Source organism: Podarcis muralis, chromosome 5 (assembly GCF_964188315.1).
Source record: "Podarcis muralis chromosome 5, rPodMur119.hap1.1, whole genome shotgun sequence".
NCBI lineage: Eukaryota > Metazoa > Chordata > Lepidosauria > Squamata > Lacertidae > Podarcis > Podarcis muralis.
In genome coordinates, this window is record NC_135659.1 from 85,016,443 (window position 1) to 85,088,531 (window position 72,089).

The window sequence follows — 72,089 nt, forward strand, 5'->3', positions numbered from 1 at the left end:
CATTTCCATTAGAAAAGGTTTCTATACATATATTATTTACATTTTTTTTTTAAAAAAAAGAAACATAGCAATTCTTTGCTGTGTGGCAGGGGGTAGAGAAAATAAGACCCACATCTCTTTCTCACCGCAGTTATTGGAAAGCAACCATTCCCATCTGAAATGTTATCATAATTTGCATCAGGAAACCCAACTGCAGACATTAAGGGCTTGGGTGTGTTCAATTATGATTTTGCTGGAGGCTGTCCCTCATTTTAATGCCTTCCTCATTGAACTACCTTTCTGAAATCTAGCTGATACGGTTTGCCATAGACATGCTTCGCAACATCATTTGCTTTGCAAATAGCTTCATTTCAGTCAAGGCAGGCTTCAGTTTTGGCCAATTGTAAAATGGAAATTTGAAGAGGGAATAATAATTTTAAAAAAAACAGATGCACTTAAAAACATGAAAAGAATTATTTATATGATAAAAATATATTTAGATTTTCAAAGCACAAGACTGAACAGAAGTGCTCTTTTTATGCTTTCTGGAGATGTTAAAAGTCTTTATACATCAGGCTTAATAAATCTGTAATGACATTTGATGGATTGATTTCTCCCTATGTGTGTGTGTATTTTTTTCCTCCGCATTAGAGACTAGGGAGGGGAAGGGAGGAGGTTCATCTGACCTCAAGAGGAAATAAGCCCCACAGACAGTAGCTCTTTCTACAAGAGGCTTACATTATTCTTTTCCCTGTGGTTCCCATATTTGTGCAGTAACACCAGACATTTCACAGGCCTCCTCAGATATCAACCTTTTTTAAAAAAAAATCTTAGAAATGTCATGCCCACTATTTTCAAGAGCCAGTGTGGTGTAGTGGTTAAGAGCGGTAGTCTTGTAATCTGGGGAACCGGGTTCACGTCTCCGCTCCTCCACATGCAGCTGCTGGGTGACCTTGGGCTAGTCACACTTCTCTGAAGTCTCTTGGCCCCACTCACCTCACAGAGTGTTTGTTGTGGGGGAGGAAAGGGAAAGGAGAATGTTAGCCGCTTTGAGAATCCTTAAAGGGAGTGAAAGGCGGGATATCAAATCCAAACTCTTCTTCTTCTTCTTCTCTTCAAGTGCAGGAGAGGGTGCACCATCAAAAGAGCGCAAGAGTTATTTTGCACTTTGGAAAGCCTTCACAAAAACTGTCTCCAAGGCCAATATCGCACTCCAGCGAGCGTTTACAGGCAGATGACTGAGCTCACTCACCATCTAGAGCACAAATGGAGAAACATCAGAATTTGTTTCTCAAAATGAGCTCATGCACATTGGGGAAGGGTCATCATTCAGGGGTACAGCAGCTGTTTTGGGTGCAGAAGTTCTCAGGTCACGAAGCATCTCAAACTATTGCATGTTGTTGAAGGTTTTGTCCAACACTGCACAGGAGACTGTTCTGTGGTGATTTAAAGGAGGACAAGTCTTTTGGTTTAGTTTGTTCACAATATCCTTGGGGAATAAACAAAATTACTGTCAACTCCAGCATCTGCAATATGTTACATGGCACCTTGGTGCTCATGTGAATGAACCACACACATGTTCACACACACACACACACACACACACACACACACACACATGTTTAACTACTAGAGACTTTGGAGAGGGAGCTGGGCTTTGCAGAATGACAGCTTCTGTAGCTCAAAAATGTATCACAGGAAGGTGAGCAGAATAGCAAAAAATATCCTGAGGGGGGCGGGACCAGAACATCTACACTTTGCCCTTCTGATATTCCAGGGGTTGTAGTGCTTACCCAGGTTTGGTTTCCTTTGGAGGAAGACCACTGGAGACTTGGAGAGAGGTCTGTAATATTTGAGTTTATTTACGGTTATACGGGTTGAGTGTAAGTGGAGAGGGACAGCTAAAAGATACCAACAAATAGCTGAATCCGCAACCCAACACCAGATCTCCAGAGATGCCTAGCATCCCAGAAATGCTGTTAAGCTCCAAGAGCCCCAAACTCCTCCCTTCCCTCTCCCTGACACTCCCTAACTCATAGGAGGAGAAAAACAGGCTTCCTTGGAGGACCTTCCAAGAATTTCCTAGACTTTTAGAAAGCACCCGCAGGACATCCTGCCAAGGATCTCCTTAGCAAAAGATGTGCCTGGCTGCTTTGCCAATGACTATTAAGGAGCATTAGCTGTTAGCATATCCTGTCTTCCCATCTTCCAATCTATAGGAACTGCAAATTACCAGGAGCATTTCCCAGAAAATCAGGACTAGATTGCCCATGTGCCATACGTTACAGAGGTCAGTCTTCTGTTTGAAGGACTATCCAGTCCAGATCCAGTTTATAGGTGAAGACGCATCAGGCACAAGAGCGCAGCAGAAAACCTGAACTTTTCCATCAAGGGAGCCCTGGGAGAGCAGACTAAGGAGGAAGCCTTCTGCCCTGTCTTCCCCACTGTGGTGAGATGGAGTGTATTTCTATTTAAATTATAGAAATTATTTCTATAGGTATGTATAAACTGGCACATGCAAATTTCATCCATATAAAAAGTGTCCTCTTGTAGGGTGATTGCCAAAAGCAAGGGTAGGCAACCTAAGGCCCGGGGGCCGGATGCGGCCCAATATCCTTCTCAATCCTGCCTGAGGATGGTCCGGGAATCAGCATGTTTTTGCATGAGTAGAATGTGTCCTTTTATTTAGAATGCATCTCTGGGTTATTTGTGGGGCATAGGAATTTGTTCATTTCCCCAAAAAAAATATAGTCCGGCCCCCCACAAGGTCTGAGGGATGGTGGACCGGCCCACAGCTGAAAAAGGTTGCTGACCACTGGCCAAAAGTGTTAGTCAAACACAGGTTTGCCTAACATAAAAAGGGACCCATGAAATAGATAGAACTTTATTTGATGAATTCCCAATGGATTTTCACCATATTTCATTCTACGTGAACAATATTCACCAACAAAAGAAAGAAAACGAAAGAAAGCTGCGTTAAGAGGCATTAGCAGTGTCGTTTGTGAACGTGGCCTGTGTTTGACTCACACTTTCCGCATCCCTTCCTGTCTTTACTTATAAAACCCTAAAAAAGACTCAAGGTAACTCGCTGCTCGGCTACTCACCCTTTGTTTCTACATCTCTTTTTCCTTTCTCTCATTTAGATTCTCTGACCACTGCGGACTTGGGTTATTTATGATGCAATCTATGTAAGGCACTGGATTGCTGTCACACAAATTCAAGGATTGTGGGCCATAAACCAGCCATGATTGAGACATCAAGTACTCTCTTCTCCCCTGCTCTGCCCCAGACGGATGGCCCTGTTTAACACTTAGTTTCCCTAAGCACTCCCTCGTTTCCTTTAATGTTCTCTGCGAATTGGGCGATGCTTCACATCCTGAAGTTCTGAAGCAGAAGCCAATACTCTGAAAGGAATAATTTAGGTGTGAGTCGTCGTCCCCCCACCTCCCCTTCTCCTCACTGGAGCAGGAGCAGGGACAGAGGCTTCCAAAGCCCTCTCATCAATAAATAAGAATGAAAATGCTTAATCATCAGACACAATGGCTTGCTGTAGCCTGCAGGGCAGTCTTTGCCAACCCGGTGCCCTCCAGGTGTTTTGGACTACAACTCCCATCGGGTCCACCCAGAATGCCAATCAGGGGTGAATCTACTACGAAACTAATGAAGCTTAAGGGCCCCTAATCCTAGGAGACCTGAAAAGAGACTTCATTCCACATTGCTCTTTTTTAAAAAAGAAGGGTTTAGCAGACCCAATTTGAGTCGCGCAACTCAAATCGATCAATTTTGGGTTGTACTGTATATATTTCAAAAATCCCAAAGTCTGAGACTCAGTACCACAGATGTTGTAAAGGTAGAGCACTGTGGTAAATTGCTTGTTCTGCTGTGGCTAATGCACCCCCCCCCCTTTTTTTAACAGGTTTTCAACCAGTGTGCCGTGGCACCCTGGAGTGCCTTGAATGATTGTCGGGGGTGCTGCAGGCAACACTGGCCTCCGTCTCTCTTTCCTTCCCTCCCTCCTCTGATGCCCTGTTGCATCTCCGCCTCCCAAAGGCTTGTGTAGCTGTTTGTTGCAGCGGCCCTGACTACAAGCTCGCCAGGTGAATGGTGTCTCTGGGGCTGGCCAGGGGGTGCTGGTTACCAGCAGTGAGGTGGCCTTGGAGTAAACAAACAAGGGAGCCCAGCTAGTCAGTGCTGTTGGGAATGGACAAGCAAGTGGGAGCCCAGCCAGCCAGGCAATGCGCTGACGTTTCTTGTGCTTGCTGTGTGCAATGCCTGCCTGGGAATGCCCAGCGCCGAAGGGGAGCCTTTGCACAGTGAAGGCCCGGCGCCGCCTGCCGCCGCCACTACTGCCTCCCAACATGAGTCAGATGCTGGCCTCATGTTCACCTTCGGCCAGTCTCCATCAAGGAGGCACCTCTATTGGGGTCGGGGTGGGGGCAGCTCAGAGACCAGGGGCAGTGGCTACGGCTGCCCAGAGGACTCACAAGGAGACATAACTGGGCTTCTGAGGCTCTGAGCGAGTTTCCCCACAGGGGAGCCACAGAAATAATATAGTTAGTCAAGAGAGACGTGGACTCAGAAAGGTTGAAAACCTCTGCCCTAGAGGAAGAAGAATGAGTTGACGAAAAGTGCTAAAGTGGATTCCAAAAACGCAAACTCGCAGAAAAATTGGGATCTGTCATAGAAAAACTCAGTTGAAGAAGATGGCAGTGGTTACCCAGACCTCATTGCTGGTTGTGAATGGCCCCCATAACAGTTTGAGCTTCAGGGTCCTTGAAATGTCAGTCCACCACTGATGCCAAACCAGAACCCCCACTGGTGCGCCTAAACAACACACCATCTCTCTCCTCCCTCCTTCTCCCAATGGAGATGGCAGTGACTCTGCTGCTGGGAGGTCAGGTGCACAGCTATGGCCCTCCCTGCCAGCTGCTACTGGTCCTACATGCATATCCCCTGCCCATGTTTGTGTTTCTTGTGCACATGGAAGTGTGGGGCAGCCACACCTTCCGCTGGCATGCAGCCCCTAGAGGTTTTGCCAAGGGTGAATGTAGCCTTTGGTCCAAGTAAGGTGAGCGGTCATGGGTAGACCAGCTCTCCTGGTTCACCCCCGCAGCACCAGTATCCCCACTGCCTCATTCTCTTCCTCCCAGTAAGTGACAGCAAACTTCCTGTCAAGAAGTCAGCAGTAGCCCCTCCTTGCTACTACTGCTACTCCAGAGGAACAGAGGGCGGGAACCAACCGCAGAGGCTGGTTGGACGAAAGACAGGGCAAGCTAACAACAGGCTGAGCTAGGGGAAGGCATAGCCCAGAAGTCATGACAGGAAGAGCTCAGTTGTTCCAAATGAATTACAGAGTGCCCTGCCAAACAAACAAAGAGAAGCCTCTTTCACAGAGGGAAGAAACCCTTTAAGAAATTGAAGTAGAGGGTCTGGCAGAGCACAAGCACACAACACCACATACAGGTTTTACCCTTTTATGCCATCCAGGAGATGAAATGCTTTTCGGAAGAGCTGTGTGATTAAGAGGAACAAAAGGGGAAAGACACTTTAAGCTCACTTTGCAGCCCTGAAACCCACTTCACATACTCTAAAATACTCAAATGGAAAAAATTTAAAGACTATTTGCAAAAATACTACAAGCTGTATGAATCTTAAGATAGTGCATGATTAGGAAAAGTTATGCTTTAGCAATCATGATTAAGTAAATTGTAAAATAAGTGATAAAAGAGAAAATGAGACAATTTGAATCGAACATGTTATGTTTATTTTAAAGGTATGGAAACTGAGATACAATATATCGAATCTGGGTACATAACATTTGAAAGTTACAATAAGGCATGAAATAAGGTAACAAAATGCTGACATTGTTAATTTAAAGAACGCAGAATCGGAAGGGGTGGGGAAGTCCAAGTTGTTTTTGTTTGTTTTTGTTGTTAAAAAAAGGGAAAATTTGTTTCTTGCAATTATGTTATTTGTTTGTAACCTATAAAACTATGGAAAGAAACGCAATAAAAAATTTATAAAATAAAATAAAATAAAATACTCAATTTATGGTCCATTTTGAATCCCGTTGGTAATTTACTGCCCTAAGTGCAGAGGATATTTTAATACAACCCAGTTTTTCCTGCTTTTTACTAGCTCCCTCCCCCTTGTTGCTCTCTGTTCTGCGGAGAAGGTGAACAAACAAATATTTCAAGAGAGAATCCAAGGCCGTGTTTTTAAGTGATACGGGAAGTTCCCCCTCTCCTCTTCTTTTCCATTAAAACATTTCTCTCCTAGAGAGGCCGGGGCACTGCTGGATTGAGAGTTCACGAGTTTAAAAATCCGATTAACCCAGTTTGCAATATTGCCTAGGATTTCCTTTAGGTTCTTTCAGATTTTTGAGAAGAGCCGATAGCCCCAGGGTTTCTTTAGGTTTGCGGGCATTTGATGAGATATTATTTGCTGGGCCTCTCTGCCCAGGGTTGTTATTCCCACCTGTGATGGCTCCTTCTTTTCATGCACAAAACAGAGGGCAAGATCACAAGTGATCTGTCACAGCTGCTAGGATCAGCAGTCATTGCATGCTTTCCTGCCCACTTCCTCTGGGCAGCATATGTCTACCCTAACAGCCATATGCTGGTATTCAACTAAATATTTGCACTAACACAATGGCTTTCCCTTCTCTCCATCCCCTGATTGCCCCCAAATCTGCTCCGGAGGGTGAGGGGTAACTCCCAGAACAATGGAGGATTGCATGGAGGAAGGAGAGGAGGAGAACAAGGATAAATCTTTGGAGGAAAAGTGGGCTTGGAATTAAAGAGTGTATTTCGCCTCCGGACTACTCTTTCTGTTCCTGTTTATTTTTGCACATCTTTTTACAAAGCCCATCTTTACAAAGAGAAATGCCAGTTCCTCAGCCAGTTCCCAATGTAGAACAAAAAAAGGAGAGAGGGGAGATGGGATACAAACAAGCTGCTGTGCAAGTAGGAGGAGGTCCATTTGCCCAATGGGACTTGCCTCCCCCTTCTCTACCCTCCACCCTGCACATCCTAAATCTGTTCGGATTGGGGGGGGGGAGAGCCCAGAACAGCTTTAGGGCGTGTGTGGGAGGGCTGCAGTGGAGCAGGGAAATCCCGTTGTGCAAGTGGACAACATTCCACTCATGCATACCCTGCTTAATGTGAAGTTTAATTCCACCCAACATAACAAAAGATTGAATTTGTGTATTTGAAACCCCCTGTGAAGCAGCAGAGAGATCCAAAATGTATTGGATATTAAGCTTTTTTCCCTGCCCCTTTGGTTTCTGATCCTCTCCCCACAGATCTTCATTTCAAAATGATATTTGAAATATATATAGATATAGATATATAGACATATATACAGTAGAGATATTGATGGTGGTGGTGGTGCAGGCATTTACTTTCACCTTTATTGATAAGCTCAAGCAATATATTTAAATTGTTCAGAAGTGGCATGCATTAATTAAATCTTCAAATCACCCTTCAAATAAATCGGTATAGATTATAGCAAAAATTAATGTCTTCAGTACAGATTATCACAATCTCCCCTGTACCACTGAACTGCCTACGCTCCTTTCTGGCCAGTTTAGCCCTATGAGCTTTAAATGGCTGAGCACATGAAATAATAGGGAAAGGGGAAAGATCACTGAGTAATGCTTGATGTGTGGGGAGAAAGCCCCTTTTGTGCTCTGCTTGCTGCTAGGCGGAGGTAACTTTGCAGTTGGTATCTAAGCACTCAGTAATATTTTCCCATTCTTTACTTTGTGTTCATTTCAGGTGCTAACGTGAGCTCACACTGTCACCTTGTGGTCGCATGACTCACAGCACATTTGAAAACCCAAACATGCTGCTGTTGATTTTAAAAGGAATACTTAATCCTCCTAAATCTCCACGGAACAAGTTAGCTAAACTGGAGAACATTTAGCGGGGATAGGTAATTAAATAACCAGGCCTAAATCAGGTTCAGAATGGGTGACAGCTACAGATTTTATTAACCTGTTTGAAAGCATTTTTGTAACTCTCTCCCTAAGAGAGAGGAAGGAAATTGAACTCCTCTAACTTTTGCATAGATCATGTGGGATGTGGAAAATTTGGGGCATCAATAGATATAATTTTAGGTCTCTTGTTTCACCTGGTACATTTTACAGGACTCTAGTACCATCTTAACATAAGCATGGCTGTCACGTCACCTGGCAGATTATGAGACAAACACAGGGCTCCCAATCCCCATGTTTGTCTCATTTTGCTTAACAAACTTTATATACTACTTACTATGAAAACCTCTGAGTGGTTTACAAAGAAATCTAAATATTCAGTAAGAATACCAATAAGAATTTTAAAACAGGTTCAACATAAAAACCTTAAATCAAGCCAGCAAACTTAAAACCATTATGCATAATAAAATTAGATGTGAAAAACATGTTTAAAACTTGCGTGCCTGAGTAGGCTTGCTGAAACAAACAAGATTTTAGCAGGCACAAAAAACCAATACAGCACAAAGGCTGTAATGGGGAGTTCCAAAATTTATGTACGGTACTTTCATGTACTTTCCCCCATGTACATACTTTTAAAGTGTTTTATTTATTTATATTTATTGCCGTGAGGTAGGCTCAGCTGAGAGGCAGTGATTGGCCCCAGGGCACCCTGTGAAGCTCATGGCTGAGAGGAGAATTTGAACCCTGGTCTCCCAGGTCCTAGTCCAATACTCCAACCACTACTCGTGCTGCCACACTGAATGACTGGTTCCTGGCATGTGCGGAGGAATCATAATGCTAATAGAGGGACTGAGAGAGCCAATTGATGGGGGGAAATGATGTGGTTCATGAGTAGGGCAAATGCTTTGCATCCAGATTTGGTATCTCCAGGCAAGGCTGGGAGGAACCCCTGTAAACCACCTGTAGGAAATCTGCAATGTACAGACCAGTGTTTCCCAATCTCAGGTCTCCAGCTATTTTTGGACTACAAATCCCATCATCCCTGACCACTGGTCCTGCTAGCTAGGGGTTATGGGAGTTGTAGTCCCAAAACACCTAGAGACCCAAGGTTGGAAAATACTGGTATAGACTGAATTAGCCAGCAAAACTATTTTTGATCAGCACCTCTCACTCACCTGACATCAGGCAAGGGACAGGTAAAGTCTTGGCACACATGTAAAGCACACAGCTTAGAGTGCACCATTGTTCTTTTGCAGCAGAGCTCTAAATAGCAGTGCTATTTAAACTTTGGTGCAGAATGCAAGCCCCATGACCTACTGTCATGTGACAACCGATGTTTGTACAGCTGGCCAGCCCTGTCCACTTGTTCCATTTGGACTATAGATGGCTGGTCACTTTTTGACCCAGTCTACCGGCTTAAAGTGGTTACCCAGACCCTGGTGCAAACAATACTGAAGCACATGAAGCAATGGGTTAACAGCTTCCTATGTCCCCAGGTCCCCTTCATGGATCACTGTCTTGCTGTGGCGAAGGGGCTTGAATAACTCAGAAAAGCTATGAGCAATGCCGTGCAGGGCCACCCAAGATGGACAGGTCATAGTGGAGAGTTTTGACCAAACGTGATCCACTTGGCAGAGCAGAGATATCACCTTGCCAACAAAGGTCCGTATAGTTAAAGCTATGGTTTTCCCAGTAGTGATGTATGGAAGTGAAAGCCGGACCATAAAGAAGGCTGATCGCCGAAGAACTGATGCTTTTGAATTATGGTGTTGGTGGAGACTCTTGAGAGTCCCATGGACTGCAAGAAGATCAAACCTATCCATTCTGAAGGAAATCAACCCTGAGTGCTCACTGGAAGGACAGATCCTGAAGCTGAGGCTCCAATACTTTGGCCACCTCATGAGAAGGGAAGACTCCCTGGAAAAGACCCTGATGTTGGGAAAGATGAAGGGCACAAGGAGAAGGGGACGACAGAGGACGAGACAGTGTTCTCGAAGCTACCAGCATGAGTTTGACCAAACTGCGGGAGGCAGTGGAAGACAGCAGTGCCTGGTGTGCTCTGGTCCATGGGGTCACGAAGAGTCGGACACGACTAAATGACTAAACATGTCCCTAGGTGCTTCTCTCTTCCTTTTCAGGCATCTTTAACCCTTCCGTCTCCCATAGAACCTTGTAAGTAAAGCAGTTTACATCGTAAATATATGCACGGTACCTGAATCTGTAGTCAAGGCTCAACAGAACAGACAACCACACACCTGGGAGTTGCAACTGAGCAGGGGAGACAAGAGGACTGGCTCTCTGCTTTGGGGGCAGCCACTCCCTGCTATCCTCAGCTTTTGGTTTTTAATGCTGTCCTCCAGGGATGGGGAGCCAGTGGCTCACCAACCGTTCTTGGTCTCTCGATTCCCATCAGCTGCAGTCAGAAAGGCCAACATCTGGTGAGGAGCACAGGCTCCCCATTCCTGATTTATTGTAAAGCTGCTGTGGCGAGAGTGAGTCAGGCAGCGAATGGGAGCACTGACCTGTGGTCTGATTTGGCATGAGCTACTTTCATCTGTTCGTTGTGAGCATTAATCAGGCAGTAGTCAATGCTCACAGTGCCAATACTTGCTTTAGAAGAAGCCGATGTGTACACTTGTAATGTGTGTAAAACTGCTTGTATGAAACATCTCTTGGATACAGTAGTCACATTAGTCCTCCGGGTTTCTTTTTGGCAGCGATCCAAACAGCTGCAAGGAGACCTTCTTCACCTGAGAAATATGCATAACCGACTCCAGCAGAAGCAAAAGCCCCTAGGAAGATTTCGCTTCCCAAATTGCTACCTAATTTTGAGAGGGTGCCTGTCAGATACAAAAAGTGATACTTTCATGTTTCTGTATGGAAGAGATGTATCCTGTTTTTTTAAAGCTACTTTAATGTCCAAGTTTGTGCCCTTTTGCTGATCAGACGTGCATGTTCCATTTGTGAATCACACTCGGAAGAAATTGCAGAGGGAGCTTCAAACTGGCTTTGTACGATACGAATTGGCTCATTGCAACCCCCGATAAGTTTTTCAATCTTTTTCTAGCTGATCGTACTTTTTTAAAAATGTGCCAAATGATTTTTTAAAAAAATAAATGTGTGCTTAATTTTTATTTTTAAGACAGATTGCCTGCATGGCACACAGAAGGAGACACAAAACCAAATCTGCATTGGAATCACTGATTATAAGATTAACAACATAGCAAAAGTGGGAGGAAATCAAACTCAGCTCCATGTGATAATTCTTTTGAGACTGCTCTTTTTGGAGATTGTTTCTTAGTACTCGCCTGGCACCTTCATTACATATCTTTAGGAGACAGACAAAAACATTATATCAATCTGTCGCCTTTTCAACTCCATATGGAAGGTATTGTTTTTGTTTGTTATTATGGTATTTTTTTGTGTTTTTATATTGCACACTGCTCTGTGATCTTCAGATGAAGGTTGGTGTAGAAATTTAGAAAATACTAATAAATAGTAGTAGGGACGCGGGTGGCGCTGTGGGTAAAAAGCCTCAGCGCCTAGGACTTGCCGATCACATGGTCAGCGGTTCGAATCCCCACGGCGGGGTGCGCTCCCGTCGTTCGGTCCCAGTGCCTGCCAACCTAGCAGTTCAAAAGCACCCGCGGGTGCAAGTAGATAAATAGGGACCGCTTACTAGCGGGAAGGTAAACGGCGTTTCCGTGTGTGGCTCTGGCTCGCCAGATGCAGCTTGTCACGTTGGCCATGTGACCCGGAAGTGTCTGCGGACAGCGCTGGCCCCCGGCCTCTTGAGTGAGATGGGCGCACAACCCCAGAGTCTGTCAAGACTGGCCCCTACGGGCAGGGGTACCTTTACCTTTACCTTTAATAAATAGTAGTAGTACAACGAGACATTTTCTTATTACTAATGCATACACCTGCTTGACCTCTGCACCCATTTTCTAGGGGGAAGAATAAAAACGCAACTTGCGTGCAATGCTATACCTCCCTTGAAAATTAATACTACATTGTGGATATTTTTGTGTGCAGTCAAGATACATTTCTAAAATTGAAGTTCAAACGCCACAATGATGTCAGCCATGGCAGAAAGGGCTCTTTCCCTCTCTTGAGCAATGAAGTGAAACTTGGTATTTACTTGTATTAGTTCTAAAGTGAGCCCTTTCCATTTACTTTCACTTAACTACTGGGGCTGCATATAGCAGATCTTGCCTTTCCCTCATTCAATTCCAAAGAACTGATAATGAAGGAAGAACACCTATTTGTTGAATCAAAGGAACCCCCCCCCCCCACCGAATAAAGTCTTTTAAAAGTAATATTGAACACCAGTACCGCAAGCAGGGGATGCGGGTGGCGCTGTGGATTAAACCACAGAGCCTACGACGTGCCAATCAGAAGGTCGGTGGTTCGAATCCCCGCAACGGGGTGAGCTCCCGTTGCTCGGTCCCTGCTCCCTCCAACCTAGCAGTTCGAAAGCACGTCAAAGTGTAAGTAGATAAATAGAATAGAATAGAATAGATTCTTTATTGTCATTACACAAGTGCAACATTGCACAAGTGCAACGAAATTGGATGCCATCCCTTAAAAACAACAAAAGCAAAACAACAACAACAACCAAACAAACCACATTCCAGCCACACCCACACCAACACCCATCAAACTCCCAGGTCACACTATCGAGTTACAGCATTCAAAAAGGCCACAGCTCTTGGATAGAAACTGTTTTTCAGTCTATTTGTCCTTGACTTGATGTTTCTATATCTCCTGCCAGAAGGCAGTAGTGCAAACAGACTGTGTCCCGGGTGAGATGAATCCTGCAGGATGTTATTTGCTTTCCTAAGACAACGGGAACCGTACAGTTCTTCCAAAGATGGGAGAGGATGACCAATAATCCTTTGGGCTGTGGTTATGACCTTCTGGAGCACCTTCCTCTCCCTAGCTGTACAACTGGAGAACCAAGCACAAATACAATATGTAAGAATGCTCTCTATGGAGCCTCGGTAGAAGGACACCAGCAGTCTCTCACTCAGATTGTTCTTCTTTAAAAGTCTGAGGAAATAAATTCTCTGCTGGGCCTTCTTCACCAGAGCAGTGGTATTTGCGCTCCAAGTCATGCCCTGATCGATAGTTACTCCCAAAAACCTGAATTCCGCCACCCTCTCCACCCGTTCCCCGTTGATATACAAGGGCTGAATGTCCGCCTTTTTTTTCCTGTAATCCACCACCAATTCCTTGGTCTTAGCCGTATTAAGAGCCAGATTGTTCTCTCCAAATAGGTACCGCTCCGTGCGCTGTTCTGGTTCGCCAGTAGCGGCTTAGTCATGCTGGCCACATGACCCGGAAGCTGTACGCCGGCTCCCTCGGCAAATAAAGCAAGATGAGCGCTGCAACCCCAGAGTCAGTCACGACTGGACCTAATGGTCAGGGGTCCCTTTACCTTTACCGCAAGCAGACCCCAAAGAACGACTGATTCAAGTACAGTGGTACCTCAGGTTAAGAACTTAATTCGTTCCGGAGGTCCGTTCCTAACCTGAAACTGTTCTTAACCTGAAGCACCACTTTAGCTAATGGGGCCTCCTGCTGCCGCTGCGCGATTTCTGTTCTCACCCTGAAGCAAATTTCTTAACCCAAGGTACTATTTCTGGGTTAGCCAAGTCTGTAACCTGAAGCGTCTGTAACCCAAGGTACCATTGTATATTTTTAAAAAAGAAACCCTAGTAAAATTTTGAAAACAACCAAAAGGAGACACACACCTCCCCCGTGCTTGACATCAGTTTTACTACTTCACTTTGCTCCATAAATCCCTCTAAGACACTCCTCAGTAATTCTCTTGCTTTAGTCCTCTTGCAGCACGACGGTTCAGTGCTTGGAATTTTGCATGCAACTTGCGTTCGAACAAAAACCACGCAACCACCCAGTAAAATTTTGTCTGTCTAGTGTTCAGAAAGTGAAACAAGGACGAGAGTATTTGCAAAAGAAAACCACCAAGTTGTATTTACATCCACATGTAATAACATATTCCACTAAACTGAAAACACATCATAAATTAAATGACTTGAATTGGTGTCTACAGCCTGACAAACTTAAGGGAGGTTCCACAATTAAAACAAATCAAGGTGGTAGGAAATAAATACAACAAATTGATAATTTGTACCAGTATACTCATTGCTATTGCAAAACAAAAAACCAAAAAAACAGTAGTATCCCATAGTTAATACTGATGGGCGAAACCTACTTTGGAGACCAGGGCTGCAATCTACAAAGCTCTGCTGCTGCAGATCCTCTGTTCTGACAGGGCTTTCATGGCACTCCCGTGTGGAAATGCTTGGGTGTACAGCTGCAATTGAGGGCATCTCTTGTGTTAACGTCACAATATATGAGCTGCTTTGTTTTGTGCTGCAAAAGGAGCATTGGAAACCCCAGGCCATTGGGAAAGGGTCCACCAGTGTCTCCCCTTCCGGAAACCAACCCAGCAAGTGCAGGACTTATGATATTATTTCTGCAAGGAAGGAGGAAGCTTGCGCTGAAGCAGCTCCAGTGACATAATAAAGGTAACACAAGAGAGATGTCCCGAGTCAAATTTGAAAGCGTTCTTTGTTCTCTTCCAAACTGAAAAGAGACTGAGTTTTAGAAAAACTGCACCAAAACAAAGAGGAAGATTCTTTAAAAAACATACAAACTATAGTTAAACATAGCCCTGGTCTTTTATATTTTAAGATTTATTACTTGAAAAAAAGGATACAGACAAGTTATTTTACACATCCTATAAGACTCGTTGAAGGGTAAGGCAAAAATAGAATAACCATCTTCCACGCAAATTTATCTTCAAAAAATAGGCTATAAAAGTGCAAAACTAGGAAAACAAATCTAGATTTTATGTACATATGGCTCAGCTTATGAACAGGAAAATGGTAAATTGTGTACAATTTCCTGATACACAGCACTTCATTACATTGCCAGTTTTACAGAGACATCAAAATTACATATCCCTTAATACACAGGAAGTAAGAAATTAATTTAAAATGTCTCAATGTTGCATATGGGGTTGTGGGGGAATCGCCAAGAAAGTCTGTGTTCTGCTGTTTTACATCTGATAAGAAACACACAATCAACAGTGCAAAAATTATTTTTGAAACCATTTGTTTCCTGGAAATGTTTGACATCCAAACCCAAAGAAAAGAATGAGTCATTAAAGGCTTCACATGCTGTATCATCAATATGCACAGCACCATGGCTGGTAACAAGACGGCTCTTCCATTCATTATTGTCATGTGCAATGGAAAAAATATTGGGTTCACACACACACAAAAACCCCAACAGTTCCTTGAGAAGGCTATCAAACCAACTTGGGGCTGCACTGCATGCACAGCACACAGTTCCAAATGTAAAGGAGTGGGTCCCTAAGTAAAGCCACCACCATTCCTCTTTGCTTTGGTGAATATAGCCCTCGGCACAATGAAATGTGCAGGCCATTGCCTTCAACATGGGAAGGCCCACAGTTGCCCCATATACATAGATCTGTGGAGGAGTGGGGTGAGGTGGGAGGGGGAGGCGAGACAGGCCTTCAGTTGAAAGTAATGGCAGTGCACATGACATTATATTCTGGCCCAAAATGGACAGGAATGTTGGGGTGGGGTGCGGGGTGGGGAGTGGAATAGGACTTCATAGTACCATGTGGAAATCTTTTCCCATGCATACAGCTACATGAATGGGTGGGTCATGTCCTTGCTTTGGCTGCTGGGCAAACAAGGAGTACTATATTTGCAAATATAAAGTTTTGTAACTGGTACAACAAGTTGCATCAGGGTTCAACAGGAATGCTGTTTTCTGCTTCAGGCATATGTACAAAATATTTTTAAAGCTATGCGTTTTTGCAATATGATGCATCTGTGGAGTCAAAACTGAGTATTTAGGAGGAAGAGGGGTAAACTGAATCTCTCTCAGGCAAGCACAAGTCCCTCTTCAGTAATAGCTTGGAGGCCAAAAAGCATTTTATCTGAATTGTGACTGCATGCCAAGGATTATGAGACGTGTTACTCCCTACTGATAGAAAATAAAGTACACGGTTTCTTTGAAAAGATTGTGGTACTTGTGTGTTAATATTCTTGCCTTATTCCAGCTGGTATTTAAACTGCGTAAGATGAAAACAAAAGTATGTTGTTCATTTGGAAACATTTTCAAAAATGTACACAGGTTAAAGCACAAATCAAAATTTGACAAACTACTACCCTTATACAAAAATAATCCCAATATTTAAACCAGACACACTCAATGCACAGATTTACCTGAGGTGCAAGGGTTACACACAGCTTCTAAATTGGATCTCTTTTCAGCAGCACTCAAGTATGCAAAAATATACTTTATATTGAATATTTGGTCAATGATAATTCTGAGAAAAAATATTATTCAAGATCAGGAACAGATGCATTTGCCAGTTCTTTGCAGGCTAGTCTTGAGAAGACAGTGTTTAGGTCCACAATGTACAAATGGGGTCAGACCTTCCATTACAGAACTGTAGTGTTTCTCTCTATACAACAGTACAATCACAGCTTAATTTGGTAGCTTTCATCATTCATTATTCTCAAGAGATGAACTGCAAGGGAAATCAAAATTTGCATCTTCATACCTGGAACACACAAACAAAAAAGGTTCTATGGCAATGACTCACAACAGATACAAAAAAAGCAGCATAGTGGGGTTGGAAACTTCCGAAATCCTACTACTTAGAAGTGATTACAAATGTAGGAAAAACTGTGTTGAACTTTAGGCTACAGATCATAAACTCTGGTGCCAGAACATGGAAAATAGCACACACACCCCTTGGCAAATTCTCCCCAATTACATAAAGGAATGCTTGATCAGCGACACATTGCCATTGTGTTACCCATTTCCCCTCAATCTTGCCTTACAATAGTTATATTTTAGTTTTAGTGCACTACCAAGGACCTGAATGCTCCAGTTAAATGGCCTTAACCACATATCCTCTTGTAAACAAGTCAAACTGGGGGGGGGGGGGTGTCAAGCAAGGTAAATGAAGGACACACACTTAGAAAACTAAGTAAGAAAACATTTCCAGGAAGGTGAAGAGGGGAATCTTCAGGTGAATCATACACTATTTGAGATATGTCAACACACAAACATTTTTACTTTAAAAAGTGTTGATACTTAAACTGTTAGGGGCAGCAATATAGAACAACTCTGACTGCTGGAATATCAAAGCTACTGGGCCAAAGCCATTCATTCAATAAGCCCAGTAAGAGTGCTTAGTAACTCATATTTACATAACAGAGCAAATCCTCTCATACAACACCCTGTTCTCCTTAAAATGGAGAAACCACACAGCTTAGGACTGCACCCTAGTTTCTTAGACAGCCAGGCAGCAGGACCACAGAACAGAGAATATTTAAACTGAATAGTCCTGGGTAGCCATCTCAATTATGAAAGATGAGCATAAGCAAATCAAAGCATTATTTTAGATACCATGAGAACAGGAATAAACCAGTGCCATTCAATAAAGATTCTGTGCTTTGCATAAAGAAGCAAAGCTCTTAAAACTCACCGAAACTAAACTACAACAGGATGGCACAACATATAATGAGCTGCACCTCAAAAGCATGCTAGACAGTAACTCCTTTTTAGTTGTATCTCATGGTATTTTTACATTTTGACCACTGATAAGCACATAATGCCAACTTTTTGTTCTGGGATAAGAGGGTCTCTGCAACAATCAATTCTCATGACTTTTTTGTGTTCCTCCTGCCAATATGTGAATTGTGGGGAGGGGCGAGATCCTTATTCCCGAGGTTAATTTTTTTATATAAAAAAGTTGTTTACCATTCATTGTAGCAAAATCATGTTCTCTTGTCATTCAGTCGATTATGTGTATTGCCAATAAGCCTCTCGTAACCTCTTTTCTGCAGCATGGTGCTAGACAAGTGTTGATACGACACTGGCCTTTTTCCTAATAAAAAAACAACCAGCACATTAGAAGACATTACCAGTAAGGCCAGAAATAGCCACAAAACTAATTTCAAGAACTTAGTGAAATAACCATGGCATTCTTCCTCTGCCCTTGCTCAAATGAATAACTTGTCTATAAACACACTTTTTGCAATTACATTTTGATCGTTTTCATGAACTCAGCTGAATCTATCTTGAATACAAAATGCTGGAAGAATTACTTCAGACAATGATAATGATCTGCATACCTCAACGAAACACAATGGTCAGGACTCAATGAACCATGAAACCTTTTGCACAAGCTCAAGGCGGGGGGGGGGGGGTGCTATACAGCAGCTTTCCCCTCAAAACAGCACCAACTGCTTTTGAAACCAAAAGCAGTTTGTAGCATGACATGAATCCAACTGTTTTAAAGCTGGGTGGGAGGTGCCAAAAATTGTTACAAGACTAGCACAGGTTCCTTGCACAAGCCAAATCAAGCTCCCGTTTTATGCACTGTTACCAATTTGTTTCCACAAGACAACTGACTTGCTAGTTTTATACCCAAATTTGGGGGGGACAGGACTTGTGCTGGAATAATAACCATGTGAATGCAGTTTTATTGCAAAACAAGGTAGCGAGTTTGTAGAACCGTGGGTTCAAATCATCTAGCGAAAACCCTGGCCTGAGACAGCAAAGCACTTTAGCCGCTGCTTGTCCCAACTCTTAGCATACATAATTTCCTGAAGGATTCAACACAAATAATCTGATTGAGACCACTCTGGTAAATAGGAATACAGAAGCTACACAAGAGGGATCTGATCACATGGAGAAAGCCTTGTCACCATTACAAGCCATGAAAATGTAGGTGCAGGCACTTCCCACATGCTTTCTTTATTCTTACTTCACTGCAGCCAAGGGTGAATAGCAATTATATCACTAATGTAATTCAGGAACTGCTCCTGTGACATACAACCACAGTAAGTCCATACCATCCCAGAGATAAAGCTACATGAGCCACTACCATACTACTGCTTCACGTGGTGTTTTAGTCACATGATTCAGGCAAGTACTGAATCAGCACACAGCATGGCTGGAAAAATCTCAGGGGCCCTGTAGCTGTTGATGGCATCTCCCTTCCCTTTTTTAATTTAGGTGGGGGGACCTGTGAAGGGTCCTTTGTTTGGCGGGAGAGGGGGAACCTGTGAAGGGCCCAGCAGCTCCAGTGCCGCCATCTTCACTAAACCCAATGCCCTACCCAAATGTGTAATCCCTCTGCAATTTCAGTTTGCAGCTCTGAAGCATTCTGGGGAAATGAAATCTGCGGCTGCAGCCACCTGACCGAACCTAGTGCTTCCCTGTGCTGAGGAACCTGGAGCTCCGCTACTTTCAGTACTGCATGGCCCCCAACTGCTGTCTGTTTCCACTTGTCCCTGTTGCTGCTCCCCTTGCACCTGGAAAACTATTATTTCAGGAGGGGCAACAAGGCAGCATTTTAGTGAGAGTACTTTGTCCCAGGTACTCTCAAGCGTTGTGCTGGCCCTGGATCTAAGTCCAGGTTGCACATCTTGTGCTGATGCTTTTTTCTCTGAGCTGGCATACATATACAGGCAGTGATCATTTTGTGTGGGGGTTCCATTCCTGGCCCCCAAAGTGCGCATAAGCCCATCCTGTTCTGGCCTCATTCTGAATTCAAACAACCCATACGTCACTGGTCACATGTCAACTGGACATGCGCAAAATGGTCACCACCTGAACCTAAAGACTCAGGCCAGCAGGTGTGGTCACCAGCTATACACATGAATTTGGCATGTCTGCAGCCTTCTCCAACCTGGCATAGGGCAGAACTCTTCTTTCTAGCTTTAAGAAGTTACTGACAAAGTTTAGAAAAGGAGGCAGGGAGTCCCACACCTAGCCTCCCCCAACCCACCCAGTAACAAAGAGCAGGAACTATAGGGCTCTGTTCTCCCTCCCTTAATTTTTTATTAATTGTTCTTTTTTCCTGCCCTGCCCTTCCTCCCAGAAGAGCACCGAGGGTGGCTGACATAGAATCTACATGCACAACAGTTTCTGCAAAACAGAAACTATGCAGCTTGAAGGCAGCTGCTCTTAGCAACATGCTGTGTGAAAACATAGTGTGGTGCCAAATCCCTGTCTTCTGGTAATGTAAGCCCTTGGGGAAGTAAAGGAGGCGGTAAGTGATCACTCTCATTTTTTTAAAAAAGAAATTATTACTGGCGATTGGTCAGAAAAAGAAAAACAGAGTGACCTATCTTACAATGTCTAGATGGGAAATTTTTGGGTTCACAGTGGAAGCCATGCGTTGATCTCCTCTGGGGCAGAAGTCAAAATATCCCACAGAGAAATCCAAGTTTTTACCATAGTTGTGATTGGGCACCATTTTGTAGCAGCAAGTAAATATATGTCTGCTATCCTATTTTCCTCCAGATACATTTAATAAGCCCAGGATTAATGAGACAACAGCAATCACATCCAAGTTCTTAAATACACACTGAGGATTAGATAAATGGCTGGTAAATTCTAGTTTTTGTGAGCAGTGCAGTCACTTAAAACATGATAATTTGATTCAGCAAGCAGAAAGCATTAGTTTGTTTTTAAAGTGCTGAAACACAGTGTGAATACCTTCTTTTGAAGAGCTGGGGACTTGGCTGCTACTTGATCCACAGGAACTGTAATATGGCCCAGGACCATATGTTTCGTATGGCTTCAGAATAGTCACTGGATTTATAGCATCTACTTCAGAGCTCATGAGCCCTTGTTTGGCTGGGAGGAAAGAGGCAGCAGGTTTGGTGTGTGAATATTCCTGAGGTAGCAGACCTGCGTATCTGCCCGCAATATGTAATCTGCCAGCATCGTTCCCTCTCCGATACAGCATAGGGTCAATCTGTTCTGGAGCCAAAAGATTAGACCTTGCTCTTTTAGAAGGCAGTCCATCAAATTCCAAGTTTATATTCCCTGCAGGTCTGTTACTGAGAAACTCTATTCCTCGATTGCTTGACCAAGCAGATTCGTTCAACGGAGTCTCAAGAGAGCCATTTATGTTGCTACTTGCTATGCCTAATTGAGAAGAAGCCAAAAGTCTTGCTTTAGGATCCAGCTTTTTCCCTCTATCCTGTACAGGAGTGCTACTAGGGCTGTTGTGGGTTTCATGCTGTGGTCTAGAGCTAGTAATCTGACCTCCAATCACTTGCAGTTTGCATGATTTCAAGTTACTTGGTGCCGAGCTGCTAGAGTTCAACGCTGAAAAAATGGGTGCTTTGCTCCGTAGAGTGGAACAATGTTTAGCCTTCTCCACATGCGGGGATTTTGACTGGGTAGGCAAGGAAGACTTGATTTTCCCAGGGTTAAGAGGCAGAGGGTGCACATCCTTTCCCAGAAGATAAGGTGGGCATCCAGTACGTCTGGCTTTAAGAGCTGCCCTATTTCTGATGCTATTTTTATTAGCAGCGTTGGAATTATTGGGGGGCTTATGCATCAATCGCCGGTGCATTATTAGAACCTCTGGATATAGTGTTCGGTAAGTACAAAAGGAGCAGGTGCTGGTTGCTAAGGAGCACTGAGAGGCAGCAGTTACTGAAGCATCCAGAGAACAGCCAGTAGACAAATTTAAGGGCTTTTCTTGAGCTATTAGTCTGCATTTCGAGTTTTCTGAAATGTCGCTTAGAAGAGCCATATTTGTTTCACCTTTCACAGCACCAGAATAAAGCACACTTTCTGGCAAAACATAATTCCTTTTCTCAGACCTATCAACATGCTTGTTTTCCTGAAGCTCTATTTCAATTTTTTCCAACTTTAAGTTTTCAAGGCATGGAACTGATGCACCATCATTTGAGCCACCATAGTTTGTACCTTTATTTGTGTCCTGGGTGATATTGTTCAGTGCAGTCTGAAAAGAGGAAAGCATTTCTTTCTGCTGTTTTACAGGTGGGCCTCCTTTAGCATCTTTGGCATCTTCCAGGAGCCTTTTCAGATTTTTGGTTTCCGGAGCACAATTGCCGACTGGCAAAAAGCCCATCTCCTGAGAAGACAGCAAACCTTTACTGTCAATTTTCACATCTGCTGCAGCTTCTGTTTGCTTGTCCTTGTGGTGTCTCTCCAAGTGATATCGCAAAGATGTTTTCTGGGCTGCTGCATACTCACAAAATTCACATTTGTATGGTTTTTCACCTGAAAGAGTTGCAAACAAGAAGTCAGAGCTATTACCATTTCCCTCTGCTAAAAGAACACAAGAAGGGAATCTGTGCTATCCTTTCCCATCTCCACTAAATATGCTGGGGGAATCAATATTTTGCCAAAATCTAAGGCTGGAGCTTCACTAAGTACTAATATCTCTTTGATTTAGAGGAAGTTTTAGCTGCTTTAGTTTAGATGACCGTTTTGCTAAACACAGGGCAAAAGTAAGGATAAACAACAAAGCATATAGCCAAGGTGATAATCCTCCCTATAGTTGCATACATTTTCAAGAGGCCAACATCACTGGTTCACATGTGTGAGTCTCTTGGTTAGCCAGGATTGAGCCATGTAGCAGTAAGCAACTGAAGCTGAACACTAAGGAGGGCCATCACATCCTTCTGGAATAGCATAAGGCATATCAAGGACCTTTACCACACTCCCCCACCCCCAAGCAAGTGGCAAAGCAACTTGAGAATTTCCACATCCTTCTACAAGCTAAATCTCTGAGGTGGGCTCTGAGCCATCAATGTTGATGAAGATGCTTACATTCCTGGAGTCAATATGGATGTGTAACAGCCTCTCCTCCCAACACAAATATAGCTTCTAGCACTGAACATGACAGTTCTCTGGAGTTCACTGAACACCACATACTATGGAAAGAGACTAAAATCTTAAAAGGCAAGCAGCAGTGCTCTCTTATTTGTAAATCCCTCAATTTCCAATATCCTTTCCAGTTGGCTCACAATTCTGGATATTTGGAGTTAATAGCATAGCTCTTAACCACCTCATCTGTCTAGAGGTCACAGCTAGGGGCTACTGTATTTCCTCAGCATGCAGTAAGCTGATTCTGGGAAGTGTATCAAACACCAAAGCTGGAATTATCCAAATCATGAAATTTCCTTCAGTTCAGGCACCAACCATCATGAAGAGAGTTCAATTCATTTTACCTGTGTGAGTTCTGAGATGAATATTGAGGTAATAGTTTGAGCGGAAATACTTCCCACAATAGCTGCATTCTCTAGAGGCGCCAAGGTTTTTAACTTTTGCTCTTTCTATGCCATCTTCGTTCTTATCTTTGGACAGAGGAAGAAAAAATACAGACAAACCATGTTATAAAAGTGAATACAGTGGTACCTCGGTTTTCAAACAGCTTAGTTCCCGAACAACTTGGAAATCAAACACTGCAAATCTGGAAGTCAGTGTTCCAGTTTGCGAACTTTGCTTTGGAAGCTGAATGTGCTCCTGAGCTTCCATTCGTACTGTTGTGCTGCTAATTTGCGGCGCCCCCCCCCATCGTAATTAAATCTTTCTGCCTTCTGTTTGTACTGATGCACTGCTTATTTTCGTTGTCCCCCTCCCCCATTGTAACTGAAGCCTTCCGTTTCCAATTGCAGTGTTCTGAGGTGATATTTGGTGCTTTTGTTTTTGCTATTTTTTTGCATTTTTGTTTGTGTGGCTTGTTCTTACTTTTATGGGACTTTGACTTGTAACTTCATTTTTGTGACTTATTTTTCTGACTGGAACCCAGTTCAGCAACCGATTAACTGATTGTGTGACTGTGGAAAGGGATAAAAGTCCCTCCTCCAAACAATGATTATCATCAGTGCAGGCAAGAAAAAATAATAATTTTAATTTTTATCATCTACAATACTGTCTTATTTATTTTATAGGACAGTGGTACCTCGGGTTAAGTACTTAATTCGTTCCGGAGGTCCGTTCTTAACCTGAAACTGTTCTTAACCTGAAGCACCACTTTAGCTAATGGGGCCACTGCGCCGCCGGAGCACAATTTTTGTTCTCATCCTGAAGCAAAGTTCTTAACCTGAAGCGCTATTTCTGGGTTGGCGGAGTCTGTAACCTGAAGCGTATGTAACCCAAGGTACAGTGCACTGATTATTGCTTTCATTTTATGGATCCATGGTCTTGTTAGAAAGTAAAAGTGCTGTTTTAGGGGTTGTTTTTAAAAGCCCATTTTGCATTACTTTCTATGGGAACACGTGTTTTGGTTTTGGAATGGACTTCTGGAACGGATTAAGTTTGGGAACCAAGGTACCACTGTACTGGATCCAAGCATGTTTGGCATCTATAATGACAACAGCATGTGTTATTGTGGCTACCACCACTAGACACATATACAGTATGCGCCATTCATCTCCTACCCCTACTGCTCCTTTTCCTTTACTACCATGCAGTGTATTAACACACTATCAGCAGCAACATCACTGTCAATTGGCCTATGCACTGTATTCTAACAAAATTAACTCTGAGTTAATTTTGAATTTGTAAACCGCATGAGAACACAGATTCTTTCCTTTGAGGTCTCCTAAGTTTCAAGCAATTTCCACCAGACGAGGTCTCCGACTGGGCACCTGAGAATGGAGAACCATACCAACAAGGGGGTGGGGGCTGATGTTTTGAGTGGTTTTTAGTTTTAGCTTTTGACACAGCTTTAACTCAAGTCTATAGGTTGCCCAACTATTCTTCTTAATCCCCAAATGACCTGATGCTATGTTGTGTTGGGGCCATTTTAAAGGGGGGAAACAGCAGGAGTCACCAGAATGGAGATTAAATATGTTTGTTTGGGAGTTTTGTTGGCCATTTAACACACACACACACACACACTTCGGCTGGGTTATTGAGCATGCAACAGCAATACGTATGGTTGCTGTATCCCAGCCCCACCCCAAACTAGAAATAATGTTAAGTGGCATGGTGTATGTGGGCATAATGAGTTTATTAGACTTGCATTGCTAGTTCAACAAGAGATGTACTGGAAAAACAAAATGTAAAGTTAGACTTCCAAGAGGAACAAACCCAAAGTGCAGTGCACAAGTTGAAACAAATCTACCAAACCTGTGGGGTACAAATATTATTATTTATTATTATTACTGAATGTACAGTATTAAACCCAACCCTACGGGAAGTATTTTAGTTCAAGAGTAAACAGAATTTTGTTCAAATATTGTAATGCTAGTGTGGGACACCTTCATAGTTCATTTGCTTGTATAAGTCTTTCATAGTATTGGAACAGAAGAATTTCTTTTATAAAAATTAATTGTTTTGAGTTAAAAAAAAATGTTCACCCTAACAAGTGCCTGGTTTTCTGTAATACATTTAAAGGAGGGAAATCTTTTGTTATCTGTTCATCACAGCAGGTTCCAGTTCTTCATTTGATAGTCATATAAACAAAGTTTTATCTCTCCCTCCCTCTAGCTCCTACATGCAACTCCCAAGACATAACACTAGAGGGCAGCAAGCACAGTATTATAATCAACAAAGGGCGTTTCAGGTTCTTTCTAATGCCATTGCTTGGAGGTGCAATTTCATTTACGGCTGCAGAATGGTGGTGCACACAGAAAACACAGACAGGAAATGCACCTAGTCATTTCATAAAATAAGAGTAATTTTTATCTTCTCAAGATTTTCATATTTTAAAAATTAATGCACTAGCAACTATGCACTAATGACACAACAACCTAAATGATCATGAATATATACAAACATGTCCCTATAGTGCTTGGAGATCAGTACCAGTTGGCAAAGAATTGAGAAACAATGAAGTTTCTCCAGGTTTTATGGCAAAGAAACAAAAGTCATTCAGCCATCAACAGAATGGCTAGTGCTCCATTATACTAACCTGAACTTCAGGTCTGCACATTGCTAGAAAGGGCAAGATGCAGTCATGTGTACATGGAACATGCTGTACAAAGGATTACGCAAGCATCCTTCCCTTAAGTGCTCTTACAAAAAAGGAATTATGCCATGACTTTTAAGCAGCAAAATGCTGAGTACCTGCACCTAGGAAGAAGGGTGTTATATAGCAGTACTAGCAAAAATCTGTCAGTAACTTAAAAAATCAATCAATCAATCAATGTGGTTTAGATAATGTATACGTGAACAAAACAAGTGAGCTAAAAAGGAATCACAACTTCTTAATAGCTCTTACCTAAGGTCTCTATTAGCCCATCCTCTGATCCATCTTCAGAGCCTCCTTCCCCTCGTTCTCCTATTCCATTCTCATCCACAGTCCCGACATCTGTAAGGCATGCTCTTGGCTGCTTTCCTTCAACAGAGCTGGCTTCTAAATCATTCTTTCGGTCTCTCTTATGTACTCTTGAGTGAAGGACAAGCTGGTGGTAAGTTCGAAAGGCTTTGCCACACTCTGAACAATGTGTGGGCTTGTCTTTGTTCTGGGACAATTTTGAATCCATCTCCATAGAAGGCACTTCACGGCCAGGATATCTGAATTTGTCTTGTGGTATATTACCAATCGCTGTGAAACTTCCACTTTTGCTTGCCTTGATCTTCCCCGTGCTTTCAATCTGGCTTGCTTTGTTTGCATTCCAAATTTCCCCAAGCTCTTCTTTATCAGAAGAGGAGTCATCATTGTCTGTACTTCCTTCATGCCCTGGCTCTTTCACTTGCCCGTGGCCAGTAGCAATTTTTCCTTTGGTAGCCAGTTGCCATGCCTGATACGTACTGAACGGATCTAACTCTGCTATCCATTTCACAGGCTTTTCTTGCTTTTTATTGCTAGGAGGCATACGTGGTTTTAAGTTTAAAAACTGCAAAAACTCTTCCCTGGGCGATCCATTTCCTTTGTCATCTGGATCAGCTTGTGAGCCATCATCACTGGCTACTGAATCTTTGGTATGTACTTTACTGTGCTCAATTAAACTTTCCTTATTCTGAAATAGGAAGCCACAAACCATGCAGATTTTGTAAGGTGATGTAATACTTTCAGTTACTTGGTCCTGTACAACCTCATTTATGGTTATAGGACTCTCTGATCCTTGAGGTGTCTTGCTTCTAGAACCAGGCTTACCAGTATGTGTTCTCATGTGATTTTTGAGGAACCATGGCTCCTTAAATCTCCTCCCACAAACACTGCACCAGTAAGTGAAAGAGTCCTTGTGCTTTCTCATGTGGGCCTCAACATCATATGCCTCCTCAAATGTTTGTCCACAAACCAAGCAACTGAAATCTTGGCTATCCTTTTCATTGGCATCTGAGGGTGGCAAGTCTGTTTTCACTTGTCCTTTATCAAGATGGCTAAGGTATTCTGCTTCTACACGCAGAACTGCTGGTTCGCAGAGTGTTGGCCTGTGCTGCATTAAGACATGCTTACCAAGATCTTCTGGATGCTTGAAAGTCTGATCACAAAACATGCAATCCAAAGGCATGCATCCTTCCCCTTGCATTAAGAACTTGTCTTGCAAGTTCTTGTACGAAATTGTGTTGGCCCCTTTTATTGGCATAGTGGCATCATTGTTCTCCATACGTGAACCAACAGTACTTGCTATGCCATCTGGTCCATCCATATATGCTAAAAGAGGTTGAGTAGGCATATTCCTTTGAAGATGTTAACATGGATTCTAGGCTTTTTTGGGTTGGAGATTAAGGCCACTTCAGTGGCTTCCCACCTGTTTACTCACAAATGTCCAAGCCCAGAGGACCATCAAGAGAAGTTTGCTGAATGTTTTTGCTCATCGGTAGGGGTAGAAAGCCTCACGCAATACAAACTATTTATAAAAGTGTCCCATCAGTTCTCCAATGAAGGTATTGGATTGTTTATGCTCTCTGTGAAGCCTTTTCAGTTCATTAAAACTTCAAAGAAACTAGCCTGCATATATCTCCACATGTAAAAAATTCAGGTCTTCTTAAGCCCAAAGAAATATGGAAATGGTTTAGTACCAAGAAATTCACCACCTATGGAGAGAAGATTTAACACACAAACATTAACTAAGGAAACATGGATATAATAAAATACTTTTGTTTAAAAACAAGAGACTAAACTAGTATATTTTATATGATTTATTCATGTTTTATACTGCTACCAATATTCAGATTAAGTAATAAACTGCTCCCTTAAGTCACCATAGATAATCAGGAATGTCAGGGAGGAAAATGTATGGAATTCGATAAAAGAAATTACAGCTTAGAGGAAAATATGTGTATTACTAGGCTTCTATGCTGGAGAAAGTGAAGGTCATTTCTCTCCACGCAGCATAGAAATGCAGCAGGGCTTATGGAAAAGGGACAGAGTGAAGCATTTCTCCTTGTCCAGTCTACTGCATTTATGAGCTGGCAAAAAGGGAGGCAAAGCCCTTTCTCTGTGACTAGCACAGAAATCAAGCAGGAAGGCAGAGGAGCAGGAAACACTTAATGCCTCCTCAGCCAGTCTGTTGCATTTCACGGCTTTTTACTAGCCTGATTTTTATTCATAAGAGAGGTTGACCATCTATCTATCCTACCAAGCTCCTCTTGCAGAGTTCAAAGTGGGCAGGTATTTCTTTTGTCTTTTTTTTTGGCATGCTAGTAGCTTTTTATGGCTAATATTTAAGGCTGTCTTATAAAAAGTGACTTCTCCCTTTTAAAATTATTGCAAAACACACACATTTAGTCCAAGCAACATTATTCTTCCTAGAATTCATTTAAAAACAACTGCAACTACAGCTAACAGTTTGCCCAGGCAAGTCTAAAAAACAATTCTGCGTATTCCACAATTAAGTAAGTATAACACAGCTATTGAATTCAGATTTCAATACATAGTTATCTTTAAAATGATGCAACTGTCAAAGGAAGTTACTAATTTCTGCGAGGAACCTGCCCTAGGGAGTTACTGTTAACACTCACATCATGCTTTTATATTCATATGGAGGAAGCTGCTTCAGTGAAAGAAATCTAGTAAGGATGGTTACTAAAGTTCTTTTGCCTCCAAAATCCTAAATCTACATTTCCATTCTGGCTGAGTCAGGTGAAGCAGAATTACATTGCACTGTATTGCATCCAAACAATTTGGATTGTTTTACACGTGCCCTCACCTTGCAAAAATGGTTGAACTTTTAATATTAATTTAAAGTGTGAGTAAAGCTCTTATTCATGACTATATACAACATCTGCTGTGGATAGTGCCCATCTGGCAGCCATTTTGAAGCTACACTGTCTGCTGCTACTTCAACAGACAGCCAACTCAGCAAATGGAGTTCCTACCCTTTGGATTACTTAACAGCACCATCAGCAGCAGACCTACCAGATAAGAGATTAAGACTATGTTAGCCCTAAAACAAAACTCTTCTGAGCAGCTGCATTTTGGTGATCCATTCTAAGCAATAACATGTTTAAATCTCAAGTGAGAAGCAAGTAGAATAAAAAATTATTCTAATTTCATTGGTCCAGTAGACCTGGTAATCCAGTTTTCAAGGCACACTTATTTCTAATTTAAAAGGAAAAGAAAAGTAGCTCAACAAGTTGTACAGGGCAGGGCTGCATTTTGGCAGAAATAAAACAGCATTTCAAAGTACTTTGGCTTAATTCTTGTCTAAGGTAAAGGTACCCCTGCCCGTATGGGCCAGTCGTGACTAGGGTGACTAGGGTTGTGCGCTCATCTCACTCAAGAGGCCGGGAGCCAGCGCCGTCCGCAGACACTTCCGGGTCACGTGGCCAGCGTGACGAGGCTGCACTGGTGAGCCAGCACCAGTGCCGCACACGGAAACGCCGTTTACCTTCCCACTATAAAGCAGTACCTATTTATCTACTTGCACTTAGGGGTGCTTTTGAACTGCTAGGTGGGCAGGAGCTGGGACCGAACGACGGGAGCTCACCCCGTCACGGGGATTCAAACCGCCGACCATACGATCAGCAAGTCCTAGGCACTGAGGTTTTACCCACAGCGCCACCCGCGTCCCTAATTCTTGTCTAAATAACCCTATAAGATGGGTCAGTATTATTATCGCCATTTCATAATGTATTTAAATATTTATAAACTACTTTTGTATAAAAGAAGGGGGGGTATACCACACAAAGGTTACAACTATAAAAGCAAATAAAATGGTGAGAGTGGAGGGGCAGAGGTTGGAAAGAGTGTCTTCCAGGAGTCCACCTAATGAGTTCATAATGACTGAACAGAAGACTACCAGCTTGTCCCCAAGTCAGTCACCACAATACACCAGCATATGCCGTTTAACAGGGAACAATTTTATCCCTATTTACTAATATCTATACACGGTTCAGCTTTCTATTCCTCTCCAAGATGCGGGGAGGAGAGTTTTGTGTTACTTTAAAAAGCACCCGCACCCCCCAATTGACAGGGGTGGGACTAGATGACCCCCATGGTCCCTTCCAATTCTCTGTTTCATATTCTTTGTAAACCACTTAAAGATGTTATTTACAGTTAAGCAGTATAAAAACTTTGTTAAATAAAGTGAAATGCTGACACAGGACTGGCGTAGACACCACAATGTGCAACCACACTACACAATGCATTCCCTCCAAGCGTACCAGGCTTATGCCTTCACTCACAATCCAAAACATATTAATAAGAAATGCTACATTTTTATCACACATTTCCTCCAAGGAGCTCAAGGTACTTGGTTCTTCCACCCTCACTTCATCCTCACAACAACCCTGTTAGGATATGAGATTTGACCCAAGTCAAGAGTGAGTTTCATGACTTGACAGGGGATCTGAACCCATGACTCCCAAGTCCTAGTCAAACATTTCTAAGCACACCACCACATGGGTTCTTTTGATTAAACCAAGAGATGTCACTTGTCAATAGCATTATGTCTACCAAGATTGACATGGATTGAGGAATGAAGTTGTAGTCCTGTAACCCCTTGAAGAACACAGGTTCCCCATCCTTCCATTACATGCTTGATGCCTATTCTAGATGTAATGTCTCTTCACTTTCAGCTCCAGTGCAGCTAGAATTTATTTGTCAGTACCGTATTAAAAAATGGTAGACACTGCAACCATTTCCAAATCTAAAATGACCTTGCCAAACATGCAGGCACACCACAAATTCCTTGTGGTTTGAAATCCAAATGTTCTAGTTAATACAGAAGCAACACCCAAGGCACCTGGAGTTTCACAACACATTTCAGTGTCTTCTGAACCCACAACTCATAAATCCTTGATCAGATTTTCCACATGGGGTACTGGATGTAACTCTAGGGTTCAGAAGCTCCATTCTTGCAAACAAAGAAGTCAGCATGAAAAGCCAAAGTCCTTTAACACCAAATTGCCACTTCCAAAATTGGCACATGTACACACACTACATTTAGTAAAGTTAAAGGTAGAGGACCCCTGGATGGTTAAGTCCCGTCAAAGGTGACTATGGGTTTGCGGCGCTCATCTCGCTTTCAGGCCGAGGGAACCGGTGTTTGTCCGTAGACAGCTTTCCAGGTCATGTGGCCAGCAAGGACTAAACCGCTTCTGGCGCAAACCACTTCATTTTAACACCGAGCAGATGACAAGTCATAAAGGAAGATATGAGAAATGAAATGATCAGACAGGAAGCTTTTAGGAGCAGGAACTGAGCTTTTTATGCGGAAATGACACCCAAGCATACCACGGACTGTACTGAAAACTGACCATAGAAAATAAATCAACATGAGAATTTCTTGTAGCTTCAAGATCCAGTGTTCACTTTAAGCACAGTAAACAGGCTTTGGAGAATGATGGAAACCAATGGGAGATGTCAATCTATATTTGGAAAATACAGTCTACAATGCAGACTTTATACAAAATAAGGCACAAGACAGTACCTTTTTTTAAAAAAAAATCTGTGTCCAGAAAACCACAATTAGGACAAATTTGGATCATCTTCTTTCCTCATTTTGTTGAACATTCATCCATGAAAAGCTACAGAACTTTCTTTCTCTAAAGGCAACAGTGTCAAACCACCACCACCACGCAGATAGGTTAAATTGTTCCTTTTTAAAAACTAGAGAATTTGAGTTAACATATTTAAAACTACAGTATACTGTATGTCTTTCAAGCTAGGAAAGAGTTTGCCTATCACTAGGAATCAAGGCCCACTGAAGTTCACATCACTTCATGATGGGAAGTGGCAGAAGCAGCAAGAGAGATCAGCACTGTTTCTTCCTCTCTATAACCTAAATTCCAGTACTGCAGGAGCCTCCAACCCCCACACAAAGGCCTTTGGCACGTATAGGGAAGGGGAAGGGTCTTTCCTTTCACTTTACACCATGCTTTGGAGAACAATAGAAACTAATGCGTTCTAGGAAATACACAAGAGAGGGTGGGTGAGCAGATGGAAAGGAATCCTTGTGTTATAAATCCTGGGGGTATGATGAGTTGCCCATGCAGACATGACATCTGGATTTCTGGACCCACTTAACCTACCTATGTGAGCTTTTTCTACATTACAGGGTCAGCCTTGGGATCACAGCCCAAACTGAAAAGTTTCCATGCCCAACTCACTGTATGATGCCCATAAATGTGTGTGTGTGTTTTTTAAGGTGCTATTCAACTAGCTAGAATGGATATAGTTTTGAAAAAAGTTTCACTACCCCATTTTCATCATACAATATTCCTGTGTGCACGCAAGGCACAGGATCATGCCTATTCCTGTCAATTAAACTCCTGTGTAATACACATTTGTGCTCATACATAAAATGTAGTATGTATCACATGCAGCTTTAAAAAAAGCAGTTTGAACTGCTCCTTTTTCCTCACAGGGAACCAATCATTCCTAGTGGTTTTCAGACATGTATCTACAGCAATCCTGTCCAACAGCTAATTCTTGTTTTGTATAGATTTCCCTTGACTTCATAACTAACAGAAACACTTTCATATATTGAATTTATGTCTGTCTTGTGATAACTGCACATTAAATTCATCATGTATTTAAAAAGCTACCAGCAAATCCTAGTAATGAAAAATATCAATATATTCTTAATTACTTCATCCAACAAGGATAATGGCTGTTTTTTGTTTTGTTTTTTGTTACTTAAGTCCAACAAACATTGGCAGATGTGTGCTATATTTTCTCTCTGTACACCAGTCAACTGACTTTTCTTTGTGAACAATATAATTGTGTTTACAGGCATTACCTTAGAAACCATTCATGTCAGTAGGCCCTTAAATCTTGAGCTAGATGCAAAACTACATTGCTCATATTTCTCTGATAGCTGAACAGGCCTCTGTGTGCTTCTTTTTGTTGAATAACATGAGCATGAAGGTCCTGTGTGTAATCTCATGTCTACCATTTGTAGGGCAGGGGGAAGGACAGAAAGATCAAAAATACCTTACGAATTTTCAATTTTACTTGACAGTATTCAAATCTATTTTCTCATTCTCTGGTTGTTAAAAATTATACATACAGTATATGAAGATATACCTTTTATTAACATAATAGTCCAATTGCTAGAAGGCTTTTAATATAGGGTATTTTGTGAAAACAGAAGTGAATCTGTGGTACCTTCATAAAACATAACCAATGTATGTTATTGCAGACCACTTCTGTTTGAGAGAGTTCTACAGACCAGACTGCACTTCTATAGTGTAGCTTAATTCTGACCTGGCATTGCAGCACTTCTAATTTCCCTGTTTAAGTGTTAAGGGACTTTGACACACAATGCATCTTGCAAGAATAATAAGCTTTAACAGCAGTTTTACATTTTACTGTTGCTTCAGTTTAATGAGGAAATAGGCTTTACCTCCCTATACTCTCTTCACAGGACAGCCTTTAAGCCAAACACTTAGCCTTCCAGACCAAGGCCATTTAGTGCAACATCCTGTTCACATATGACAATGGGAAACCTGCAAGGTGACAATGGGAAACCTGCAAGCAGAATCTGAATTCTCCCACTTGTGATTCCTAGCAACAGGTGTTTAGTTGCATACTACCTGCAACAGTGGAGGAAGAACAATGGCATTCTTGTAGGGCTTCACTTTTTCATAAAAAAAGGAACAAGGAAGTTGCCTCCTGACCATTTTCCTTCCCTGTTGGCTCCTGAATGAACAGCAAGCAAAGCAGCTGGCTTCAGAAAGCAAAATAGCTGGAACACAACTCCCTTGTGCTTCTCAGTAAGAAAAGATGAGACTACTTTGGAGTGAGTAGGCAGCAGCCAACACTCCAAGTTCTGGGTGGCTTCTGTACAGGTGTTGACTCACCGAGATGCCATGTGTGAACAGAGCAGGTATCTGTATGAATTCAGATGTTTACCGGTAATTAAAAGTTCAACTGTGTAGATAAAGAATGTCAGTTGGGAAAACTCATCACATCAGTCCAACACTCAACTCTGCTGTGTATTAAGGCTCTTATTAAACAAACTCCAAGACCAATTAAGAGGCATTTGTAAAAAGGTAGCCAAATTGCAAGGCACAGCACAACTTCACACAGCTCATTCAAAATTCTTGGTGTTCCACACAAAAATGAGACAACAAATGCAAACTGATAATCTATTTTGCACTCTGCACTGGATGAGCACAGACAATCATCTATTCAAATTCCTGTTTAAATTTGAGGTGCTACAATTTTTAAAGACCTGATTAGTAATCAGATTGAGTTTCTTCTTATAGAAGAGAAACTAAGAATCTTCATATCATCATATAATTTTGTAAGATCTATTTCTGGGTATCAGAGAACATTTGAAAAACCACTTGAAGTAGAAGTTTATAAACCAACTGAAAGTTTTCCTTCCATTTTATCAACCTAGTATTTTATATAATAACATACCTAGAGTGTAGGTAGGATCCATGATTCAGAGAAGGTATCTTTAAATACACACACATAAAAGGGAGAAACATTTAAATTGGACTTTGTGTATTACAGCCTACGCTTTATTTATGGAATATATGCTGCCCAATTTTGGAACTATTTAACTCCTGTGTATGCATAGGAAACAAAGTATACTTGATTCAAAAGATTAAAATCAGTAGGACACAAAGCATAACTATTTTGTGAGAAAAAGAACTTCCTACATATTGTTTCAGCTGCAGAAGAGATCAAAATTAAATAATCTAGAAGTTTGGGCATTTGACCCTAACTCCCATGTAAATGTTTCCAACAGCTGCATAGTTTTAGCATCAAAATTATTTTAAAATGCACTGATCTCACAAGTAAGCTAGAATAGTCATGTATCACTACAGGCACAAATTTTACAGCCATGAGCAGCTACAGCCAGTTGGGAGTCACATATTTTGTATCAATTGTTGACTGTTTTCATTAGAAAAAGCTACGTTCCTTTTCTTTACTAAGCATGTCCATAAAAGAGTGAATGCTGGTGCTTAAGGACATTTTCAGGTTTTGCCACAAGAACATTTTACATCTTAATAGGTTGCCAATGTACATCTCCATACACAAGTTCCATAAGGGTATAAAAACTGGAAAGGGCCTTTTTTTTTTTTTTTTGCTGTAACATATTGAGGGCACAATCATATGGTCCATGGGAAGGTGTCGTAAAGTCTGTAGGATTTTGAGAATCTCTCCCCAGGCAGTCAACTCTCCCAGTAGCCACAGAAAGGAGCACTGCTGTTGCTCCCTCTACTACACACACCATTTGGCTAAATGCAAACATTTTAAATGAATTATTTCTACAAGTATTACCACCACTTGAGCCAATTCAATCTACACAGTATCACAGCTGTCTTAGTCTGGCACATTCATGCTTTTTAGTGTAGTGGTCAGGATTCAAAGAAGTCACTCAGTTTGCTTCACATGCCCAAGGGGTTTGGGGGGTTGATGTTTCTAGAAGGGCAGCCTCTGGGCTTGGCAAACTACTTTTAATGCTGATGCAGAATTACAGAAATTAATTTGACATATATCTCAAGGGCCTGTTATTTGAGAGAGGGAACCAAAATCCCACTAGGACTAGCCCAATTGAAAGAAAGAGGTTGCAATCCAAAGAATCACCAACACATCTCACTAAAACCAGCAAACATGCAGTAGCTTCCAGTTAACAATGGAAAAATATTCATGGCATGTAATGTGCCTAAGAATTGCCAGACATCTCTAAAAAAAATTATCTTATCCCCCATATCCTTTATTAATCCCTTTCTATGTTCCCATCTGAAGTTTGAGACAGAAGAGCACTATCACACTGGAGTATCTTTGGGATGGAGATACCTGTGTCCAGCTTTGAACAAGACACTAAACACATTCTAATTAGTACTGGAAGTTCCAGCACATACAGAGTAGGGACCAATTAGTTCTGTCAGCCTGACCCAGAGCAGAAACAAAACAGCTGAAACACTCCTTCTGTCTTTTGTATCTGCCTTTTGTTGGGTGAATGGATTAGCATATTTGAGAGAATTGGAGCCTAGGCTAAAGAGTTCTGCATTTGGATAAGATACATGATGTGTGAAAACATTAAGACCTACCATTAAAATACTTCAGCCTTGAAAGGGGTGCTTTTTAAAAGTACCTTAGTCTAGGAAAAACAATATCCACTGAAGTGACGTGGAATGTTTAGTATTTGGTAATCCTTTATATGTAAATGCTACAGGGTTGGCAGAGGCAGGGTGGAATGCAGGCTGGCTCCCATTTGAAGAGGTGCTACCCCTTACTAGCATGGGTCCTGGTAAATGCCCACCCAGTCTTCTTTAGTTTCCTTATGTTAGGGGTTCTCATTCTTATATAGGAGCAGGCAGCACTTAAACATTTCTATGTCCTCAAAAAAGTTCTCAGACTCTCTGAATTTCCTTAAAATACTGATTATAAAAGGTTAATCTAACTCCAACACCTCACTTTATAAAGCAATTTTATTTTAATAATATTAAGATCAAGCTTTAGCCTACCAAGAATAATTCTACAGTATAATCAAATACCTCCATGGTGATAATGTGCAGCTATCCTATGTCTCATAAGTATTGGATTAAGTACTAAAAATTATTTGTATCGATTTATTGCAGGGTATCAACTTTTAGATGATTCAACCCAGTATTTAAGGCTCTCCACGGTGAAAAGGATTTTAAAGAAACCCCAAACTGGCAAATAGTATCTAATTTCTTTCTGATGCTGTGTGTAATATTGCAGCAAGAAATCCTACTACTACTGCCATTACTATTTAAGGCCTACCATGTATAAAATACCAGATTTTGATATTGCTACCAGCCCTACATCACAATAAGGTAGAAAAGCTGTAAGAATTTGGCCTCATCTGTGTTTTGCCAAACCAGTTTATAACATAGTCAAATAAATTGCATGGCACAAAGTTACTCGGACTGTACCATTTTAAACTCTGGACGGTATTGTACATTCAAATGTTCCTCAGAATGAAATGAAAAGGAATGAAACACCAACTTCTTGCTGCTTTCCATATACTGGGATGTGTTTAATTTTGTTTAATATGGGCAGCATATAAACACATGATGCAACACCTGCAGGAAGAACTAGTTAATTCCCAGAGTTTCATTCCACTTTATTCATCTGAATGTGTGAACTGTCTCAGAGTCAATGCTTCAGTGGGCCTGATAGACTGTAGCCAATAAATGAGTTTTCATTAAGAGCCAACTGATCAGAAGCCCCCCCCCCCAATAATCTGCTGCTAAATTATACTACATCACACTGCAGGTGGGAAAATCAAATGTTTGAATACTTCACCTGTAGTTTGAACACTTCGCCTGCAACTTTAATGTAAGAGAAGTGGCTCCCTACAGCTACAAAAGCTAGCAAACTTTTTATACATGGAGAAAAGATTCAACCATTTGATTCCCCCACCTGCAGTCTGAAGAGATACACTCCAGCAGAACATTCATCATGCGGGCCTCTAGCTGATAAGAGTGTGTCTTTGAGTGTGCCACTTCAAACATTCGCACATTATATGACACCTAGGAATTTCTACCATTTTGTGCTGACTGCATAATATAGTAAGCACAGAAATATTGTAGCTATAAAATCAAGACACACCAAACTCTTCCTTCTGAATATATATACTCTCAAGCTTCTTCTATCTCACCCTAGCAAGCACAGAGTCTTACTTGTTCATGGCTGACATATAACCCAAATTAACCAGTTCTATAGAAATCATGAATTAATATAGAACAATTTCTATGATTAACCACAGTTCTGAAAGATTATTGCTATTCTGATTAGCTGCAACTCTTCAAATAAAAACTAAACCTATTGCCAAGGTTTTACTAAAAAGAAAAAAGAAAAGGGAAAAAAAGGAAGGTACATGGAAGTAACTCCCAGGTGTTTATAATTCACAACCTAAACATCATTGCAGTACAACTAATATTTAGCAATACAGCTGGTTTCTTCTTTGTAAAGATCACTATGACCAATTTAACAATACACAAGACATAATTGAGCTTGGTGCTGTGGTTTAAACCACAGAGCCTAGAGCTTGCCGATCGGAAGGTTGGCAGTTTGAATCCCCGCAATGGGGTGAGCTCCCGTTGTTCGGTCCCTGCTCATGCCAACCTAGCAGTTCGAAAGCACACAGCACAAGTAGATAAATAGGTACCGCTCCGGCGGGAAGGTAAACAGCGTTTCTGTGCGCTGCTCTGGTTCACCAGAAGCAGCTTAGTCATGCTGGCCACATGCCCCGGAAGCTGTATACCTGCTCCCTCGGCCAGTAAAGCAAGATGAGTGCCACAACCCTAGAGTCGTCCACGACTGGACCTAATGGTCAGGGGTCCCTTTACCTTTAAGAAGGCAATGGTTGGTATTTGTGTTTTTTGACCAAACAACCAACATTTGTTAAAATAGTCACCAAGCCTGACTTACCCAGCATATGCTATAATCAACTTATCAAGCAGCATGATTTCAAGTTATATAATTACAATCACTCGGCCTTAATAAGAACAAAAATTTTATTTAGTTAAACAAGCAAAAATATGATCACTTCACGGCATCTGTGCAGCTCAGGAGCCCAATAATCCTTGAAAGTATAGGCCAAAGATTTCCCAGTGGGTAAAATTATTTACTCCATTCAAATGCATTTGAGGATCATGTGAAAATATGTTGCAACAAGTTTTGTTTTATTCCAAGTACCTTTCCTACAGTTTAATTGTGACACCAACAAGCAAAATGTACGTATTCACCAGTAAGGAAAAATCACATGCTAATTTGCTTTCAGAGTAGATGTTTACATAATAAAACTGTATCAAAGAACTAAATGTTGTCTTCTCTGATATCTAGTATTGGGGAGGAAACAAGTCATTGTCCCTGCCCTAGATTTAGTGGCTCTGTGGGTTAAACCAATGTGCCGCTTGGGCTTGCCGATTGAAAGGTCGGTGGTTCAAACCCCCGGTCCCAGCTCCTGCCAACCTAGCAGTTCGAAAGCACGTCAAAGTGCAAGTAGATAAATAGGTACCGCTCTGGCAGAAAGGTAAACAGCATTTCCGTGCACTGCTCTGGTTTCACCAGAAGCAGCTTAGTCATGCTGGCCACATGACCCGGAAAAACTGTCTGCGGAAGCGGACAAATACCGTCTCCCTCGGCCTGTAAAGCGAGATGAACGCCACAACCCCCAAGTTGTTCGTGACTGGACTTAATTGTCAGGAGTCCCTTTACCTTTACCTACTCTGGAGATCTCTGTTTCTTTTTAAGAAGACAATCCTACATATAATGTTTAGAAGTTTCTATCCCTCAGGATTTACTGGACACCAAGCCAATGTGTCTGAAGCAAAACCAGAAGACTCCTAACAGCATAATCCTATGCATGTGTACTCCACTGTATTAAATGGAATTCACAGGTATGTAAGTGTTATTCCTATGTAAGTGTGCATAGCATTGCAACCTAAATATATATCAGATGCAAGATCTATGCCAGGGGTAGGCAACCTAAGGCCCGGGGGCCAGATGCGGCCCAATCGCCTTCTCAATCCGGCCCACAGATGGTCCGGGAATCAGCATGTTTCTACAGGACTAGGATGTGCCCTTTTATTTAAAATGCATCTCTGGGTTAATTGTGGGGCCTGCCTGGTGTTTTTACATGAGTAGAATGTGCGCTTTTATTTAATATGCATCTCTGGGTTATTTGCGGGGCATAGGAATTCGTTCTTTTTTTTCCTTTTCCAAAATATAGTTCGGCCCACCACATGGTCTGAGGGATGGTGGACCAGCCCACCGCTGAAAAAGGTTGCTGACCCTGATCTATGCTTTCTAAACCTGGACTGTTATTTTCAATATTTAAAGTGGAGAATATGAGGTCCTTTTGATCAACGCAACTGACTAAGAGACTCATCTGGCAAAAAGGGATTTGTCATATTATCCAAAGTGCCAGAAATTGTTTCCCCAAAAGTGGAATGCCTCATGAGCCAATTTGTGTGTTACCCCCACCCCCACTTTTCTAACATACACAAACAGGCAACACAAAATGCTATTTACTAACCTCTTTTGCTATGTCATTCAAGGATGCTAATTAAAGCTGCTGATATAGTTGATGTGAACAGTTCAGGAGGTTGAAAAAAGGAGAAAATTCCTACTTGTGGAATTCTTCCAATTCTTGGACAGACCCAAGGATTCGTTGCTTAGAGCAAAACGTTATTTAACTTTATTATGAACCAATTTTAAAAAGGTTAAACCAAGAATTCAACTAACTGCTGATAAACTACAAAACATACTTTTAAAGAACCACCACGTTTGCCCCAGATTGGGAACAAGAATATAAATGCTACCAGCTCACTAGCTTTGGGCTAGTAAACTTAAATTTACAATTGTTAATCCACATTTACACACACAAGCTGCAGATTACTCACCCAATTTCTAAGGTCCAAAAACTTGATTACACAAGACATTATACAAACATGTTTTCCCCAATTCAAATACTGTAAGTGGTTACAAATCTCCAGTGATAGGATCCAACCTTTTTATACTTTTCTGTATTATTCATCTGCTAATTTTTATTTGCTGGAGCCTTACACAGATTTGAGTGTCATTAAAAATGCTCAAAAAGTGTTCATAATGAATGAATATCTTTTATGCCAAAGGCGTAGCAAATGTAATTATGTGAAGGGGGGCAATTGTATTGGACTCCTGATGTTCTAATCAAGAGAATGAGAATAAAGGAGGGCTTGTAAGCTTAGTAATGGCAGCCCTGCTGTGGCAGAAATTTTGCTGATTTTCTACATTTAAATAGTAGGTTGAACTGGAAAGGATGACATGAGATAAATAAGTAAATGACAGTCCAATAGCCTTACTTATTTAATCATCTGAATCTCTGTGGAAGCAAGTAAACTCAAAGGTCAAGCTTCTCTTTCAAATTTGCCTAAAGATAGGAAAGCTTAGTCATTTTAACTATAGGTAAAGAGCTGAAAGAAGTCCTTCATTCACCAATAGAGTGTGTTTTTTTGTGTGTGGTATGAATAACATTTCGCCATACCTGGCACAGAAGTAGTGAGAATTTTCTCTTTTAGATATTTTTAAAACTAGGCCATATTTATCACTACAGTACTTCCCTGGCCTATAAAATCCTAATTACAAAGTCTCAGTTTTACACAGCTGCTACCATACTGAAAGTCAAATGAGATCTGTAATTTCATTTTCAACTATTTTTCCAAGCAAACATGCAATAATTTGCACCTTGATGCTGAACATACTGCTTGGAATTATACCACACTAATAGCAGTAGGACTTACTTTCAAGCAACACGATTAGGATCAGGGACGTGCTTTTCACTTTGATCTTGTACATATAGGAGGCAAATAAAATCTTCAACCGTGCAATTTCATTGATGCAAAGTATAGCAACACTCTTAAGTAATGCAGCTAAGTGTTTGAGAGGCAGAGAGTTTTTCAAAGAAGCCCTAAATAAAACAAACAAATGTGAAAGAATAGTGCAGAGTACCTTTTTTTCAGTCATATCGCCACCCCCTCCCCTTGCCAGTCTCCACCAAAACAAAGGAGATATTCCAAGCTACCCAATAGCTCTCCATCTGGAATCTAATGCAATTTCTGTTGAAGGAGTCAGTAGCAATCCTCTTAAAACCCCTATAAATATAGCCTCCCTTCGCTATGGCACTTTTTAAGAACCACAAATTTATAAATAACACTGCTTAATTAAAACAAATCCAGGAAATGGCTTCCCATCTACTCTAAAATGGGTTACCATTATAAGACATGCTGTGGTTTGGAACAACAACACCAACCAGAAAACCCCAACATCTATAGGTCATGAAAAAGTTATTTATGTTGAAACTTTATAGAAAAGACACCCATACTTTAAAATATGTATGCTGTATATGTAACTTGGGAGGAAGTTTTCAGTACTGGTCTTTATTTCCTTTAAGGAAGAACTATTCAGTGGACAATATAAAATCTTTTTTTTCCCTTTAAAGGGGACATTCAATGTTGCAATTTTGCCTCACATAGAATTTCCATAGAGACACGTACCAAAAATAAGACTTGTTTCTCAGCAAGAATCGTCAGCTGCCATTAAAGCCACACCTTAAAAAGTTCTTACCACACAGCAGCCAAGCAAGTACAAACTAGTGGTGGCTCTTTTCAGAGCCAAAAAATAAGTTGAGCTAAAAGTTGGGATGATTTGGTATTTTAACATCAGATCTTAAACAGGCTGTGGTAAAGGCAGAAATATAAGTCATCTTTTTTCTTTTTAAGGCTCTAGTAAATGCATGGTGTGTGTGTGCTTTTTTTTTTAACACACAAGTGTAGTCTAACAACCTTTCACAGGAATATAAATATTTAACATTTAAACCTGACAACACAGCACTAAAAGATAAAATGCCTTCCTGCTAAGAGCAATAGTGCCTCAGAACTGGAAGGCAGCTGTTGTTCCCCTGCCTTCTCTTTTGTTGCACCTAATCTCATGTCAAGTCATTCAAGCAGCTCCAAAGCGATGAAGACATAATTGAATCAACCTTATACATTTTTATTTTATATTTTTAAAAAACCACTATTATCAAATAGCTATATGTACATGCTAAGTTTTTCCAAACAGGCTTACACTCTTCTTTCTCTCCAAAGAACAAAAAGGAATCCAATGTATGCACACACAACCACAATGAAACTGAAATCAACGACTCAAACTTTGCAGAAGGGAATATAACTTGGTATGTCAGATCAATCAATAGTCCACTGAAATATTTTCTCAGCTACAGCTGTTTGTTATGCATGATGATTATCTGAATAAAGCCTCAACAGTAGCATCACTTCAAGAAAACCAAGGGAATTCTCCTCTCTCTCTTTCCCCCACCTCCAGATTTATTAACCATGCAACATATACATTTTAGTATTCTCTCAAGTGGGAGTTCTTAATAAAAAGAAGTAACTGATGTCCCATCACAAGCTGGCATGCCTATTGTACATCTTAAATACTGACTCATCAATTCACATAAAACTAGTGGGGGGGGGAGAAGAGAGGATCAAACTCCACCTACTTTCCCTCCCCCACCTCCAAAGAAAGCAGTTTAACCTACTTATGTGAGCCAATCCTTTCATGATGATCCAGAAAACAACTAATCATGAAGTCATAACATTTTTTTTTAAAAAAAGGCATCTCAAGTCCCAAATCTACAGAAGACCCCCTGAAGTGTAACAAAACATGGCGAGAGAAAACATTTGCAAGCCATTGTTATAAGAGCCACTGTGCTCAGATACCTTTGCAGACACAAAAACCAGCCCCTAGCTGCCAACAGAAGTGGTCAGCAAGTCAATGCCTGCTATTCAGTGTGTAGTTAGGCGTTTTATTCCCCTGCCTTCCTGATCATATCAGGCAAGCTTCTCAAGGCCTAATACATTGTGAAGAATGATATGACTCTTCTCTCCCCCCCCCACGACATATTTGTAAGTGTGTTATTTCCTTCTGTTCCCTTCACATGCAGAAACTTCCCTTTTCACATTCTTCTGTAAAAGATTTCACTTCATCTACATGATTAAGTTCCTATTTCTGCTTTTCTTCTACTCGCCCCTCAGCCCCCCCCCCCTTTCCACCCATCAGAAGCGATGTGTATATTTTAGCTTTCAAGGTCATTTTAGGAAGGACAAAAAAATAACCACAAGGAACCTTTTCGTTTTGTTTTCCTTTGCAAACACTCCATCTGAACCACAATGCCGAAGTTATTCGAACATCCAAAAGCCCTTCAAGCTAGAAACCCAAGACAGAAATTTTGCTGGCCACCACTTCAGAAACTCTTTTTAACACTTCGATTCTGATACTCACAAGGCGATTCACACACAGCATACATTATAATGGGGGAGGGGAGGGGAGGGGAGGGGTGGGCACACGGGACTGCGTGTCGAATGACTGCTTTTGGCGAATAGGTTTTTGTTTATTTCAACTGCACAAATCCTAACACACCCAAAGTGAAGCCGATTAGCCAATAATTAATGTCTCCCCATATATAGGTAAGGTATCAGTATACGGAAGTCAGTTCACATCACCAAACACACTTTAATGAATTTGTATTCTCCTCCTCTCCTAGCAGAGTCTATTGTTGTTGAAGAGCCACAGCTCTTCCTTTTCCACTCCCCTTTTTAAAAAAAAAAAAAATTGTGTACACACACACATATATATATATACTGTATACACACACTCAATTTGAGGTGGGGGAGAAATAACTCTGCAACGCCCCGGGGCAGATTAGATTCCGCAGAAGCAGCATTCAAAATGAAACTGACAAAAACGGATCAATAAACTTTTCATTAGCAAATCTGAAGCGCCCCCCCTCCACCCGCGCCCCCCCTCCCCAAACCATGGGCAAAACACATTGCAAACCTTTCCTCCAGGAACATCCCTGACTCACAAAGAAGATCCTTCCTCTTCCCCCCACCTCCTCCTCCTCAAGATCGACATATCGAGTATTGAAAACAAATACCTATGTCTCTAATGGAAGTTTCAAACCTCTACTTGGATGGCAGAGAAAGAAGGGAGAGAGAGAGGGAGAGAGAGGCTGCAAGCCAGAAGAGACGAGGCAGAAATCACACACAGCAAGAAGTTTAGAGGAAGCGAGGCTAATCTTCCCCTTCCTCATCTATTTATCTTCCTCCCTTTTGGTGGGTGGGAGGGGTGGAAAGAAAGAGGAAGAAATATAGCATAACGACGAGACCTTTAAAATGGGGTGCTTTTTTTTTAGAGGGGGGGGAGGGAGGTTTCTTTTACCTGCTGCTGATCTTCCTCTGCCTAGCGGTGGCTGTTGGTGGTGGTAGGAAGAAGATAAAAACTGACACAACAGGAGTTGCTGCGTTTGAATGAGAAAGAAGAGAGGGAGGAGGGATTCTTGTGGGAGGAGGAAGGAGGGCTATTGGGAGTTAGCTTTTTTTTTTTTTTTTTTAAGGCTGGTTGCGTGAGCTACAGCCACACACACACACACACACCTGATCCTTTTGGCTTTTCTCTTCCTGATACCATTTGGGGAAAAGGAGGATTTGGGAGAAAGGTTAAGGGAGGGCATTTCCCAACAAAAGTCATTGGAGGAGGAGAGATGCTGCAATGAGGGCACTGCTGGAAACCACCAGTCTTGAAAAGGGATGGGTGGGAGAAGAGTTAGGTGTATGCAAGCACACACCTGTCCACTTTTACTGGGGAGGGGGCGATTCCTCCCCAATTCAACGGCGGAGATGAATTAATGTGCCACCTTTTATGTCCCAGGGTTTAGCAAGGATGCTTGTGAAAGGGCATTTCATTTGCTTACTTTACATTAAACATGTATACACTGCCTTAGTTCCAAAAGGAATGAAAGAGGAACATGAAAACATAAACAATCACACACTAAAATACTGATTAAAGAGTACATACACACGATCATCCCGTTGCCATAGTTTTCTCCATAATTCCCTACAAAATTTCAGAACAGGATTATTACCCCTCCCATATAAAATGCTTTTTAAAATGTCTACATGCACTCCCCAATTATTTTAAATTGTAAACATCATCATCATCATTTTATTTGTATGCCATCTTTCCATGGTTAAAGCAATGCTCAAGGCAGCTTACAACCTGACAAGATTTACATAGTTACCAACATAACAAAAGTCTTAAGCAATGAATAAAACACATCAAAAAGTACACAACCAAATGGAAAACACATAAATCATAAAATCTAAAACTAAGAATATTCCTTGAAGCAAGGAATATTATTATTATTATTATTATTATTATTATTATTATTATTATTATTATTAAAATTAGTAAGCCACTTTTCCATGTAAATATGCTTACGACAGAATCAATGCATCATTACCATAACAATCAAATACTAAGCCGTTTCAAAACTTATCTAGGATGCTGTTAAGCGGCATACCCACTGCCATGTCGCAAGGCTTTGCTGAGATCCACTGAGGCCCTATGTAGCAAACAGTCCTTGGCACAACTACTAAGACATTTAAAAAAACAAACCTACAGAACACAATGGGATTTGTGGACGCATGCGCCCAAAGGATGCGGCCTAAACCCCTAATCCCATAACTCAACACCTCCTTCCAGAGATGCCTCGTTCCTCATCAAACACACTTGAGCAACAACAAAATAGTGGGATCATAACATATATTGAGGCACCAGGCAAAAAAGGTTTCTGTATAACCAGGGCCTTTGGCTGAAAGAAATATTCTAAAGTCTTTGAAAGGTGTTTGTGGGAGGTAGGGGTGTGTGTGTTGGTTCGTTACACATTTTGTGTTCTCCTTTTGTATTTTGAAGTTGCAACCTGCCCTGTGATCTTTGGATGAAGGGGCGGAATACAAATTTAATAAATGATGATGATGATGATAACAATTCCCCAACGCAAAGTGCCAGCTCTGAAGGCAGTAATTCTGTTATTTTAATCCCCCTGGATGAAAGCAGGGGGCAGGTGGGGGCGGAATCCTTAAAGCACAGTCCTATCCCCGTCTACTCAGATAAAAAACCCCATTGAGTTGAATGGCATTTACTCCCGGGGCAGTGGTTACAAAAGCGTGGCCTAACGTTTAGTGGTTTGCCCATGGGCACATCCTCTGGAGAAAGGGGGGGGGGGGGAGGCTAGTCACCTTCGAGAGGAAAAATGACCCTCGAGCCATAATCCCCATAGTCAAGCACACAAAATCCCACAGAGAAAGGGTCTATTTCAGTGAGTGGCCTTGCAGGTTCCCTTCACAGTGACTCGCCCGAGCTGAGGAGCTGGCTTGTCGCCATGGCGGCCCACTCGGCTAGGCCCAGCCTCGTCGTCTGCCCCGCAGCGGGCAGGGCGCTTCGGCCTCCTCCGCTCTTCCCTTGCCCTCGTGGCGCCTCAGCCCCAACAGCTCGGAGGAGGGAAACGAGAGATGAGGCCTCCGCGGCCTGAGGAGATCTAGGCACGCGCGCGCGCCAAGGAAAGCGGTTGGGCCTGAGGGCGGGAAGGAGAAGGAGTTGTTGGTGATGGGGCTCTTTCATCTAGGGCGGAGATGAGGGCATTTAAATAAAGTTTCCAGAGAGAGAGAGAGAGACCACCGTCCTCCTTAGTCTGTGACAGCAGAGGACAACGAAGGGGCCTTGGGTGGGCAGGGGGCACCTTAAAAGATTCAGCAAAATTTACCGCGGCGTCGGCTTCCGCGGGCTGCAGGTCGCTTCGCTCCTGCCGTGGGGATGCGGCGAGTCTCTCAGGCAAGACTAGTCGTGGCGATAAAGAAAAAGCGTTATTACGAACCCCGAAACAAAGAAAAATGCTATTTATCTTCCTTCCCTCCCCCTCCATCAATCTGAGGAGGGTTTTGGAGAGAAAATGTGTGGGTTTGTTTTGGGGGGCGGGCCAAAGATTTCAGACATGGAATGAAGAACAAGGGAAGTGAGGAAGTTATGAGGCCAAGAAAAAATGCTTTCGGTTTAGCTTTGGGAGGCAGATACATTTGTTTTATACAGTATTTATTTACTGGTCCGTGTTGTCGCACTCCCCACTATGTGCAGTCACCCACCCACCCCTGAATCTGGCACATTGAGTTGTGCATGGGGCAGCACCCTCACAGGCTCTCACGCTTGTGACGTAAGTTAGGCCTGCTGTGGGAAACCATTGCCCCCCAGATGTTGCGGGGTGTGTGTGTTCCCTATTCATCTGTGAGGCCAAAAACTAGTGTCTTATTGGTCACTTATCCAGGTCATGAGGGTGGATCTCCCCAGCATTACCTGCAACCCTCTGCTCTCTGATATATTATTTAATAGTTATAAAACTCTATTTAAGCATTTGAAATGCCTCGCATTATCTTGGTAAGGCAGGCTAGCATTATTATTTCCAAATGGCAGATGAGGTCCTCAGGTTGAGTGATAGAAGATTGTCTAATAGCATGGCTTCATTTGCCACAGCTGCAATATAACATGTCTCTCCCATGTTGGTCTCTACAGCCTCTACAACGCTGTAATTCGCCAGCAGTTTGACTTTACCCCGGATGGCGCACTCTTCCATTGTCTCCCGAGACAGATGGATGGCAACCATGACTGGGGTGAGATTTGAACTCTGGACTGCCACATAAAGTGCAGCAAAACAAAATGCTATCACTGTATGGGGTGGTGCGTGTCTCTCATGGTGCTGTTTAAAATTGGTGCATGTGAATCAAAAAAGGCACTGCTAGCACTTTTTTAAATGTGTCCCTATTTATTCAGTGCATTTTAAGTGGTGTAAGAATTAATTTAAAAACAATGGAGGACCAGCAAGAATAAAGGGACTGAGCAACATGTAGGAGAAATAATGGTCACAACTGTGGTGAGGAGAATGGAGTTCTGTAATTTACTCCTTACTCTGACAATTTGGTCAGATAGAGCAGTACATTTCTAGAGCAGACCATGCACTGGGCCTGAGCTGTTGTACCTCATCAATCAAAACAATAGCTTTCAAGGTTGCTTTGGAACAGTGACTAAGGTTATTAACAAAAGTTTTTTGTTTTGTTTTTTTTTGGAACGGGAAGCTTTTAATGTCAGGACTGGAGTACAAAGCAATTCCCCTGGCACGCTGTTTTATCCAAGATGTAAGGCCTGGGTGAGGGGAGTGCCAGGCGTTAGAAGATGACGCACTGGGAGGTCCTGTGGCGGGCAGAGGCTCCTGAAGACAGGCGACGCTCCCTCCGCAGTCTCCTCTCCTCCTGTCTTCTGACTCGGATGTCTCGGGCAACTGCTTCGTCGACGGACTTCTGTATGGCTTCTGCCAGCTCCTGGTCTGCGATCTCCTCGGGCCGCACGTCCTCTCGCCCCGCCCCGTAGGCCAACCTTGCGCACTCGGGGAGCTCCCCCTCCAGCAGGAAGGTCATCTGGGAGCCGGTAGTGCCAATCACCAGCACGTTCTTTTTGAGGTCTATGGAACACTGGTGCCTCTTCAGCATGTCCAGTCCCAGGAGCATATCCATGGGCTGCTCCTCCAGGATAGAGAACGAACAAGGCAGGAAATCTCCTTCAATCTGGACCTGAGCCAGGTGGACCCTGCCAATGATCTTCTGGGTCCCCACGCCTTTGGCAATGCCTGCCCACCTCCGGTCCACCAGCCGCATGATGTTGCACCTCTCTGCGCATGCTTGGCTCATGATGGTCATCTGTGCCCCTGAGTCCACAAAGGCTTTCACAGCGTGGCTGTTGACTTTGCAGTTGATGATTCTCCTGATAACTGCCTAGCTTTAGATCTTTGAACACATGTCTACCCACTCAGTAAGGTGAGGCTGCACTTTAAAAGGACAAGCTGGTATCTGTGCTGTACTCTTCCCGTTTTTCCAGCAGCCCATCCCCATATATTTTCCCCAGCCAGGCTCACTTCTGGCATTAGAAGCCACAAGGCCAGAGCTCAGATAGGCAGATAGAAGAAAAATACATCTGTTCTTTCCAGCTGTGTTCTAGTAAGAGCTGTTTGACAATGGCATGAACTTACTTGGGAGGTTGTGTACTCCCCTTCATTGGAGGTTTTTAAGCAGAGGACAGATGGTCATCTGTCAGGGATTCTTTAGTTGTGACTCCTGCATTGCAGGGGGTTGGACTAGATGATCCTTGGTATCCCTTCCAACTCTACAGTTCTATGGTGATGATGATAATAGATGCTATGCTGCCTCAGGACTGCTGTAGTAGGTATAGAAATATTTGTGGTATAAGGTAAAGGCACCCCTGCCCGTACGGGCCAGTCTTGACAGACTCTAGGGTTGTGCGCCCATCTCACTCAAGGGCCAGGGGCCAGCGCTGTCCGGAGACTCTTCCGGGTCACGTGGCCAGCGTGACATCGCTGCTCTGGCGAGCCAGAGCCGCACACGGAAACGCCGTTTACCTTCCCGCTAGTAAGCGGTCCCTATTTATCTACTTGCACCCGGGGGTGCTTTCGAACTGCTAGGTTGGCAGGCGCTGGGACCGAACAACGGGAGCGCACCCCGCCGCGGGGATTCGAACCGCCGACCTTTCGATCGGCAAGCCCTAGGCGCTGAGGCTTTTACCCACAGCGCCACCCGCGTCCCATTTGTGGTATAGAAATATTTTAATAAAAAATAAGCAAATAAGGCACTTTGCTCCCAGTTCCACATAGAGAAGCCTGCCAGACTGGCAGCTGAACTGTATAGTGGTACCTCAGGTTACAGACGCTTCAGGTTATGTGATTCTGGGTTAAAAATTAGTGGCATCCCTTTGGGATTTCCCCTCCAGACCAACTTGAATCCAAATTAGAACTAAAGATTGACCTGGCTATGTTTTAAGCCAGTAATGTGTACACAGCCTATGTACCCTGCATATTAAAGCACATTATCTTCTTTGGCGACCTTCTCTGTGCAACCAGGTCACTGGCACTGGCTGAGTGTGCATGTTTTGTCTGCACTGGAGTGTCGTCTCCAAGAACCTCACGATAGGCTTCCCCCCTAGAAATGAATGTCATCCATTAATTTCTAATGGATAACGTGCACACACAGAGTCATCGTGAGGTTTTGCTAATGTACTGTGATGTAACAGAATTCAGTGGGAATTTCTGAGATCTGAGCCAACTCTCTGAGCAGAACTCCACCCTGTCACCTGTACATCCCTGGTCCAGGTTATGTTTCTTAATAGTGTTACCAGATACATAACAATTCCTGTTCATATATAAGACTGTTTGATTGATGCCCTGCTCTTCAGCCAAAAGGGCACCTAGAGTCTATTGCAAGACAGTCCCTGTTTTCAGCCTTGCATTTCAGATGACACAACAAAAAAGGAAATAGGGATGTGGAGGGAAGAGGGAGGAGGAAGAAAGCAATCTCAGACACCCATTCTCAGAATTTCAGTTCTTATAAGGACTAGCCACAATGGAAACTTCTTGTTGAGGAATAGCTGCAGGCAGATGGTCTCCTGGCACAAGTATTCAGGGCTTCTTAGTGAAAAAAGCAGCACAGAAGGAATTTCCTCTTGTGTACAGGAAGACTCAGGCAAGATCATTGCATGAGAGAATGTGCTGGAAACTTTCATTTTTTCCCTAGTTTGCTGCTGTCATTGCCCCAAGCAGGGACAAAGGAGAGTTCTGATCCTGTGTTCTTTCTCCTCTAACCACCCACAATATTCACATTACTCTCTCTAGTGGAGGAAAAAGTTCACACAAAAAAAGAATTTAAAATTAGCATAAAAAACCTAAAAAGAATACATAAAAACCAGAATTCGGTGTATGTAAGCCAACAGCAAACAGCAAACCCTTAACACACTATGCTCCCCAAATATCCAATGGATTTTAAAATATATATACATTTGCCTCTGTTTGAAAAACAGCAAAAGAAAAAGAGAAGTGGACTTCCTGTGGGTCACCACTGAGAAAGCCCTACAGCGGAAAGCAGAAAGTAGATCAAAATCTACTGCTAGAGTTCTGGGAGCTTTGCAGTAGATCAGCAAGGGATTTGCAGTAGATCTAGCAGTACTGCTAGGGAAGTGATGAATGAAAAGTTAAAAGTCCCCACCCCCACCCACAGAGAGATATAAAAGAACATAGGAGGAGGAGAATCTTTAAACTATTTAGGTGCAGGGAGAAGCTTGTGGCCACAAAGAGGAGGGGGATAGAAGGAAACTAAAGTTGGTGAGTGAGTGTGTATGAGGTTCTAGCTATCAGAAAACAAGAATCTGTAGGCTTTGGGATAAATATCTTAATATCAGTAATCTGGCAACACTGGAGTGTGACAGTATCTTGGGTGATAAAGAATGCGAGAAAGAGAGAATGCTGGGAACTGCAATTATGTAGACAGATAAGAGTACTCCCCTGAATTTGGGAGGACTGCCTTGGACTAACAACAGCACTAAACCATGCAGTATGAGAAGCTGCACAGGGCACAGGCAGGGGCTATGATTGAGGCACAACCATGTATCCTCAGACAGGAACAAAAGGAGCCTGTGTGACTCAGTAAAAAAGGGAACCATTTTATATCCTTAGCTTTGAGATCAACACAGCGCTCATCCTTGTAACCACTATGCAATGTTTTCCATAGTACAGTATCCCTGCCCTGTTCCTGCAAATACAGTTTATCATTCCATTAGCAATTTATAACTAGTGTCAACTAAGCATTGCATAGCCTTTGCCTGCTTGCTTTTGGAGGTTAAAATGTGAGTTAAGGAGAAACTCGGAAGCTTCAGGGTTATCCTTTGTCAAGTTGTAGCTTGGGCACGCTACAGATTGCACCATGGAAACCTTGTTTATGCTTGCATATCTTTACATGGACTCAAAACTCAGAAGGCACACATAATTTTGATCACTTGGGTAGTGTGGTGTAAACGAATGCTGCTGTTAGTAGTACTATGCAAATGGAATGTGTTGTTCACTGGGGATTAAACCTGACATACCTGTTCTTGGAAAACTGTGTTCGGCTTTGAATCACCATTCAGAGTGGTCAGTAGGAAGTGTCATGCAAACCCCACATAATTTTACTATCTCACTTATATACTTTTCACTTTTAAGTTTTAGCTCATGGATTCATGAGATTCTTGGCTTTCATGCAGCTTAAAGACTCAAGGTTGTTGCATTCCTGACTGAGGAAATAAATCTGGAAATATTGTTTAAAATCTGTATGTTTCATCATGTATTTTAGGAAAGGGTGGTGTTTTCCCTGGTTCTTTAATGTTGGATAGTGACAGTCCTGGGCTGAGGATGCATTCATTAATTTTGCTGGTTGGGTATTTTGGTAGAAAACAGAAGCTAGTTTTACAAGTTCTTACTAAATAAAATGTAGCTCCATTAAAATAGATGAAACACATTATGGTGACCGATGTATTTTTGTACGCCATCCCAATCTCTGAGCAGTGTGCGATTCCAAGGGTTCCAGGCGCATTCCTAGGGGTTGTGTTTCCTTTTGGGAATGAGGCACAGAAAAGACTGGTGTCCTTATGATGGTTTATTTACACATATATACAATCTGAGCCTGCGATGTAGGGGCTCATAGAATTAAAAAGCCTGAAAGGATATTGTTTCTCCCATAGCCACAGTCTTGGATTCAAGCAGAAATCAGCCATGACTCGCTCTCTGCATTTCCAGCCTGCAGTTTTCTCCTCTAGATCACATCACACATACGCTGGCTTTTGACCTTCTCACTATAAAAGTAAAGGTAAAGGGACCCCTGACCATTAGGTCCAGTCGTGGCCGACTGGGGTTGTGGCACTCATCTCGCTTTATTGGCCGAGGGAGCCGGCGTACAGCTTCTGGGTCATGTGGCCAGCATGACTAAGCCGCTCCTTAACACACTCTTTAAATATATTACAGATATCACATTGATGCAATAATTAATCCTATTTGGTGGTATTCAACTAAGTTTTACCCAGAGCAGACCCCATAAGGTTAAGTTAGGTTCATTAATTTCAGTAGGTCCACTCCTGAGTAAAACTTAGTTGAATACCACCCATTATGTTTTGCTGATTGGTTCCATTAATAATGGAGATGTACAGGGCTTCATAGTTCTGCTCATTTTAATACATGGGAGGCATCAATATGTACAAATATGCTAGTTCTCTTCTTTTGCCTTCCTTTTGTATCCACCTTTTAACAGTTGTTGCAGCAACTTATTTCTTCAGTATAAATAAAAACCATGCACAGAAGGGACAGAGAGGGTAAACTTTGTGCTGTTATTTGTCAGATCAACCCACCACTTCCAACTTAAAACAACAAGCCAGGAGAGTAGAACAGTACTGTAGCTTAAGGGCTGGGAGAAACTTCTTATCTGTTCTGCTTACTAATAGGTATTTTAAATTACTACTTGCCCTTTTCAGATTATACATAAGTACAATAAGTGCATATGTGAATTTCAGTTTATAGTTTGAAAGATCAAAGGAAATTTAATTACTTATATTAGTATATTTGTATAGAATGTAATGACATTCTGAAGTGTTTCACAGGGATTAAACAAATCATGTTCCTGGGGGAAAAAAAGGTTTTCCTTCTCCTCTCCTCCCCTTAAAGTTTATATGTATACGGCATTAGTAAAAGTATTGTTTAAATACTAGTAATGCATGTCCAAGTTGTATACCTTTCTTATTGCCTATGTGATCACAGGTTGTTGCCCATTGTCATGTTGTTTTTTTTAAAGTATAATTAAATAATAGTATTAAAGAGCTAACTTACACATTACATAGGGTAGCAAAATTAGGTGGGGGGATCAAATATTTTATCAAATAAATAACTTGTCTAAGGGTCCTCTAAAACTGGGATAAAAGTGAATGTGATAAAACTGTAAATGGGATATGCTTAAGTATTAATACTGATTTGGAACTGGTATTGCTCCTTACTTTGCAAATCCTAAGTGAGGCTGTTGAGCGCTTCCAAAGTTTTGCCAGCTGGCGCTGACCAAAACTTCCACTCACCCATTTTCCCTGAGCCACTAGTTTCAGGGAGGGGGGTGTTTATACCATTTCTAGGCTGATATGGGTGGTAGTGGGTGGGCCCTGATACTGGGGACTCGCCAGAGAACCCCACTTCTGTCCCACCTCCCATAAGACCACATTACAAAGCCTAATGCCAGCTACCACTGGTACTTAAAGCTAAGCTCAGGGATCATCTCTCTGCTAGTTGTGGGGCACAATCCTGATTGCCTCCAGCCAGCATATCTGGGGGTTAGGATTGTTCTGATAGGAACACTAAATGTCACAGTGTGCCTGTGTGTGTGCTCTTTATATATTAAATATGACCATTATTGTAAAAACACCCTATTCCAAAAGTTCCATAGAACATATTGTTCAGAACTCTGCAGCTGCACCAGGAAATCGTGTGTGTGTGTGTGTGTGTGTGTGTGTGTGTGTAAAGAGAGACTCTGCCCCAGATACCTATGTTAATTAATCTCACATGCCTATTAGTATGACCAAAAGATGGGAGGATAAACAGGATTCTGTTTGGAGAAGTCTACTGTATTAAAGTCTTCTAGGTAGAAATGGTCTTCATTTGCAGTTCTCAGGAAGACTGGGGGGTTCTTTGCTTGTTTCTGAGCTGTTTCAATTTTAGCTCAGTGGCAAGTGGAATAAGGAAATGCAAGCACACAGGTTGGTTGAGTCCTGCAGATTTCTTTCTTTTTGCCTCTGTTAAGGATATACACAGTAGTATGTTTACAGGAAGTGATTGCTATGCAGACAGTTTGCCATTCTTGATGTGGTAGCAGATTTGACTAATAGACTCACATGATTACATTTACAAAACTGTAGACAAGAGCTCTGATGAGAAGGCTCCAAGTCACTGCATTCTTGAACCATCAGCTAATCACATGATTAACTGCTTTCCCCTCTGTATTATGCTCTCCTTTCGTGGTGATCAGTAAACAGGCATAGGACTTTCAAAACCCTCCCTGCCGCTGGAATGTGATCCACAGTTTCATGAATGCTGTGCCAAAATCTGCCCTACAATTACTCAATAGTTATCTTCCCTTGCACACAAAAAAAGTCTTCAATTTTTCTGCCTCACTTTCAGGATGCTTTAGGATTTCAGTAGATGTTGTGTTTTGAGTTTACCTTAGCATTGCAAAGTGGCACAGGATTGTGGGTTGTGCTTTTTTCGTTCCAGGGAATGGTTCTCCAAGACTTAGCAGCATACCAGGCTGCCCATGCTTGCAGATGTGAAAAAAGCCCCATGGGTGCAGCTACCTCCCTCTGTCTCCCTCTGCACATTCACTTTACTTAAACGTGTTAATTAATTGTATTGCTTTTAAATATTTTTATGTTGTTGTACACAGCTCTTAATGGGAAAGAGCAGCATATAAATACTTGTATAAATAAATAAAACAACCCACTCTTCATTGCTCACACAATCCCAGAGCGGGGGGGCACCATCTTTGCCAAACGTTTTAGTCACTTTAGCCCTGTTTTTACTCCCTTTTTGAACTCCCAAGGTGTATATATATATTTATCTAACAACATTTATTTACTGCTTAATTGTAATAAAACCTCAAAGCTGTTTGCCACCCCCGAATTAAATAAATATAACAATAAAATTATCAGTAAAATAGGCAATTAAAAACAAGTATTTAAAACATCAACCCTAACCCCACCCCCAACAACTCAGTAAACTAAAACCAGATTAAAACACATGATAGCTTCTACATGTCTGGCAGGCTTGCCTAAGTAAAAATGTTTTTAGCAGGTGCTAAAAAGAATACAGTGAAGGTGCTACCTGATATCAATAAGCGGGGAGTTCCAAAATGTGAGTGCTGCCACACTAAAAGTTTGATTTCTGGGAGGTGTAGGATGAAAGAAAGAAAGGTCATATCCACACCGTCCATTTAAAGCAACCTTATTACAAAACCTCTCAGCTACCTCAAAGATAAACACATAAAAACAATATTCTTCTCCAACCATAATTATCTCTTCCATTTGATAATTTTCAAATGCAATTTTTAAATTAATTGCTGGGAAATGGTCCCCCAACCATCCCCACAGGGGAAAAAATTCACCACATAACTATTCTCATAGATCTATCACTATTGTTTAGTTTATTATAAATAAAAAGGAAGTGCAATAGAGATGATCTATTTCACGACCACCCTGAAAGGTAAATTCAGTTAAATTTTTTATTATTATTACTGTATTATCATTATTATTACCATTATTATGTCCTTCACCCTAGGGTTCCAGAGCAGGTCAGAAGACTTTGAATCGCAACATTAAAAGCAGTTTAAAACAAATTACACACAAGATCTCAAGAATAGGGTAGGTCCTAAAAATATACATCTCAACAATCAAAGGCCAGGATAAAGAGGTGCATCTTCAGAATTTGCTGTGGGGAGCAGTGGCGTAGCGTGGGGGGTGCAGGGGGGGGCGGCCGCACCGGGCGCAACATCTGGGGTTAGGGCAAATTCACAGGTTAGGGGGCGCAAATCCACGGGTTAGGGGGCGCAAATCCACGGGTTAGGGGGTGCAAATTACTTGCCTTGCCCTGGGTGCTGACAACCCATGCTACGCCACTGGTGGGGAGAGAATTTCACAACTTAGGGTCTGCTATCCCAGATTCTAAGGGCAGTGGAATTCTCAAGAAGGCCCCCCTCTGGTGAGTGAATTTCATGGCAGCACAGGATTGGGACCTGGATCCCAAAGTAATCACAAACATGCCAACCATTACACCAACTTGTTCACTTCTCTTTTGATCCCCCTGTAACATATAGCAGAATTCTTGTTCTCCTCCCTTCTGTAGTTTCCTTGAATAATCTCTGTCTTTTACAAAAATGTGTGGACTGTGGAAGAAAGTCCATGCTTTGTTTTTAAAGGGCTGTACACTTTACAAACATGTAGTTATCAAATTTTGGCAGCAGTTGTACAGTCTAATGTACTCTAGGTTTAATGATTGTCACGTGCTTTCTTCTCGCAGCTGATAGGGGAGTCATTCGAGTTATTTCTTGTTTGCTCATTACAGCAGAGCCAACGGCAAAGGTGCTGATAAATTTACTTCTAGTACTTCCTCTGCCAGTGCGTTGGCTTTAAAAGGGAGACTTTAAAAAACTGCTTTGCTCCTGCAAGAGATTCCAAACTTTGAGTATTACCAGGGCTCAGCAAATGTGTGCTTCATTCCGTTTCTGCTTTGTATAATTGGTGTTTTTTTAAAAAAACAAATAAACAAATCCAAGCCAGATAATCTAATTTAGAGAGCAATCCTGACCCACATGGATGTTAATGGCTGGGGTGGGGGTTAGTATGAAGCACTGCTGATGGAGGACTGTGCTGCTGCTGCAGAAGCAGGACCTCCACCAGAGTACAGTGGTACCTCAGGTTACATACGCATCAGGTTACATATGCTTCAGGTTACAGACTCCGCTAACCCAGAAATAGTGCTTCAGGTTAAGAACTTTGCTTCAGGATGAGAACAGAAATCGTGCTCCGGTGGCCCGGCAGCAGCAGGAGGCCCCATTAGCTAAAGTGGTGCTTCAAGTTAAGAACAGTTTCAGGTTAAGAACGGACCTCCGGAACAAATTAAGTACTTAACCCGAGGTACCACTGTAGATGAAAAGCTACTAATTTAGCCAGAATTGGGTCCCAAAATGGGGTGTTTAAGGGACAGAATTAGGCTGGCCAGACCCCTCCCCAAGACTTGCCCTCCCCTCCAAAGAAGCCCTGTCACCATGACCAGCAGGAGCCAACGCTGTTTTCAATACATCATTAACTCTTCACTCTGATCACCCCATGGCAGTGTTAGGATAGTTCTAAGAATAACACAGTTCAAAGTATCAATATTCACTTGGATAGTCTTAAAATTATTGTGCATTCTGATATTTTTGCCTCTGCAAGTTTGCTAAAACTTTTTCCTGATTAAAATAGGTATCTTTCTAATAATACACCAGTTTGGGGGTTTAAAGCAATACAAGAACAGTTTTACCCTACATTTATATACCTTTTCTTTCCTTGAACTAGGACAAGGGTTCCCAAATTGTGGTCTGTGGACCACCAGTGGTCTTCAAGCTATATTCAGGTGGGCTGTGGCATGTCTGTATTAAGCAATAATATTGATTTTTAATTGTATTTTAATTGTTTATTTTATTTCTTATGCAAGAACATAAGAAGAGCCTGCTGGATCAGGCCAATGGCCCGTGTAGTCCAGTATCCTGTTCTCACAATGGCCTGTGGGAAACCTGCAAGCGGGGCATAGAATTCTCATACAATATAAGAAATAAAAGAAGCAGTTAAACACACTGAAAAAAATCATACAGCATCTACCATAGCACAATGCAATTGATACGACAGGCAGAAAAATCACGTGGGGGGTGGGGAGTTTGGTAACCACTGATCTAAGACAAAACGTACAACACATCCATCAATTATATGCAAATTCTTTCTACCAGATGCACCTTTAATGTGGCCCATAATTGAACAAACACTTCCCAAAGAATTATGCAAAAGATCTGCAGCTATATTTTACAGAGTTCATTAACCTTTTCAGATCTGGGCTTATATCCCTTTTGTGCAACACTACCAAATGGATCGGAGGGACGCGGGTGGCGCTGTGGGTAAAAGCCTCAGCGCCTAGGGCTTGCCGATCGAAAGGTCGGCGGTTTGAATCCCCGCGGCGGGGTGCGCTCCCGTCGCTTGGTCCCAGTGCCTGCCAACCTAGCAGTTTGAAAGCACCCCCAGGTGCAAGTAGATAAATAGGGACCGCTTACTGGTGGGAAGGTAAACGGCGTTTCCGTGTGCTGCGCTGGCTCGCCAGATGCAGCTTTGTCACGCTGGCCACGTGACCCGGAAGTGTCTCCGGACAGCGCTGGCCCCTGGCCTCTTAAGTGAGATGGGCACACAACCCTAGAGTCTGTCAAGACTGGCCCGTACGGGCAGGGGTACCTTTACCTTTACCTTACCAAATGGATCATACCTATATTTATACTAGACAATGATGTGTTTTAACAGCGTATCCTCAGTGGTTCTGCACAGCTCAATGGCATTCAATGCCATTGGCCAGCGTTTCTTGTATCTACAAACGGAAACAAGGGATAAAATAATTCTCCCTTCTCCATTACTTGTCGATTGTTTTCAGATGAAGCAATGCATAGGCTCATGTCCACCCAGAAATAATGCTGGGAGAAAATATTTCACATTTTAAAAGAAAGCTAAACAAAGTTTCGAACGTTGACTGCTTCACACAAAAATCCAAAACCTGTTCTGCTCCTATGGAGGCTAATGACAGCTTGAGTATCAGCTTTGAAGCATTAAAATATAAAGGTGAAGACAGGCTGGTAAATGAAGAAATGTTATTGCATAAGAAGAAGCAAACCTGGTTGAAACAATCCATTCTCTTATTCTCAAACATTTGTTAGTGGGATTAGTTGATAATTTTAGCCAATAAAATCCTTGCCCCTAGGAGGAATCAGATTCTTAGGACGCCCATTCAGTTTTCTCCACCTCATCCTAAAAAAACCACCCCATTCAGAGCCTAGTAAAAAGAAATTTAATTCCAAATTTGTAAACTCCTAGGCTAAGAACTTGTTAGTTTGTTTTGAAATGTAGAGCTGTTTAACAATGCTGAAGCCAATTAGCCAAAAAAGGAAAGTAGCTTTTCTAAATGACTTTTCCTGTTTTGTTCCAGAAAAAGATATAAGTTGGTAGCTGCAATGAAATGCTGCAGTATGGGTGTCACCTTGTTCAGGGTTCAGTCATAACCTTTTCCAAGATAACCCATTCCATTCTCCCTCATCTCTCAGTGGCCTCATAGTCACTTATTGCACAATTTTGAGGTCCCTCCCAAATCACCAGTATATACTTACATAATTTTAATTTATTTGTTTATTTAAGGCAAAGATAGCAAAGGCAAGTAGAACCTGCAATATGCTGAAGGCAGAATAGGTGTGGAAGGATCTGTTCTCTCAGTTTTTCATCTTTCCAATCTTAAATTCAATTTTCCACATTTCTGTAACAATCTGCAAATGAATTTCTCCTAATGGACACATTTTTGTATGCAGTTTTGACAAATGCGCATATTTTTGCAAACAACCTCTACTAATGTAACACATTTTTGTATGTCCTTTTCACTAATATATTCATTCATTTTTAGGCACACTTTCCCCTAATATGTGCATTTTTGTTAACATCATTTGGTTGGAGAAGCCGCATTGAAAAAATAGGGATTTTGAAGGATGACTATGTTTCAGTTCACATTTTGTTTTGAAAAGTTGAAATATGATAAATTAAGCTTTAAATGTGAACTGAATTGAATTCCTCATTCCGTCGCCTGGAGTTTCAGCCAACTAGTCATTCTGTCATGCTTCATGGGGTGCCCTAGTAAAATAACAGTGATGGAGGCTAATTGGGAAAGGTGAGCTAAGGAGGGCAAGCACCTACCCCCCCCCCCCGAAAAAATGTCTGTGCTAGAATTTGCAGCTAGATTCTGCTGGGCTGAATCTTGTAAGCTGCATGCACAGTCTTCTTAATTGTCATTATTTAATTAAAGGGGCTTCCACTCACCTGGAGAATTAAGCCTTCCACTTGCCACCTGGAGAGGGCCCGGGAAACCTGGAGACTTCAGGTGAGACCTGAAGATCTGGCAGCGCTAAAACATCCCATGCCGTCTCCTTTTCTAAGCACTACACATTTATGGGAGAGAAATAGAGGAGGAGGAGGAGAAATCTCAGGCACTTAATGTAAATAATAAAACACATTCTTGAATGAATTGGCAATTGACTGAAGACAGAACATAACTCACAGCCCAGTTTAGTTGAAGTAACAGGATTTAAACTACGGTATTTGGCACTTCTGCACTAAACACATTTACTTGGAAGTAATCCTCACTGAGGATTCAGTGGCATTTATTGCCAAAGAAGTGTGATGAGAATTTAATCTGATTTGGGCTGTGATCCAAGTACTTCTGACCTACTGTGGCTGCCTAGATTTTTAAAGAACAAGGGAGGGGTGAGGAAGCCTTGATACACATTGTACACATGTAGAGTTCAGGTACATATTGTAGTGTCACCCAGCAGGGCGTTGTCCAGTGACTGAGAAACTGTGTTTGTGCTACACAACATATTAGAGGGTGGGGAATGTAAAACCTAAAAACAGTGCATTGCATAGTGCTATTTTAAGCATTCTGTGATTCTGGACCTTAGCTAAAATTTATATGGTATGCCAGTTCACTTCTGGAGGGGCAGAATGACCACCTCCCACTTAACTCTCCAGAGGATTCGACATTCTTGCTGTCCATAGTTTCAGGGTAAAAAAGATTGGTCACAGCATCAGTTTTTATTTCTTTTGAAACTAATATACTCTTCTTTTATTCCTTTCTTAGTTAATTGCAGTTGCTGTTTCTGTCCTGTGAAAAGTACTGCAAAAATATTTTAAAACCCAGGATCTCTTTTTAACCTTTTGGAACCACAGTATGGCAAAAATGTGCTGTTTGCAAGATTGTGCACATAACAAAAGAAAAGGAGATCTACTGAAAATGGCCTATTGGCATGAGAGACTTGTTAAAGGCAGGCCTGGTTACTGGATTCCATGAGCTTCCAGGGTTTGTTCTCCAGAAGAAAGATAGATTCATAGAATCTTAAGAGTTGGAAGGGACTCCAAAGGTCATCTAGTCCAACCCCCTGCAATGCAGGAATCTCAGCTAAAGCATCCATGACAGATGGCCATCCAACCTCTGTTTAAAAACCTCCAAAGCAGGAGAGTTCACCACCTCTCATGGGAATCTGTACCACTGCTGAACAGCTCTTACTAGCAGAAAGTTTTTCTGAATGTTTAGTCGGAATCTCCTTTCTTGCAACTTGAAGCCATTGGTTTGAGTCCTACCCTCCACAGCAGGAGAAAACAAGCATGCTCCCTCCTCCATGTGACAGCCCTTAAGGTATTTGAAGATGGCTATCTCCTCTCAGTCTCCTCTTTTCCAGGCTAAACATACCCAGCTCCTTCAAGCGCTTCTCATAAGGCTTAGTTTCCAGACCCTTGATCAGGGGTTGGCAAGGCTTACCTTGCCTGGGTCGTTTCACTGCCGCGGAGCCCCCTCCATGGGCCAGATAGCGGGTGCGTGTGAGATTTCCAGTATCTGCATTTTTGCAGATGCAATTTCCGGCGTCTGTGCATGCACAGATGCGATTTCCAGCATAGCGGAAGCAAGTCCCCGTGCCACGCTGCACCGGTTTAGTGCAGCGCACTGGGACTCGCTGAGCCGGCAGCTCGGTTCAGGGGTGACTTGTGGGCTGGTAAAACGACCCCTGTGGGCTGCTTGTGGCCCATGGGCCTTAGGTTGTCGACCCCCGCCCTTGATAAGCTTTGTTGCCATGTCTGTACCTGTTCTTGTCAACATCCCTCTTAAATTATGGTGCCCAGAATTGGACACAGTATTCCAAATGTGTTCTGACTAAAGCAGAATAGAGTGGTACCATTACTTCCCTTGATCTGGACACTATACTTCTGTTGATGCAGCCTAGAATAGCACCAGCATTTTTTGCTGCTGCATCACACTGTTGACTCATGTTAAGCTTGTTGTCCACCAAGACCCCTAGATCCTTTTCACATGTACTGCTAGTAAGCCAGGTGTCCCCCATCCTATATTTGTGCATCTGGTTCTTCCTGCCTAAGTACAGAACCGTACATTTATCCCTACTGAAATTCATTTTGTTACCTTGTGCCCAGTTCTCCTTTGTGATTTCCCCTTTCCTCCAGTTCTTATACATGCCCTTCTTAACTCTCAGCTCATCCGTGAGCTCCTTATGCAGCCACACTGGTTTCTTAGAACCTCCCACATTTCTTTCTTGTTGGTATAGATAGAGGCAACCTACTTAATTTTATTTGTTTTTGTTTTGTGTATTTTAAATACTGGCTCGTTGACTTTCTGCATGCTTACGAAACTGCAAGTTAATAACTGCAATAAAATTGTGGAGAGTTTGGCCCTTATGACTCTTCACTCACCCTTTCTTCCCTGGCAGGGAGGGGTACCGTTTGGTGGTTTGCCCCAGGTGCCATAATGCCTCATGCTAGCCCTGGGTCATGGAAGCCTCAGGCTTAGAGAGTGCTGCTGCACGCAGTTCCTGCTTGCATGCTTCCCAGAGGCATCTGGTGTGAGAACGGAAGTAGATGGGCCACTGGCCCGATCCAACAGACTCTTCTTAGGTCCTTCTGCACCATAGCCTAAACAAATAGGTATATACTGTATTTCTCCAACATGATATCAGCCTCTGGCCCAGCCCGCCAGTGGTATGCGGTCTTTGGAGGGTTACCCATGGGGGAAGTTCAGCCCTTTTACTCTGAAAAAGGCTCCCCATCCCTGTTTTGTCTGCTAGGCTGTTTTATTTCCCATATTATTATTTTTTATTATATTGTGTTGCTAATTTTGTGGGTTATGCTGACCAGATAGGAAGGTAGGATGTGAATGCCTCAAGAAATATGTAGCTAACTAACTAAAGTCATTTTGCTTGGCTTGACTGACTTCAAGAAAGGGGGATAGTGTAATAAGAATAATAATGTGTACCATTACAGGACAGAAAATCCCTTTCTCTGAAGGTTTTACAGCATGGCATCATGAATGGCTGCCATTAGGAACTCTGTCTCCCTTAGGTGGGGTTGGTGGGGAAAGGCAGCAGTTGCTGGGAAATCTCCCAAGTCATGGGCCTTCTGTTATCAGCCTCCTGGAAATTCTGTGAGTGCCACCCCCAGGAAGCTTCCCGCCAGCCATGCAATGAGCTGCCATCTCCCAGCTGACCTTTGTGACTTTTGACCCTTTCGGGGGGGGGGGGGATGAGAGTTCATCAGCTGTCCACGAGACGGAAATCAGGCAAAGGATTTTTATAGGAAGTTGCACCCATTGACTGCACCAGTTTCTGAAATCATCCTTAAACTAGTTCTCAAAATTCTTTGGGGGAAGTCATGACTGTGTAACATAGTATCATAGTGCTTTAAATGTGTAGGGTGAATGTGGCCTCTGTCTACTGCTGCTGATACTGCATCTCTTTCACAATCTGGTTGTAATAAAAGGCTTGTAATGTGCAGTTTCCCTGCTCATTTGCAGAGAGTGCAGCAGTTGCCTCCGGGTGAGCGCAGGAGTGTCAAGCTACTCACCCATCTGCTAGCCACACAGGACTGCTACTGGGCCTTTGAGGCTACAAAAATAGAGGAGTGCAGCTAGCTAAATACTGCCCTGCATTGAACACAGTGGAGTGGACTGGGTTCATGGAGATGGAGAGAGTATATGAATCTGAGGCCATTTCCAGACAAATGGTTTACTGAGCATTTGTTTCAGGGAGATTAGATGACACTGGCTATTCCACAAATGCTGCCTTTTCCCATTATTTCCCTTATTGCAAAAAGTCCATCGGGGGGGGGGGGGCAGATTTCATGGGGAATAGTTTGTACAACTTTAGTTTGCTGGTATGTAATTGAATCCCACCCAAACATTGTGATGGCCCGAAAGCACCTTTTGATTTGTTGTGGAGCTTTGTGTGCTGCCATTCCCATTCCCCTTTTACCCCTCCCCTTTGTTGTTGTTTAGTCGATTCGTTGTGTCCAACTCTTCGTGACCCCATGGACCAGAGCACGGCAGGCACTCCTGTCTTCCACTGCCTCCCACAGTTTGATCAAACTCATGCTGGTCGCTTCTATAACACTGTCCAACCATCTCGTCCTCTGTCACCCCTTTGCATATTGGCCCTTTAAGAACTTCCAGAAGCAAAATCAACAAAGAGTCTTGCAGCATCTTTATGCCCACAGTTATGCGATAATAAAATATGTTAGGATGCTTCTGGCTGGGTGTTTATTGTGGGATCAGTGCAAGTCATGCAAACATTTTTGGGGGGGAGGGGGTTGCTTTTGCAGAGTCTGTACCCCCCACCTTAATCTGGTTCTATTCTTTCCAGGAAAAATCTGATAAGTAAAAATATACAAACCTGTTGCTAATATTTGCAATATCTCAAGGACCCCATTTTCAAATTAACTCCCCCACTCTGGAATGCAGCCTTTATTGTTAAGGTGCTACAAGATTCTATACTGATTTTGCCCCTTTAAGGAAGAGGAAAAGAAGGGGAACACAGCCTGAAGCTAAAGTGGGCATAATTGATTTCCACAAACTGAGTTTATTTCTTATCAGTTAAGAGAAATATGGTACATTTGCATTACAACTTGTTGCTCAGAGAAGAACCACCATATTTGCTGTAAGGATACCAGAACCAGTCTGCTGTTCAAAAGATTGGCTGCTTTTGGATCTCCCAAGATCGGCTTCCAGCCTTGAGAAAAGGCATCCTTAGCAGATGCAGCTGAATTTTATCTAGTACTATAAACAATGTGAATTTGAAAATGCTTCCTGTTGCAAGCTTCCGGTATTTTTTATAGACCTTGTAGCAGAGCATATTTTCCCACAAACCTTTATCACCACCCTACGGTGCTACAAAGGGGTCACTTGTGAAAAAACACTTTGGAACTGAGAATGGCTCTGCAAGAAGACAGAATCGTCAGCTCTCATACTGCATTATTAGTTTGGGAGCAAAGTATTTCCTTTATGCTAAGAATATCAGAGGGTTGGGAATTTAGTGTCTTGTGGTTGAAAAGCTGAACTTGAGCACTGGGCTAAAGTGGTGTAATCTTATTTCTCCTTCCTCATTTGTTTTTCTTTTTAAAGGACCTTTCAAAATGTTATTTGGGTTTGGGGAGTTGAAGAGTTGCCAGCCTGCTTTCTGTAAAATTGTAGTGTCTATCCAGGAATACACAGACTCTGCTCTGCCAGTGCTAATCATCACCTGGAACTGAGAAGCTAATTCAGGAACAACCCCCCCTCCCCCGGGACGTTCTGCATACATAGCGGATGCTCTTGAGACTGAGCTACCACCCTCTCCCTAAAATAGCTATTGTTGATTTAGTAGTATTAATGTCAGCATATTCGCTGCAGGATGTGTGTGTGTGTGTGTGTGTGTGTGTGTGTGTGTGTGTCTGTGTCTGTGTCTGTGTCTTTTGCCCATGAGGCTCCAAAAGAAAGCCAGTAGCAATGGGTAAATACCTTTATCAGGATCCACTGACATGTTCCTTGGAATTCTGAGGGTTGTTACACCTGCATGCATGCAAAAAGCAAAAGAGTGAGGGCGGGTGAAGAGTTGGGGAAGTGAAACCATGAAACCCGCCAAAGGTGCTGAAGAAACATATTCTTAATAAGTCAGAAGCACCAGTCACTTCTTTTCCTGAATATGAAGTTTCTGTATAACCTTTAGTACAGCACGCACTTCAGGGTTAATTAGATTAGATCACAATCAGATTACGGTAGATCATGCTAGGTGCAAAACGAGTTTCAGGTTGCGGTTGGAAAGACTTTAGAAACCAGTTTCCATCTGTGGATCACTCTTGGTGCTTCATGGCAAAGGACCCTGGCCCTGATCCACACAAATCGTGGACTCCCATTTGGATACTTAGTTTCTAGCTCACAAGTTTGTGCACAGACTTTTGATTAGGATTATGTATGAGAAAACACTATTCTGCCACTATGGAGAGCCAGTGTGGTGTAGTGGTTAAGAGCGGTAGTCTCGTAATCTGGGGAACCGGGTTCGCGTCTCCGCTTCTCCACATGCAGCTGCTGGGTGACCTTGGGCCAGTCACACTTCTCTGAAGTCTCTCAGCCCCACTCACCTCACAGAGTGTTTGTTGTGGGGGAGGAAGGGAAAGGAGAATGTTAGCCGCTTTGAGACTCCTTAAAGGGAGTGAAAGGCGGGATATCAAATCCAAACTCCTCTTCTTCTTCTTCTTCTTCTTCTTCTTCTTCTTCTTCTTCTTCTTCTTCTTCTGTTCCTCTTTCTCCAGGGACAAACTTGATTTTCTGTTCTGAGTCCTTTGTAGCTCACCAGTCTTGTTTTGCTGCACTCATTTTTTATGTGCCTGGAGTTTGGCTGTGCTTTTTGTGAAAATGTTTCCAGAGTGTGCTCATGTGCTGCACTGGATTTTCCTACCACCTTACCTATAACCTCCCATCCAGATGTTCCCGCAGGATGTTGCACTGAGTGGCATTGATTTTATAATAAACACAACAAGATCCAGTGTGACACTGCATATTCTATTAAGCTTTCTTTAAGTTTTTTAAAAAGGAAATTGTCATGGTCAGTTTACTAACTGGCTTCAGAATCAAGGGGAGGAAAGGTTTACTGCTGAGTAAATGAGAGCACAAAACTTTAGTGCCATTCTACTGTCACTTGTGAAAGAGCTCTTTGAAAGCGACAGTGGCCCTGCAAGAGGGCAGAATTGTCAGCTTTCATCCTGTGTTATGACTCTTCCTTTGCAGCTGCGGATTGCAGTTACAATCACCTGGCATCTTGCTCTGTCAGGTGATTGACAGATGGGCAGTGCTGTGCACCTGTCAAAACGGCCAACAGAGTGTTGGCCACTTCTGGATCCGGCCCTCTGACCAGATCCAATTGCCTGTCCCTGATCTAGAGAAAAGGACAAAAGGACTGGGAAACAAGACTTTACAAGTGTATGTAAACACTAACTTATGTCTTTTGATCACTTTATGGCTTTATGCCATGAGTATTGCTGCAAGCGATCCCCCCCCCCCCCCCCGCATTATAAAGCTAGTGTGAAAATAAGAGTCTGGGGAATTGCGTGACTTGCTGCAAGCTTCAGAAGCAAATGATTCACCATGAAAGTATAACTGAAACTGCTATAACAGCTGAGAGCAACTCCCACATAAAGGAACTTAGCAGCTGAGATTTTCCTGCTCACAATCAACGCATTTAACAGGCAGAAAGAATTTTGCAAGAAGAAGGAACTCTGCATGCAGAGTTTAACCTCTGTGTTAGGGATTTTGCATATCATATTAACTGGTGTATAGATATGTGATTTGCATGTCTACCACTGAAGTGTTCTGCATCCTACACTTCCTAAAGTAATGTCTTCTTTCAGAGTATCTGAGATTTAGAGATAGCAGGGGGGAAACCAAGCAGGCTTTTTCCAGCTAACAAAAGAATAATCCTGATGGTAAAGGGAGTCAAATGCCAGGACTGTCTACCTGAGAGCCTCAAAAGGATCAGCCTCTGTAATCCAGAACACAGGATGCAACAACTGAGGAACAGAAAAGAATCCTAAAGTGAAAACCCATGATTCCTACAACTAAGCCTAGTCACACACTCCAGAGTCTTGATCGGGTGCCATGGGGTTCCATCTTGTACCCATATGTTCGACATTATCATAAAGCCCTTGGGAGAATCCGTCTGCTGATTGGATTGATAGGTTTTTATTGGTGTTCTTTTGGCTTTATTTTCATGGGTTTTACTGCTCTGTTTCTTATTTGAAGTTATTAAGTCTCAGTGTTTTTTAGTCACCTTGAACGTTTTGGAAAGACAATTTCATCTGGTCTTAGGAAGGCAGTGGGATCCCTGAGAATTATGAAGAAGCAGATGGCAGAAAGCAAACTATTGACTGGTAACCTGCCTGATTTAAGGTTGCATACATACCATACAGCTGTAGCACATTTGCCCCCTCCCCAAAGAATCCTGGGAACTGTAGTTTGTTAAGGATGCTGGGACTTATAGCTCTGTGAGCGGTAAATTACAGTTCCTAGGATTCATTATTGGTGGGATGTGCTTTAAATGTATGGTGTGTACATAGCCAGGGAGTGCCAAGGTTGATGGAGCAGCACTCCATCTGCCCTAATGAACCAGCACCCATAGGCTTCTAGTGTTGTTCTTCATTGAAATGAACGAACTAAGGCAACAGGGCATATGTCCTGTATTAAGAGAGTCTACTTGCACCATATGGAAGTTACCAGTTGTCACAGCTTTTCTAAATGGATGTTGAGTTGCCAAATGACTGTCAACCAACTTGCCAAGTCTTTTAAGCTGTAAAGAAGATTTTTTTTAATAAAAGAGTTTGCTTTTGTTCAAAACAGATATTTTTTTATTTAAGAAGTGAGATCCAACGCAGTTGTAATAACCTCTTCTCCTTTAATCTTGTTTGAAAATATTTACAAATAGAAGGTTCTGTCTTGTGACATTCATCATTTCCGCTCAGCGAAAATAAATGGCTCATCTCGCAGCAGGATGCCAAATGAATAACTTTACGGAACTGCGTATTCATTCCGTAGAACTTAGGGGAGAATATGAAGGATCTCCAGGTGATTTCTCACCCAGACACTGAGCAGACCCAGTCCTAATCTATAGTTCCTTCAGATCATACCCTGAGGCCATAAACATGTATGTGCACTGACACACCTCACAGATATTAAGAATAGCTGTGGAGCTTCAAAACAGTCACATGTCTATGCATGGAAAAGTTCTTGTTTATCAGGTAGACTGCTCCTGCTCAAAGGGAATTGTGTGTGTGTGTTTTTTTAAAAAAATCCTGCTGCTATTAGATCAGCAGCTGGCTATACTTCTAATTTCCGCGCCCCCCCACCCTTCCTGCAGCAGCTGCAGAATTCAGTGTCTGGAGGTGTTTTGTACTATGTTAGATGACAGGCATGGGGTGGGTCTTTGGTCTGTTGCCCTCACTTAGCCTCTGAGGAATCAGCTCTGTATGCCTTTTAACTTGAAAACGTGCCTAATTATTCCATCCCAAAAGCCACACACTAGTTACATTATTCTTAAAAATGGAAGAGCACAACTGTTTATATATTATAGGAGTCTGGGTGTTCATTTTGTGCCCTTGTCCAGGTTGCACCTGGCACAGGTGCTCTGCCCAATAGCTCTGCCTAGTTACCTTCATCTCAGGTGCGCAGCCCAGCATTTAGCTGCAGCACCTGCCTGTTTCTCTTGTGGAGACTGGCTGTTCTCTGAGTTCACCTGATCCCCTAGATTACGGCCATATGGACGATGCCTTGAGAAAAGGGAACACAAGCCTAATTGTGGGGGTGGGGGGTGGAGGTGTGTTGGTGTGTGTGTGGTGGGGAGGATCACAGCTTAATCACCTGCGTGTGAGAGAGTGACATAAAATATGGGGAGCCTAACGAAAACCTTAAAGAAACTAGAAACCCATCTGCCGAACCAGATACAGGGACTTTGGTAAATGGCTTTTCTGTAACCTATTAAGGAACTAAGGAAGTTAGAATAGGAGAGGAAGGGAGGAATAACCCCCCCCCCATTAGATATTAAAGATTGCTTAAGGCCTTCCGGAAGTGCTGTGAAAATTCACACACTGGCTGGATTTCTCCAGGATGCAGGGCTAATCTCATTTCCTAGCTGGTTTCACATCTCATAGGTTGAAAACAGCAGTTTTCGTCCCTCCTTGTAGCATCAGGCAGGGGCGCTTTCAAGTCCACAGATCTCTTGCTCCAGCGGGCTCTGAATCCCATTTGTTTATTTCATCCACTTCATTTGCTGCTAGTTCTGACTGCAGAGGCCCCTTCCAGACTGGTGGGGGTGTTTTGGCAGGTGTATTCTGCAACATATCATTGACACAATTGCAGTGATTGACTGGCCCATTGACACCCAGTGAGCTTGATGACCGAGTCATGGCCTCTAGTCCAACAGTCTAACCACTGTACTACACTGGAATTGTTCTGTAATCTTCCACAGTGTAAACCACTTTGGGATTTCATGATTAAGCAGTATATAGGTAAAGGTAAAGGGACCCCTGACCATTAGGTCCAGGCGTGGCTGACTCTGGGGTTGCGGCACTCATCTCGCTTTATTGGCCGAGGGAGCCAGCGAACAGCTTCCGGGTCATGTGGCCAGCATGACTAAGCCGCTTCTGGCGAACCAAAGCAGCGCACAGAAATGCTGTTTACCTTCCTGCTGGAGCGGTACCTATTTATCTACTTGCACTCTGACGTGCTTTCGAACTGCTAGGTTGGCAGGAGCAGGGACCGAGCAATGGGAGCTCACCCCGTCGCGGGGATTCGAACCACTGACCTTCTGATCGGCAAGTCCTAGGCTCAGTGGTTTAACCCACAGCGCCACCTGCGTCCCTAAGCAGTATATAAATCCTCTTAAATAAAAATATAGGTGCATGTTTGCCTTCTGGAGGGACCCACTTGCAGTATAACTCTCCTGCTCAGTGCCTGAGGGCCCCAGTCCTGCCACACAACACCTGGCCCAGGGCGGGGCCTGACAGAAGTATAAGAACTGCTGCTCCCACCCAGAAGGACTCCACTGCTCAGCGCCTGAGGGCCCCAGTCCTGCCACTCAACATCTGGCTTGGGGCGGGGCCTGATGGGTTCTGTAAAGGACTGCTGCTGCTGCTGCTGGGCAGAGAGGGCTCTGTTTTGTTTTGTTTTTGTTTTAAATTGCTGTTATTTTTTACCTATGTCATTTTAAACTGTGATATTAATGCTGTATTACAGTATTAGTTTTAGATTTTGATTTATGTGGAAATTGTTTCCCATTTGGTTGTGTATTTTTTAATGTGGTTTATTTATTGTTTATGACTTCTGTAATTATGTAAAAAGGGACGCGGGTGGTGCTGTGGGTAAAAGCCTCAGCGCCTAGGGCTTGCCGATCGAAAGGTCGGCGGTTCGAATCCCCGCGGCGGGGTGCGCTCCCGTTGCTCGGTCCCAGCGCCTGCCAACCTAGCAGTTTGAAAGCACCCCCGGGTGCAAGTAGATAAATAGGGACCGCTTACTGGCGGGAAGGTAAACGGCGTTCCGTG

The 72,089-nt window shown here is 42.5% G+C and overlaps 1 protein-coding gene and 1 pseudogene across 2 annotated transcripts; both read right to left on the reverse strand.

Moving 5' to 3' along the window:
• Nucleotides 1-13,882: 13,882 nt before the first annotated feature.
• On the reverse strand, nucleotides 13,883-44,974 carry ZNF217 (zinc finger protein 217). Of its 2 annotated transcripts, none has more exons than XM_028735229.2 (6): nucleotides 44,862-44,974; nucleotides 25,995-27,757; nucleotides 22,996-23,121; nucleotides 20,498-22,042; nucleotides 17,750-17,876; nucleotides 13,883-16,541 (listed from the first exon to the last, which is right to left on the reverse strand). In XM_028735229.2, exons 2-5 carry the CDS (start codon nucleotides 27,394-27,396, stop codon nucleotides 17,767-17,769), a joined length of 3,183 nt encoding a protein of 1,060 aa, XP_028591062.2. In that variant the 5' UTR covers nucleotides 27,397-27,757; nucleotides 44,862-44,974; the 3' UTR covers nucleotides 13,883-16,541; nucleotides 17,750-17,766. The 2 variants fall into 2 exon arrangements, with proteins under 2 accessions (XP_028591062.2, XP_028591063.2); XM_028735230.2 differs by lacking the exon at nucleotides 44,862-44,974 and adding an exon at nucleotides 44,578-44,737.
• Nucleotides 44,975-48,605: 3,631 nt separating this feature from the next.
• LOC144327853 (protein DDI1 homolog 2 pseudogene) lies at nucleotides 48,606-49,274 on the reverse strand (annotated as a pseudogene).
• Nucleotides 49,275-72,089: the final 22,815 nt, after the last annotated feature.

Bases quoted from the DNA above. Each gene is read 5' to 3' on its own strand.
- ZNF217 (XM_028735229.2), bottom strand. From the start codon at position 27,396: ATGCCTACTCAACCTCTTTTAGCATATATGGATGGACCAGATGGCATA. The intron at 23,122-25,994 runs GTAAGAGCTATT...CTCTGTCCAAAG, and splicing joins TGGGCTAATAGAGACCTTAG to ATAAGAACGAAGATGGCATA. The intron at 22,043-22,995 runs GTAAAATGAATT...CAACTCTTTCAG, and splicing joins TCATCTCAGAACTCACACAG to GTGAAAAACCATACAAATGT.